The 57,449-nt window shown below is 42.9% G+C and overlaps 3 protein-coding genes across 11 annotated transcripts; all 3 read right to left on the bottom strand.

Annotated features, from left to right (window-relative positions):
- Positions 1-270: 270 nt before the first annotated feature.
- STAMBP (STAM binding protein) lies at positions 271-26,769 on the bottom strand. Of its 6 annotated transcripts, none has more exons than XM_074332180.2 (11): positions 26,651-26,698; positions 24,535-24,752; positions 15,179-15,266; positions 15,018-15,093; positions 14,631-14,726; positions 13,143-13,509; positions 10,976-11,100; positions 9,949-10,086; positions 3,028-3,140; positions 2,336-2,435; positions 271-930 (listed from the first exon to the last, which is right to left on the bottom strand). In XM_074332180.2, exons 2-11 carry the CDS (start codon positions 24,563-24,565, stop codon positions 874-876), a joined length of 1,191 nt encoding a protein of 396 aa, XP_074188281.1. In that variant the 5' UTR covers positions 24,566-24,752; positions 26,651-26,698; the 3' UTR covers positions 271-873. The 6 variants fall into 6 exon arrangements, with proteins under 6 accessions (XP_074188281.1, XP_074188280.1, XP_019568427.1 ...); XM_074332179.2 differs by lacking the exon at positions 26,651-26,698 and adding an exon at positions 26,148-26,642; XM_019712868.3 differs by lacking the exon at positions 15,179-15,266 and having other exon boundaries at positions 26,651-26,769.
- Positions 26,770-33,602: 6,833 nt separating this feature from the next.
- On the bottom strand, positions 33,603-52,004 carry NAT8 (N-acetyltransferase 8 (putative)). 3 transcript variants are annotated; one of them, XM_019712860.3, is made up of 3 exons: positions 51,872-52,000; positions 37,965-38,146; positions 33,603-36,854 (listed from the first exon to the last, which is right to left on the bottom strand). In XM_019712860.3, the coding sequence occupies exon 3, from the start codon at positions 36,779-36,781 to the stop codon at positions 36,104-36,106; it is 678 nt and encodes a 225-aa protein (XP_019568419.1). In that variant the 5' UTR covers positions 36,782-36,854; positions 37,965-38,146; positions 51,872-52,000; the 3' UTR covers positions 33,603-36,103. The 3 variants fall into 3 exon arrangements, with proteins under 3 accessions (XP_019568419.1, XP_019568421.1, XP_019568418.1); XM_019712862.3 differs by lacking the exon at positions 37,965-38,146 and having other exon boundaries at positions 51,872-52,004; XM_019712859.3 differs by lacking the exons at positions 37,965-38,146; positions 51,872-52,000 and adding an exon at positions 37,005-37,086.
- TPRKB (TP53RK binding protein) lies at positions 43,267-52,005 on the bottom strand. Of its 2 annotated transcripts, none has more exons than XM_019712863.3 (5): positions 51,872-52,005; positions 48,498-48,657; positions 47,464-47,586; positions 45,950-46,126; positions 43,267-45,443 (listed from the first exon to the last, which is right to left on the bottom strand). In XM_019712863.3, the coding sequence occupies exons 2-5, from the start codon at positions 48,636-48,638 to the stop codon at positions 45,357-45,359; spliced, it is 528 nt and encodes a 175-aa protein (XP_019568422.1). In that variant the 5' UTR covers positions 48,639-48,657; positions 51,872-52,005; the 3' UTR covers positions 43,267-45,356. The 2 variants fall into 2 exon arrangements, with proteins under 2 accessions (XP_019568422.1, XP_019568423.1); XM_019712864.3 differs by having other exon boundaries at positions 48,498-48,597; positions 51,872-51,981.
- Positions 52,006-57,449: the final 5,444 nt, after the last annotated feature.

Genomic DNA, 57,449 nt, shown 5'->3' on the forward strand with positions numbered 1-57,449 from the left:
AAGGCTCTATTATCTTCACCTGAAAGCTTTTAGGGCACAAGGAGGAAGTGAATGGGATGACCCACTTGAGACAGCACCAAAAGAACAGGTGACTTCACAGCCCTGGACGATGGCAACAGGCAGACAAAAAACACTAAACAATTAAAAGTGAACTGGGACACACCTTCGATGGCAGTACATCTCAAATTCCATTTTCCCCAAACAACCAGACCTTTCAGTCAGCCTGTTTAGACAATGCTTGATCAAACGGATCACTCTAGAACACACACAAACAAGTTAACTGTTATTTTATTGTAGAGGAAAAAATATCCTGAAATATTTGTTAAATAACAATAATTCCTGACACAGTCATTCTTCAGGGTTTTCAAGCCTCACCATTTGGTCAGACATACTGAGCTGTCCCTGGCCCTTGTAATAAACTTCATTAATATTGCCATAAACCACAGGAAAACCCAAAGATTTTCTGAATGGCTTCCAAATTTCTGCATAGATGCCCTTAATTAGTCCAAAAGTAAACAATAAACAAGTTGGCAGAGAAATTAGGTGAGCTGAAAGAAGAAAACCGTTAACTAGTAACTCGAGAACAAAGAGTATATGAGTGTTCACTATACCATTCTTTCAACTTAACTTTTTAGTTGCAGGCAGACTGAAAAGTTGCTTTAGCATGATAGTGCTATTTTCCAGACTTGCCTAAATACGTATATTCAATTATTTCTTTTCAAGCCACAAATGGAAAGTCAGTTCTCCCTCAGATGATACTCACTTTCTATTCTGTCTAAAAAAGCTTTCAGAGCTTTTTGAAAAGTTTAAATTAAGGGGCTACAGTACACTGATGCGGTTTTATAGTTCTTGACAGGTGTCTGAGTCAAACTCTCATCGAAGGTCTGTGATGGTCACTGCTCTGTCCACAACGGTCACGTGGCTGCAGCTCTGCAAGAGGGAAAAAGGGAAAGTCCTGGAAAATTCTGGAAAGTCATTTTTTAAGACTGTTTACTTAAAACACTCATTCTGGCTAGTCGTTCCCAGTCTGGAAGCCAGGCTGCTTACTTAACTGGCAGTTATGGTAGGGGGTGTGGAAATCATTACTTTCGCCAATCCCTATCTTAGCCTGAATCAACATGGGCCCATATATTCTCATTTATTTTTAAAACGCATCTATATTCTAGAATCATTCATAAAGTATACATTTATCTAAAAGAACCGCTGAATTCATTGCAGCTTTTTTTGGTTACTATGTGAACCAGATAATAAATCACACCCACTCTCACATGGGAAACACTAACTTTTGACATGCAAAGGGGGTCTTCGTAACTGAAAACCTCGGCCTTTTGGGGGGATTGTGCAGCCTCTGTTTCAACATTCTGGTACCTTGGCATTTATTATATTCTAAGGCAGACTAACCTATTTGAAGAGATGCATCAGAAAGTTCTTTCTCATGATCAGCTAAAAACTGTCATTCCACAAGGTCTTAGTTTTATTTCTAGGAGTCATTGGAACTACCCTCAACACCTTTTCATACAACAATTCTTCCAACACTTACTTACTTAGTTCTCAGATCCTCCCTGGGGTTTCTTTTCTAAACATCCCCAGTTCTTTTTATGAGACAAGGTTCTGAGTCCCTTTTCCATATTGGTCACTTTTCAGTGAACCCAAAAGCAATAATAATACTCCATGGCCAGCATGGAGTAAAGCAACGCTATCATATTAGATTTTTATTTTTTTTAAATCATATTGGATTTGAGAAACAAACTGAAACATACTGATCTTATCACCAACTGAAACTTTTTATTCTCAGAATACAACTTAGGGGAGAAAAGCGTCCTAAGAAAGTTATAAAAATCCCTATTATCTAAGCAAAATTCCAGAATCAAATATACTTTACCTATCTTAAGCAGCTTTTTTCCTTTGATTTCAAATCTCCTATCGAAGTATAGGCTTAGAAACTGATGTTGATGAAAAAAACAAAACAAAACAACTAACATTTAATAAGCCACCTTACTGCACTAGGTATTTTCTGTACATTATTTCATTTAATCCTCTCGATAACCCCATAAAATAGGTATTATTATCATCCCCACTTAGAGATGAGAAAGCTGAGGCCCAGGAAGGTTAAGTAGCCCGATCAAAAACACACAGTCCGTAAGTGGCAGAGCAAAGACTCCTAACAGTTCCTATCCCACACTGCTTCCCACGTATGTCCTTATTAGGAAGATTTGGAAAGATAGGTGACAAGGCTAGGCTTCTATGTGGGTCAGAAAGTGTAATGCACCTCATCAGCTCTGACTGTCCTCCCTGCTTGAGGCACAGCCATGCTGTCTCCTACACAGATACATACACAGAAGAGAGGTGGATCCTTGCTGTGTGGATGAAATCCTTTCTGGCGACAGGAAGAAATCTCCTCAAGTCCATGGTCAGTTAGTTTAAAAAATCCAGTTCTGAAATAAGAAAAATCAGGCCCAGAATCAAGCAAAGGTGGTCCTGCAATCCTGCACACACACACACACACACACACACACACACACACGCGCGCGCACACACGCACACAGAGCAACAGGGCAGAGCTCATTTTGAGACAGCTTCAAAAGTGTTATGGCTCATAGGTCTCTTCCCTGCGAATGAATCAGAGTTAGGGAATGACTCATTGCTGCCACCACACTAACTTTGCTGGGAGAAGTCATAGTAAACAACAGGTTTTAGAATGAAAAAGAAGTTAACATTGAGATAAGCTGTTTGATTTTGAAATTCTCTAACCTGACATCAATCTCTTAAAATTCCTACTGCTTCACGTCAAACATTTCAAATTTTTCTTAAAAGCAACTAAATTATTGCTTGGATATCTTTTTAAACAAGTATAACAGATTTATCAGGATATGGGGCTTAAAAGGAAGTCTTTTAGAATAATCCATTAATACTACAATCTACATATTTCACAGAGAACAAGGCCTTAAGAATAGAGAGCTTGTCATCAGAGGCTTTCTTTCCCCACTATCTCCTTGTAATGCCCTGAGCCGCGTCCTGTGTACTTACTCCTGGAACTTGGGGGAGCAGACAATGGCTATTGACTCCGGCAACATCAACTGGTAGGAGCAGTGAGTGTGCAGGTCAACACTGGAAAGGAAGGCAGTCTGTGTAGGATGAGTCTGAGAAGAGAAAAAAGGTGAGAGACCCCCCTCATGAGAATACACAGCCATGAAGGAAGGTAGAGTCAAATAGTTCTCAACAGCTGGCACAAGGGCCTTGTCAAGTACAAAGCCATCTGCAGCCATGAGGGGAACACCTGAAGTTCATAATAAGTGATTTCCAGCATTGTAAATAAGTATAGTTTAACATGAGTATGTGAAGAGACTTATAATTTCTAATTGACCATCAAGACTTATTTAGCTCCTCACAAGCTCTCTCTATACAGTGGAGAGTCAGCCGTTCTGGAACAGAAGGTAGATGCTGCCCAATACTGCAACATGGTAGAAGTCAAGGACTTAACAAACCACACTTAGATGAATGATTCTTCTTCCTGATAGAGGTGTTGAAAGGTCAAGCATGAGTCTGGGGCTCTAAAAGTGGCAAAACCTGTCCTTTGTTTAAAGCATAACATCCATGGATATGAGAGGCAGAGGGTGGCTGGGATTTCAGTGGGGAGTTAAATCACACAAAGGACCCTGTCTTATTTAGGAAAAGGACCAAGATATTGAAATGTAAGGGTAACACTTAAAGCACCATCTAAATGTACATTCAGTTTCTCTCATTTGTTTTCAATTAAATATATAATGTTTTATCCAGCACATACCTTGTATACAAATAAACAACTATATAACGACATGTTCATCTTAGAGGGGGTGTGATCTTAGATAACAAGAACGGGAAAAGAAATACCCAATATGACTCGAAAAGACCGCCACTGTTCACTGCAGAAAAGCACAGAAAATAAATACGTGTACTTGACCAGTGTTTTTAAATCTGCTATGCAAAACAGGAAGCTCCTGAAGAGCTTGACAAAAGCACAGGCTCCTGTGCTCCACCCCTGGAAATACCCATCCTGAGAGGGAGCTCTTCTTTTTTAAAAAGCTCACCAAATGATTCTCATGTGCTGCCTTGTCTAAGGAGCACCATTCTGCAGAACGCTGTGAGCAGCTCAGGTGGAACAGGGCAGCAGGACAGGAACGTGGTAGCTGAGTGCTGACAGGAAATCCACACACACGGCCTCACAGACAGGTAACAACTTTGGTGACCACAAGGGAAAAACAGTTTCTACCTGATAATAATATGATCCTATAGACTGCTAGGGACAAATGGCCCGTGCCAGCACATTTCATCCCACAGTTAAGAATTCTAACTGGGAACAAACGAGGCCAACAGAAGCCAATCTAGGCCTCTGATCTAAAGTTGGGTTAGCTAGAAAGACAGTGTGGAGACACACAGCAGGGGCTCAATAAATAATTGTTAAACTAAAGAAAACTTGGCCTTGAGCCTCTGTTTTCCTCTAACTACTATGCCTTCTCTCTCTCCTTCCCTTTCCAGTTTTTTTTCCAAATTATCACAGTTACGAAATTTAATATTTATACACTACTATTATCTAATGCTCAGTTCACATTCTAATTTTAATAACTGTCCCCAAAAAGGAACTTTATGGTTTGTTTCCTTTTTTTTAAATTTTTATTTTTTATTTATTGACTTTTTCTTATTAGTTTCAGGTGCACCAGTGCTGTGGTTAGGCATTTATATAATTTATGCAGTGAGTCCCCCCGATAAGTCTAGTACCCATCTGACACCATACACAGTTTTTACATTATTGGCTATATTCCCCATACTGTATTTCATACCTTCACAGATTCTTGAAAACATAGTTATGCCCACTGTGTCCATCATGCTGGAGACAGAGGAAGGCATTTTTATGAAGAGAAAACAACACACCAAAGGAACGGAAATGAGCAAGGGGAGTGAATGCTGAGGGCGGCCTGGGCCCCTCGGCAGGAGTGGAGCGGCCACAGGAGCGCACTGCTGGCTAAGTCAGGCTGAGACCACGTGAAGGCGTGCCTGGAATATTGGGTTGGGGGTAACACAATAGTTGTGATCAATACACAACCATACAAAGCTTTTGACCAGGGAACTTGGTTTGTATAATAGCTAGCAAGGTGCAGAAGGAAGAGCTGATCTTTTGCATTCTCCTCCTGCCAATTGTAAGACATGAATACACCGTTGAGTATACTTTTTGTTTGTTCATAATCCCAAGTTAGGAAGGAATAGTACAGAAATATCATGGGGAAAAAATATCAATTTAGGCCCTAAATTTGTTCCCAGCTGGGCCCTCACTGCTATTAGAAATCCTTTCATTAATTTGTGACTAAGTTCTACCTAAAGTCTAAACAGTAATTACTTCAAACTTTCCCCCATCTCCTCCAGTTTCTAAACCCTTCTCCCTCCTATGGGGCAGTGGGTCTAGACTCCGACCTTACTGAAATCAAGGTCACCTAAACGAGTTTCCTCAACCTCTCCAAATATAACCCCGAAAGTCTCTCTGGATCTTTCTCTCTTCCTTCAATTCTGTCTCTGAGAAATGCATGTTTCCTCCCCCACGTGAAGATGAGCGCCCCTTCTGTATTTTTGATTTGAGACGTTCCTATCTCCACATTACCTGTCTCTCCTGCCCCCACTGGCTCACCGGGCAATAAAAACATTCAGACAGCCACACACAAGAATGTAGGTAAGCCTTAAAAATGTTGAACGAAAGAAGCCAGACACAAAAGAATACATATGGTATTTCCCTGAAAATAAGATCTAACTGGAAAACAAGCCCTAACATGATTTTTCAGAATGATATCCCTTGAACATAAGCCTAATGTGTCTTTTGGAGCAACAATTAATATAAGACCTGGTCTTATTTTTGGGGAAACGCTGTATTATGTACTTATGGTTATATACCTATGAATACCTACTGTTGTTATTTAAGATTTATGAAAATATTCATATACATGGCTACACAGCCATATTATGTACACAGTTATTCTATTACTTTCATATAAAATATTTCTAATGAAAAAAAAAGAGTTCATATTATATAATTCTATTTACATAAAGTTCAGAGCCAGGCAAAACTGGAAGCTATCGCATGTAGGAAGACACATTTAGGCGGTAAAACTGAAAAGGCAGCCAAGGATGTCCAGGAGTCAGGAGAGGGATTACCTGCCCCCGGGAGGAGTGTGACTGGGCAGGGCACGGCAGTGGGAGCGGGCTCCGGGCAATGTTCCGTTTCTTGACCTCGGTGTGTACAAGCGTGTGTACACAGATGTTAGCTAAATGATTCGTAATTTAGTTTATGTATTTTCTTATATGTTATATTTCAAATATAAAGGTTTCAAAAAAATAGAATTGAAGCAAAACACACGGTCAAGCCTTTCACACTAAACCATAAATGAGGCAACCTTTCTGTCAGCCTGGCGACTCCTTAATCCACCTCCCCATCTCTTTCCTTTAGAGCTGAGCTCTTCAAAAACTTAGTGTGCATTTTACTATCACCACAACCTCAATCCTCATTACTTTTTTTTTTTTTTCCTCCCCTTCTTCCGCCTCCTCCCGAATCCAATTCAAGCAGTTGTATATCAGTCTAGTTGTGTAGGATACAGCTCCCTGGCCCATGCTGGTATCATGAGCCTTGCGCTACCGCCAGCTGAGGCAGTCGGTCTGTTGTCTGACCACTGCCCAGCTCCGGGGAGAGCTGTTACAATCTTAGCTGTAGAGGGCGCAGCTCACTGGGCCCATGTGGGAATTGAACTGGCAACCTCGGTGTTAGGAGCACATCGCTCCAACCATCTGAGCCACGGGGCCGGGGTCCACCGCCCCCCACCCCATTACTTCTTAAACCCTTATAATCTACTCCCACCACTGTTTAAAACCTACAAAATCGAGGTCATCAGTGATTTCACTAAATCCAACAGACTCATCCAGGTCTTCATCATTCTGGAGCTCTCTGCAGCATGTGACATAGTTAACATCCTGAAGTTTCTTCTTGAAATGTTCCTCCTCCTTTGGCTTCTGTGCCTTAACACTACCCTCACGTTTCTCTCACGTCTCTTTGCTTCATAACTGCCTACTTCCTATAACCCCCTGGCTAGCCTGTCCCCCAAGCGGCCAGTGAATCTCTTCTTGCTCTCCACTCTCCTCCAAGGTCAGCTCCAGTTCCAAGGCCTCCAAGGTCAGCTCTATGCAGAGGTCTCCCAGATCTCTTTCTACCTTGGCCTTGCTCCCAAGTTCCAGCCACATCTCCAACTGCTTGATAACTATCTCCACTGACTTACTGTCTCACCAGTACCTTAAATTCAACATGCTCAGAACTGCACACACCATTTACAGCTTGAGCCCCTGCTTCTGCCTGTGAGCTGATCACTGCCGCTCCCATGAGTCAGGCCCCGAATCTCCGTCATCACTGACGTTTACTCATCATCCTCTCTTACTCATTCCCACAGCCTCTGACATGTACATTCCTCTCCTCCCCCCCAAATGCACTGTCATCACCATAGCTCACATTATTATGAGATTTTTATCATCATTCTAATCTCTTCAATGATCTCCCTGCCTTGACCTATCTTAAAACTACCTTTATTTTACATTTTCTGAAGTATGGCTTTGATCATATCATTAACTGCTCTACTCAAAATGTCAAATCACACATTGTACACCTGAAACTAATGTAATATTGCATGTCAACTATACTTTAATAAAAAAAAGAAGTCATCATGAATACAGAAAAAGAAACCGAAAAACCAAAAAGCCTTTAAGAGTTCTCCACTTATTAAAAAGGAGAACTATTCTGCCTGTCCACCCAAAGTATCATATTAAAGCTTGTCTACTACCATTTCTTGATAAGAACCATCAGCTCCAGCAAACTGGACCACTCGATGATGTTGCAGGAATGCAGTCTGCTATTCCAGTGCCTTCCCTTACTTATGGAACTCTCCCTGGGCACATCTAGTCAAAATTTTAGCAAATCACCTGAAGTGCAACACTTCCCTCCTCTGAATCCCACAGGGCTCCCTGTGCAGCTTGAGGCACTGGGCACGTTCTGCCTCACAGGAAGAGTTATGACTTGTCTGTCTGTGAGTCTAATCTCCTTAATGAGACTAAAATCGTATCTTACTCAAATTTGTATCCCCTGGCAGGTAAGGAACAAGTTTTCATCCCTGATATGCTATAATGGGGGATACACAACAGTAATTAAGCTGAATAAAGGACAGAGGCACATGGGACTGCCTCGCAGGTCAGTATTTCCCAAATTCTAACATACAAGTGTGTGTAATCTTGCCAAATCCAGAAATGAGCCGACTTGTTTCTAAGTAACACTGTCACACAACATGAAAAGCAGCTTGGTCTGTGAGAGTGAGGGATTGAAAAGGAATAGAAAGAAAAATTTAGAAATAATCTTTAGGGATAGAATTATATTTTACCTGAATTATTACCAAAAGATTACATAAGATATGCAGATACTTAAAAATCACCTATATTGGTGGCCCTTCTTGTTTACATAAAGGTATGTGCTACTTTAAAAAAAACCAAATGCAAGCAACTGAATTAACTTCTTTGGCTAATTTAAAATATTTTGACTTACATACTTTTAGAAACATCATCTGTATGAAGGTATAGTCAATGTCCACATATATTCTAGGCCAGCATCCCAACACCATTCACACTCCAGGGAAACTGGTACTTTAAAAACAGGTTTGTGAGATACCACCTCACTCCTGTCAGAATGGCTATCAAACAACAGGTGTTGGCGAGGATGTGGGGAAAAGGAAACCATCGTGCACTTGGTGGGACTGCAAATTGGTGCAGCCATCCTGGAAAACGGAGATTCCTCAGAAAATTAAAAATAGAACTACCTTATGACCCAGCAATTCCACTTCTCGGTATTTATCCAAAGAAATCCAAAACACTAAATTGAAAATATACATGCACCCCTGTTTACTGCAGTGCTATTCACAATAGCCAAGATATGGAAACAATCAAAATGCCCATCAATAGACAATTGGATAAAGAAACTGTGCTACATTTATACAATGAAATATTACTCTGCAATAAAAAAGGATGAAATCTTACCATTTGCAACAACATGGATGGACCTAGAGGGTATTATGCTAAGTGAAATAAGTCAGACTGAGAAAGACAAATACCATATGATCTCACTTATGTGTGGAATCAAACAAACAAAACAGAAATAGACTCATAGATACAGAGGAAAAAACTGATGGTTGCTAGATGGGAGGGGGTTGGGGGTGGGAGAGAAGGTGAAGGGATTGGAAAATACAAACCAGTAGTCACAACATAGTCACAGGAATGTGAAATACAGTATGGGGAATATAATCAATAATGTTATAAAGATTGTGTAGGGTGTCAGATGGGTATTGGACTTATCAGGGGGATCGCGTCATAGATTATACAAATGCCTAACCACTGTGCTGTACACTGGAAACTAACATAAAATAATATTGAATGTCAACTATAATTAAATATACATATATATTTATAGTCATGAGAGATAAAGTACAGCATAAGGAATACAGTCAATGGTATTGGAATAGCTGCAGTATGTACGATGTACAATGTCAGAGGGGTAGCAGACTTGGGGAAATCACTTTGTGAGAGGTGTAAATGTCTAATTATGTTGTTTTGCACACCTGAAACTAAAAAATAAAAATAAAAAATAAAAAAAACCTACTATTTGCCAAAAAAAAGGATCATTTCTATTAAAAAAGTTTTTCATAAAAACAATTTAAAAGCCCTAAGTAGTTCCCAGCAGTCAATACTGGAGTATAAGTAATCAAGTCTGCATCCAAGGGAGGGGAAAAACAATCATCTAAATAATCTGAATACGATTCACTTTGCTCAAAGAAAGAAACTAGCAGTGTGTTTATAACATCATGAAAGAAGAGCCTAATCCTCGGAGCGCTCGGAACTGCTTACGTGAATCCAGCCGAGTGTGATGAGGCGCTGCTGATCCTGTATGAGGAAAAGCTCCTCTTCGTTCTCTGTGTTGCAATAATCAGACCCAGCACTTTGCTTGGGGATGAGAACATCGGTGATGGTAAATTCATTCCTCATCTGCCAAAGGAGAAAACAGCTCGTCACCATTCCCTGGCACTGATGCAACCTCCCTCTGTCACAGCAGTGGAAAGGTAAACATCTGTATAAGTGAAGGCCCCTCCTACCCCAGTCTACATCTTGCTCACTGAGCCCCTCACCTCTGGGGTTCGCCTCCTTCCCTGATCATGTGCATTGCCTGGGGGCGCTTGCAAAGCCACAGATGCCCACGGCCCTTTGGGAATCTCCTGCTGCAGTGAAATGCGTCTACTCGTGGTTCTTGAGAAGCTCCATGTACAGTACCACTGCTCTTCCTTTGCTCGTGTCCAAAGTAGTTTCCCTTTCACTGTTCCTCTGTCTTCCTCATCAGTTAAGACTCAGTCTAATGCAATTCCACTTCACCCATTTGTTCATTCAGCAGTTAGTAATGGGTTCTGTAAGTGGCTCCATTCAATGACCTTTCCTTCCTCAAAATTCCTAGTGCTCTTATTGTACACACTATTTAGCACGCTATTTATCTTTTGGTGTATAGCTCCCATCTCTCCAAAGTGCTGGGGTACTTTTTATGGACACATGCTCTGTGCCTTACATATTTCATATTCCCAGGTCCTACCCTAAAGAAGGTGTTCGAAAAGTGATACACAGGTAATGACTGGATCTTCCTATGAAGTTTAGAATTAGGTATTTCTTACTACTAGCATTAAAAGAATCAGTTCAATAGTAATCAAAGGACTCTGAAAATCAATCAAATACAGGGTCACCAAATTCAAAGGGACACTGCATTTTGCTGTACATGGTCCCTTCAGCAGAGGGGTCGGTGCAAAGAGTAACTGACCCTGGATATCTTCTCTGACTCACAGGAGGCCAAGGGGGAAGAAACAGTCTCGGCTCAGGGAAGTGTTTCTTTTACCAGTTTTCCACAGAGAATTCCACATGTCTCTACTCCCTGCGCAGTGTTGGCGCTGGCTAATTGGAGAAACTGTGGGCAGAGCCTCCCGGGCACCACCACGTGGCGCAGTCCGTCGATTGTAGGAGCTGCAGTGGAGAAAGGGGAACAGTCTGAGACCACGGGCAAAGCCTCCCCAAGCAGACTCAGAGCTGGCAGCCCTGGGAGAGCAACGCCAAATCACTGCTCACCCCACACCCCAATTTCAGGCTGTGAGTGGGAATTTCAACCTAAATGGCAGAAGAAAGAGGGCTATCAAGTCTCTTCTCTAACCTCTGGCCACAGCTGTTGGGAGTACATTATTTCAAGAAAAGAAAAGAGGCTTTAATCATTCAAGTTAAGACAAGAATAAACTACTAAAAAGAAGTTTCTGAGCTATTCAGGAATTCTGTCGCCATCTAATACAAAGGATTAAAAAATAGTAATCTCATTCAACTAAATTTTCATTTTTATTTTAAATCTCTCTTTTCGCTCAGATAAGAATATCAAACAGTATGACTTTCAAAGAAATAAACCAGGATATATTCTAGATAACAGAAAGTAATTTGGGTACCTACTTACTTCTAAGTTAGTTCATTTAGAAGAAAGTTAAAGTGATAAAACAAAACAAGAAACATATTCTGGTCCTGAAAAAAGGCAAACATGAACCAAGCAGCTCATCGCCTCGTTCAGATGCCAACAGTGGACTCAGCGCCCTAACACTGGGCAGAAACCCTGTGAGAGAGCCAGCAGGCTAAAGTCAGGGAGTGTCGCTCACAGTCGCAGTTCCATTAAAAAGAAAAAGTGAAAAGGGGTGTGCTGCTTCTGTACATTCAACAGCAAGATCTGAAATGCCGGAGAGGCAACGTCAGAGCAGGAGCTAAAGAGTCATGTGGGAGTCTAAGGACGGGATCTGAAGATTCTGAATTAAAGTTTGGTACAGTCCTGTCCTTTCAATTCAATCATCACTTACCAAGTGCATACCAAGTAGATACTGTGCTCAGTCCACAGGGAACACAAATAGGAATAAGACTCAAGCCCTAACCTGCAGGAAGTTAAAATCTAGTTATTGATAAATGACTACACTCTTAGGTAATGATTTCAACTGTACTACAGATGATAAGAGTTCTAGGAGTTTTAAGAACAGAATTAATCTGATCGAAGGGAAGGAGATCTGGAAAAACGTGAAGAAAAGTAAGGAAGGCAGAGATAGAGAAAGGAGATTTGAGGTTCAGGGCAAATGTTAACAGACGTCTTTGGGTAAGACAGTCCAGGAAGTGTTCTGGGAACGTGAGAGCTCAATTTTACCAGAGTAGTGACGACATATGAAGGAACAGTAAAACAGAAGACTGCGGTATGTGGGAAGGAACCCTAAAGGCCAGGCGTCAGAGTCCAGCACCCCCTGCCCACGCTTACATTGTCACTTTAAGTGGATCTTCAGTAAAGCTAACTTCCTTAAATGACCACTTGAAAGCTTGTTCCTACACCAAAAGATCTATTCTAGGGAGGGGGGTTCACACAGTGTGAGGGATATAAATGATAAACGTCTAAGTTTTGCTTTGTCTTGTGCACCTGAAACTAATTAAAAAAATAAATAAATAAAAATTAAAAAAAAAAAAAAAAAAAAAGATCTATTCTAATAACCAAGGTATTCTTATCATTTTGCAGTTACTGTTATTGTCTCAGATCGACTATATACGATATATTTCCCGACTAAGCTCCGTAAGGATCAGAACGCTTTCAGGGCAAGCACAATTCGGTTGTCCCTGTCCCCCACCTTACTGTGAAAGTCAGCGGTTAAATTGCAAAGTGGTACGATAAATTTCAAGTTTCCTTTAGAAAAGGCCAACACTGGTCTCTAGTTTTCTGAACATTTCAAATCTCTGTATAACCCTTCAAAGCTGAGGGTATGATTTTCAAAGACATTATTCGTGCTTCTGAAAGTCGACCTGGGCTCAGGTAAATGATATGGTTCAACTGAAGGCTACTTTGATAGTATAGGCAACGTGGTCGGATGGTCACATTGATCAAACGGATTTCTGTGACCAGAGCCTAATGACTGGAATCGTGGGGGTAATCTTAGGCTGAATGGCCTAGAATGACACTGTTGGCTGCAGCTGAGATGGAAGAGGACGTGAGCAAAGGGACTCACTACTTTTGGAGTTGCTCAGCGCTCCAGGTTTCAAGGATCTGTCCACCACAGGTGGCTTGGCAGGCCTCACAGTTGTATGACAGTCGGAAGGCTGTGTGGGTGCGACAGGTGCGGTGGGGGACACATCTAGGGAGGGTTTCTCCACATCAGGCACCAGAGGGCCACCTAGGCTGGGGTCCGCCTTCCCAAACTCCTGTACAATTTTCAGGCGCTCTTTTTCTAGCTCCTGGTTCCGGATCATCTCCTCAAAGGCATGGAACTGGTCCTGCTCCAACTGTTGCTGCTTCTGTTTTGTTACCCTCTGTCTTTCCTTTTCCAGCGCCTGCTGGATGGCCATGTTCCGGGCAAATTCTTCCGCTTCCTTCTTCTACAAGAAAAGAATAGGAGTTAGGCTAACACGCCAGTCAGGCGGCTTTACACCTCAGGAGGACAAGGCTTTCCAGGGGGGGATTTCCCAAAACGGACTTCTGCTCTGGCCTGATTTCCCCACACAGAATCCATGCTTCCCTCGGTACTTCTCCAGCCGTGGAAGCGTGGCCACTCCTGTCCATTTAGCCACTGCGTACCTATTCTTCAAGGGCAGTTCGAGCCCCATCCTCCCAGGACCATCCCCAATGACTCTAACTAAAGCATTTTCTTCTTTACCAAACTCTTGATGCAACTTCTGTCTGCACCTCATAATCGGTATCATACAGGTTTATTCTCTATCCGTGCCAGGTATACATTCTATATGCCAAGTGAGTCTATAAAATAGAACCAAATCCAAACTGAGACCGGCTATGTTGGGGGTCTCTATTGAATATTAACTCCGAAATTTTTCTGGTGACCAGTTCAACATAGAGTGACATTTTTAATGAACAAGAAATAGCAAGTAATAATCTCCTTCATTAAGGTTTTCACTCACTGGATGCCTTAGAAACACATGCCTCGTAGCTGTTCACCTCTCTGCTGATTCCCACCATCAGAGTCCCGAACAGAGCGCTACAAAATCAGGCGGAAGTGCCTGCAGCGTGTACTCACACCTGACAGAGCACTGACAGGGTCTTGGGAGTTTCTCCACGTGCCTGAGCTGACTCTTTCTAATAAGAATCATTTGAAAATGGCTTTTAAAAAGTCAATTATTTCAAACAGGTACAGCCTGTTTCAGGTATAACCAAATGTGAATCAAATCCAGCATATTCTCTGATCTGAAAACCTATGTTTTAGTGAGAATTTTCATTGTTCTTAGGCTCTCGCTCTAGATACAGCAGACAAGCAATAGATTTTCTGTCCCTTGAGTTACCCTGATGGACAAGCAGGCTAAACCTGTGTGAGAATTCTCAGCCTAAACACTTGTGTTTTACTTTTTTGAGTTTCTGGCCTTTGCCAAAAAAAAAGTAAAGCATCACGTTAAAATCGAAGGATCTGCGGAAATATCATATTAGAATCACAGGGTACAGCCTAAGAAACCAAAATGATTTCCTTTTTTTGTTGTTGTTATATACTTACTTTTTCTTCATTATATTCTTCATATTCTTTGGTATATTGTTTTAATAGCTTTGCCTTCAGCTCTTCTGCTTTGGGAAATGCAATCTCCTTTAATTTCTGAGACACAAACACACACACAAAACTGAGCATTAGAACAATTCCCAGCTAATTAAGTAGAACAGTGAAAAAGACGTAAGTCAAATTTGCAATGGCAACAATGTTTCCAAATATGATTTAAAATGGCCCCCGACTGTACCATACCTGCTACTTCATACTGATCTGGTGAAACGGCCTCATATCCTATTGCAGTATTTGATGCTCAGATGCAGACAGTACCACTTTTACCTTGAAGTTAGTGTGTGCCGCTTTGAAAATTTTAGATGGGCAACAGTGAAAGTGAAGACCCACCTTTAATGTGTCTTTCTTTTCAGGAATGACAGCCAATTTGTAATCTCGATGCTTTGGTAGTTTCTCAATAAAGAGCCTAAAGGAACAGATCAGAACGATTATGATACAAAGAAAATATCCACCCGTCCAAAAGACGCTGAAGCAACGCAACTCCCTTATACCGTAGCTGCTGCATGACGGGTTTCCAGATGTTCAGGGGAGGGTAACAGGCACACTCAGACAGGCCGGGTTCCCCAACCATCTCTAACCCTGTAAAGAGCAACAGAGGCAAACAGTAGGTTTCCCTCTACTCCCAAAGCAGGCCTGCAGCAGCAAGCACCAGACTACTTGCAACAACAAAAAAGCCTATCCTGTGCCCAAAAATATATCTGCAAAGAGATTCTTTTCTTGTTGAGACAGTGACAAAATTTCAAAGGAAAGGGCTTCTGTCACAAATCATTCTTCAGAGAACAGTGTGGCAGCCAAGGGCAGGAAGCTAAAAGAAAACCCACGTTCTACTTCTACTCCTCCTCCGTGACCTTTAACTTTGGCTTTTTCTCTTTTGGGATTCGTGTTCCTTCAAAGAAGAATACTCTTTGCATCATATTAAGCATTACATGCATTACGTGTGCATGATATGTGCATGTTACATGTGGAATGTGCACTATGATCTCTGATGAAAAGTGCTTAGAGAAACGTTAAGTGCTAGATATTCTCTTTCAGTCCTTGTCCTTGGCTGTCAAGCTCAGTGGGAAAAATAAACTGACTCAATTCCCAGACCTCTAACATTAGGATGTCTACTTGGGGCCATCCACAAACAAGTGGAAGTGCAGTATCTTGTCAGAGCCCAAAGTGGTGAATCCAGGACTTCAGTGCCAGCAGGCCAGCTCCAGAGTCTACTCTTTTACCCACTGCACCACACTGCCTCCCGATGGCTCCTGGGAAGTTCACAACTGTTGGAAGGGTTCTGAACAAAGGGGTCTTTGAATAGAATGAAGTTGTAATAAATATAAGTTGAGACCCAAAACAAGTAAATTGAGGTTAGCTGGCCCATGGCCCTAAAATACTCTGCTGTAGTTGGGACTAACTGACTCTTTTCCATTTTCTGCCCTTGGGCAGGAGAAAACAGAGGAGGAAGCCTCAGTAAGGGGAAAAGAAGAAGATCCCCCCAACCTCAAACAAAGCCTCTATAAATTAGCCCTCCGCTTTCAGTTCTGTATTTGGTAAAAATTTTATTTCAATCCAATCTGACAAGACCCCTCAGGCAAGGAGGAATTCTAAAATCAAAATGATTCTAAAAACCTTCCCTTTGAGTTCATGAAAAAGATATAAAACACTTTCCTTGACGTCTATATTTAAAACAAGTACAGATTTATTTGTTCAACCATGGAGTCCTAAGAGGATATTAAGATAAATAAGACACAGTTCTTATGTTCAAGAGACTTATAATTCAGTAACTTTCTCACCTTGGCACTAAAGACCAAGGTGTACATGAATACCTTTTCCTTGTTTCAACAACTGTGTCCATTTTCTGGATGGGGACACATGGGCAGAAGGGTCTCTTGAAAGCAGAGAATGGGCAACATAACCCCCTTCCCATCCTGGAGGAAACAGAACTTAGTGGTTAGGAGGGCAAGCTCCGGAGCCACTCTGCCCAGGCTCAAATCCTGGCGCAGCCATTTACTAGCCATGTGACCTCAGGCAAATTACTTAATCTTACCATCCCTCGGTTTCTTTATACGTATAAATTATATATACGGAGAGAAAATAGTACCACCTGCTAGAGCTGCTGTGATGCTTAAAGAGATAAAGAAATAAAGTGCTGAGCACAGGGCCTAGTACACAGCTAACATCTACTACATGCTTACGTGATTGTTTATACTCATAAATAAAGAAACAAAACATGTGAGCAAGAAGAACGCTTGAAAATGTTAATACTAGGGTTAGAAACGTTCTAGGCATAGAAGAGCTGTGGCCCAGATGTATACTGTTCTCTGGAGTTAGATCTGGTTGCAGCCTGGAGAGAGGAAATGTACGAAAACAAAGACGTGTTGGCAAAAACACAAGGCAAACAACCTCACAGAACAATGGAAGAAAAAAAAGACAAGAAAAGTAAATATAAAAGGTGAATAAGTATATGAAACGGTACTCAACTTTACTTATAACTAAAGAAATTGAAACTAAGATACCATTTTCATCTATCAGATTAGCAAAGGCTTACAGGTTGATTATAACCAATGTAAGGAAATGGGTGTCCTTACACACTCTTAACAAGACTATATATAATTTGAGAATATTTTTTTCTTAGGGGAGGGCGGGGGTGGGGAGACAATATTAAAAATTTTAATTGTGTATATCCTTTAAATTCACAATTCCATTTCTAGGAATTTATCCTACACAATAGTACAAAGATATATGTATAAGACTATTCAATATAGCATTGTTCATAAAAGCAGGGAAAACTGAAAACCTAAATGGCTATCAATAGAGGATTATTTAATAAGTTATGGTGTACTCAAATGTGATAAAAAACATAATCACCTATTCATTCATTCAACAAATATCTATAGAGCACCTACTATGAGGTCAAGCATTGTTGTAAAGGCTGGGGATTTGGCAATGAATGACAGTCACAAATTCTTCCCCAGGGAGTTTATATTACAGGGGAGGAACAGACAATAAACAAAACAAAAACTATGTATATAATCAGTACAAGAAAAAGTCATTAATAGGGAAGGGGACTAGGACATGAAGGGGGGGTTGAGATTTTAGATAGGCAGCTAAGGGTATCACTGGAAAGGCAACAGGTAAGTAAGGATGCGGAGAGAGGGAGCCATGGAGAGGTCTGGGGTAAGACTGTTCCAGGCAGAAGAAACAGCCCTGAGGCAGAGTGAGATAAACCAGGATGTCCTGATACGGAAAGAGGACTGTTAAGAAAGCAAGTTGTAGAACAGAATATATTGTATGATTTCATTCATGCTTTACAGAAAAGGGATAAACATGTGAGCCCACGTGCTTGCATGGGTAGAAACATTTCCTTCTACACACAAGACACATAACAGTGGTTATCTCTGGTGGATGAGGCTTTTCACTTTAATTTTTCCCTCGCTGTTGTTTAAAAAAAATGCTTTTAACCAGAGCAAATATTAATTTTGTATAAAAATAACCAATTAAAAAATTTAAGCAGAAATTATGTAACATGAATGTACTAAGGACTCTCATTTCTTCCAATCTTAAAAAGCTAATCGGAAAAATAAGCATAATCACAAACGAAGACCCTCTTTAGCCTACAAGCCTCAATCCTAGCTGGCCATTTTCAGTGCAGGTGACGGACCATTTTCAGAAAGCACGTTTGTGTTACAGGAGGCTCACTCACCAGACAGGAATTGCTTAAGTCCTCTGTAACTCCTTTCTATGTAGCCTAGTCAATGACCATAAAAAGCTGTGAAAGAATCTACTGCCTGGATTATTGTCTGTGCTCAGCATGAAAATATGTACTGCTTTCATCTGTGGAAGATTCTTCTATACTGGGGTCTGCAAAAGGCAAAGCATTCCTGCAGCAGGGAAAAGCTCTGCGGGGGGACATGTGCTGGAGATCATTAAGATGCCAGAACTGCTCCAGGGAAAAGAACAAACATGCCTTTTAAACTCCTGAATTAAAGGATCCACAAAAGGTCTAGAACAATGACTCCCAACGGTGGGGGAGGCAGAGGAGTGGTGAGGTACATGCCTGCCCTCCTCCTGCCTCTCTCCTCAGTTTAATAATTGCCAAATGGAGCCATTGTTACCGACAGGAATAAACCAAGCAAAATGAAATAGGAAAACAGACCAAGAATACTGAGCTAGAGCTGTTTTCCTACTCTTAGGACTTGTCAGTTCACAAAATCAGAATTAGGGTCTTAAGGATATCTGCAAGAAAAATGAAGGTAGCTACACTGATTGATCCAGGTCAAGTCAATCCAACAAAGTCCCAAATTAAACCCTAAATCTAACAAATTAAGTGAAAAAGCTGCTACATCCCACCCCCCTTCTCACTCAACTCTCCTCCAGGCCTACTTCATCATAACAAATGGTCTTATGAGTGGAACTATATACAGGGACAGACTCCCCATATAGTCTTGCTGTTAACACTAACGTTCATGAGATAGGGTGGGGGTAGGGCCTCCAAAAACACCATTAACCAGGACCAGTAAATGAGACAAGGAAACCAACCAGAACTGGCCAAGACCAAGATGGCAACAAGAGTCCCCTCCAAATAACCTCCAGCCACATTATACAGTCATTGTAACACATCTCCAAGCTAAATGACATGCCCACCTGCTCCATGACACCTCTGGAGAGGACCACATAAGGACAAAAAAGAGGTGTACCCCAAATTCCCGGAAAAACCCACCCCTTCCGAGAACTACTAAGAATATTCCTCCCCTTATTCCCATATTAAGAAGCCTAACTGACTAAAAGCCCAGCCATAAGGAGGATGGGGCTGTCTCTTGCCTACAGACAGCCTCCACTCCGCCTGTGGAGCAGATTCCCTCACGATAAACTACTTCTGTTCTTTTGTGTGGCGCACGCTTGCATTCTTTCCTGCGTGAAGCCAAGAACGCTCCTTCCTGCAACATCTATGTCACTCAAAGTAACACTAAGTCACAGAAAAATACCACTGTCTTAAGGATCCATGTACTCTTAATCCTACCCCTCGTGCCTATTTAGGAGTTTACTGCTACCGTTAAGCTCTCTCTTTTCTGTAACACCAGCCTCTCCTCCACAGGATCTTTGCCATCAGCAAACAAGATGCTCTATAATCTCTCATCTGAAAATATATACCACACAGTCATGTCCTCCTTGGCCCCCTTCAATTACTTTCTCATTTTTCCACTTTCTTTACTTCCTATCCAAACTTCTACAAAGAGTTGTCTATGCCAGGTCTTGGCAAACCACAGCCAGTGGATCAAACCCAGCTCACCACCTGTTTTCGTAAATAAAGTTTCACTGAACACAGCCACACCCACTTCATTCGTTTATTGTCTATGGTTGCTTTCACCCTACAAAGTAGAGGTTGTGACAGAGTAAATGCCTGCAGAGCCAAAAATATTCACTGTGTGGCCCTTCACAAAAAGTTTGCTGTCATATACTCACTGTCTCCACTTTCTTGCTGTCCATTCACCTTTCAACACACCCTAATCTAGTGTCTCTTTAATCCTAGTGAAATTGCTTACCAAAATCACCAATGACATCACGTTCCCAAACCCAAATTCTCACCCATTTGACCCTTCTGACCCAGACGGCTTCTCTCTTGTAAACACTGGTCTCTTTTGGCTCCCAAGACACCACTCTCTCCTGAACTTCCTCCTACCTCTCGAACTTTCTTTCACAGTCTCCTTTGCTGGCCCTCCCTCCACTAACCAAGCACAGGGCTCAGTCCTGGGTTCCTTTTCTCATTCTATAGTCTCATTAACAAGGATCCTTCTGGCATTTGGTGAAGCCGATGGACTCCTCAGAATTTTTCTTTTTTAAGATATAACATACAATAGAAAGGGTTACAAAAGAAACCAATTCTAAAATACAGTTTTCAAAATACAAAACATTGTGATGTGTGCTTCTTTATTAATGAATTGTTAGTGCATTAAAAAACAGGATCTAGTCATGGGTTTAATAGCTCTGCACTGTAATTCTGAAGTAGTAATAAGTGTAAACGCTACCTTGAGATATCAGCAACAACTGTACTGTGCTATGAAATATCTTGATGTCTGTTGGCGACAAAATTACAAATACAGGCACACTTTGTTTTATTGTGCTTCGCAGATGTTGAATTTTCATCAACATGATCCTCCACCAGCAAAAAGATTACAACTCGCTGAAGGCTCAGATGGTAGTTAACAATTTTCAGCTATAAAGTATTTTTAAATTAAAGTACGCACACAGTGTTTTTTAGACATAATACTATTGCACACTTAACAGACCACAGTATAGTGTAAACATAACTTTTATATGCACTGGGAAAACAAAAAGTTTGTATGACTCGCTTTATGGCAAAATTTGCTTTACTATAGTGGTCTGGAACCAAACCCTCAATATCTCTAAGATATGCCTATATCATTACTACTACTACCATTTGAGGCCTATATTAAAAATGGAAGGAAATGCTAAATTTCAGTTAGAGGTAGTAAACATAATAAGTTTTTCCCAACCAAATCCATGGACCCCGAGTTCTATCACTGAACCCCGCGGGGTTTCTGGATCCCAGAGGAAGAACCTCTGTGCTAGAAGGTCTTGGTGGTTCTCATGGCTTCAGAACCACTGTATGCTGAGGACTCCTCTGGTTGTGTTTCCAACCCAGATGTCTCTGAGTTCAGACGGAAACATCCGACCTCCTACCGGACATCTCTACTGGGATGTCTCACATGAATCTCAACTGAACCCTTGAATTTACGCCCTACCCAACCCCTTTCAACACCACTCTCCCCATCTCAGTAAATGGACAACCACATTCTGAGTTACTCAAGGCAGAAACCTGAGGTTAACCTTGATACCACCTTCCTTCCCAAACCATAAGTAAGTCCCATGTACTCTACCGCCCAGATACCAAATCCATCTGCTGCTTTCCCGGCCACCACACGCCTTCAAGCCACCAGCCTCCTTCCTGAACCGCTGTTTCCTAACTAATTTCCCTGCCTTCTCTTAACACTCCTTCCACTATTCACCACACAGCAGCCAAAATTTATATTTTTAAAATGTAAGATTAGGTTACAGTCTCACTTAAAACTTTCAATGGCTTTCTACTGCTCTCAAGATAAAATGTAAATGCCTTACTGTGGCCTATAAGGTTCTGAATGATTCCGCCCTGCCTGCCTCTCTGACCTTATCTGGAGTCATTCTCCCTCCTCACCTGCTGCACTCCAAACACAATGACCAACGCTACTGTATCCTTCAAGCCTTGGTTTAAATCTTATATTCTCAGACAGCCCTTACCCTGACTACTCTATTAAAGTAGATATTGGTTATTCTCTATCACAGCACTCTATCTGTTGCTTTCCTCATTTTGTGACTACATATTTATTAGTTTACTGTTTGTTGTCTTCTCCTAGAACTAGAAAGGTACACCAATAAGGGCACGGGCCATTTTACTTACCATATATCCAGGATCTAGTGCAGTGCCAAGTAGATAGTAAGTATACGCGATATATATTTATTGAACGAATATGGTCCTCATCGTCAAAGCACTTTCTATGTGAGGCAACAAGGCCCTTCAGAAAACATCTGGTAGAGTAATTCCAGGATTCTACTGAACTTTCCCCAAAGAATTATGCCTCTGAGTCTCATTCTGGAAAAACTATCTACGAGATTACTAGAAGTATAAAAGAATACTACTTCTATCAGTAGCTAAGTATATGAAGAGAGGGCTAGATGCCAAAGAAACATCTCAGGAAAATAAAATTTGCACTCATTGTGCCTAGGAATGAAAAACTGAAAACAGCAAGGAGACGCTGAAAGTAATTATAATTCTATGAAACTTTATCAACATGAAGGCCACATGACAAGGTGTGACAGCATGGAAGAAATGTAAGATCTCTGAGGAAACAGGCACTACTTCTAAACTTAAAAAAAATAATAAAATAAAAAGACAACAGTGGTCCGTTTTCTCCTCTCTAAAATTACAATATGAATCCTAGGGAGTCCACTGTTCACACCTACTTTTATTTAGAGCACTGGTTCTCAACTGAGGCAATTTTGCCTCTCAGAGAACATTAGGTTAAGTCCTGCAGATATTTTTGGTTTTTACAACTGGTGGGGAGGAGGTGCTGCTGGCATCTAGTGGGTAGAGACTAGGGATGCTGATAAATACCCTACAATGCACAGGACAGTCCCCACATATTATTCAGCCCAAAATGTCAGTGATGCCAACACTGAGATAGATACCCTACTTTAGAGTAGTATGTGATCAAAAACTTATTGTGATATAATTAATATACATATATCATCTCTGGGAGAATACATGGGAAATTAAGAGTGAATGTCTCTGGGGAAGGTAACTGAGGGTTTGGGGCAACAGAGGAGTAGTGGGAGACTTAGTTTTTAAGAATTTATACCCTTGTGTGCCTTCTGAATTCTGCACCATATGTATGTGTTACCCATTCAAAAACGAATAATAAGGGCCGGCCCGGTGGCTCAGGCGGTTAGAGCTCCATGCTCCTAACTCTGAAGGCTGCCGGTTTGATTCCCACATGGGCCAGTGGGCTCTCAACCACAAGGTTGCCAGTTCAATTCCTCGAGTCCCACGAGGGATGGTGGGCTCCGCCCCCTGCAACTAGCAATGGCAATTGGACCTGGAGCTGAGCTGCGCCCTCCACAACTAAGACTGAAAGGACAACTTGAAGCTGAACGGCACCCTCCACAACTAAGATTGAAAGGACAACAACTTGACTTGGAAAAAAGGCCTGGAAGTACACACTGTTCCCCAATAAAGTCCTGTTCCTCTTCCCCAATAAAATCTTTAAAAAAAACAACCAAAAAACCAATAATAAAAAATAATCATAAAAACAGTCATTACGCTCAAGACTCAACTCACAGAACATTACTAAAAGGAAAACAAAAAGAACAGGACTGATGCTCTAGAATGAATCCTGAATTAAGAGTTGGAAAATCTGGGTTTTGTCACTCTACACTGTGGAACAAAGCATATCCCTAACCCGAGTGTGTTTCCTCACTTGCAGCACAGGACGATGATGTGGACTAATCGGGACACATGGAACTGTGAAGATCACATGAAACACCGCAGGGGAAATACTCTATGAACTAGTAAGAGCCATCCTACTACACTTTTATTATTATTGTTGTTTATAAGGTCCTGGTCTTATGAAAGAACGAGACTAGGAATTATAAATGAGGCCCTTAACATTATTCCTTTCTTAACTCACACACATCATTTCCTTATCACTGAGGCTTTAGGAGGTGTTCCCTGTGAATTATACAGAAATCTTCCATTTTTTGCTGCCTACGCTAAGATGCTAAGCAACTCAAGGGAAAGGTCTTACAATGAGCCACACAAACAGTAGGTGGTCAATTCCTATTTGATGAGTTGCATGATCATGATAAAGGTTAAGAAGAAAAAAGCTATTTCCTGAATCACTCAACTTGCTACAAAACAAGTACAGATGAGGAATCTTGGCTCTGCAAAGCCTTCAATATTAATCCCATGATTGGCTGCCTTGATAGATGAGAGATGACTGGAAAAACATTTATCCATACAAAACATGTGAAGTTTAACCACCAACTCTTGCCTAACAGCTGGGCCATGTGGGCACAGTCCAAAGAGCTAGGTCTCTTACTCATGAAATTACTGAGTCATGAAAAGAATACATTCAGTATTCATGCCTTTGAATGTCAAGGACAGCTAATATGTAGAAGCTGACAGAAAAAATGATTAATGCTAATGATGTTGTGAAGTTCTCTGGCATTAGCAATTCTGGCAAATAAATGAGCACAAGAGTGAGGCATCATCGGTCACCAGAAAAGAAAAAAGAAACTGGAGGTGTCTTACGTGATATACTTGTTATAGAGGATGAAAGCATGTTCAATGTTGCCTTCCTCAGAGTAAATGGATGCCATTCGGATCATTTCGACTCCAGAGCGGAAGTACCGACGGGGTGGAATGTCTTCATTTACCTCTACCGCGCTACCCATCTGGGAGAGAGCCCGCACCCGGTCTTCGGGAGGGAGGCTCACATCTCCATGGTCAGACATCAGGACCAAGAAGTTCTGAAACAGAAGAGAAAAAAGATGGCATCAACATAATGGCCCACATCATCCCAGTGCAACTTAGCATAGCGTGTGTTTATCACACAAACCTCCACCTTACGAAGACATGAAGAGAAAAATACCATATGCTATGGCTCATATCAAATAAAGTCCTTCTCCCACAAGAAGGCTGAGACCCTCGAGGAAGTCTGTATCACAATGATAAAACGATTGGCAGACTCAAAAACGCACGATTAGGTGATACAGGAGTATAATTATAACGGGCCACAAGGGGTTCAGTTCTACGCTTCATGCTAATCATTCCGTCATTAGGTGCCCTTGCTCTCTGCACTATAAAAGGAGGGACAGCACCTTATATTTTTTGCATTATTTCTCCTCCCGGTTACCCACTCCCATCCTCTCCAGTACCTGGCAGAGCATACTCAACGAACTTTCACGATGATCATTAACTGACTTCAAGTTTAATCATTTTTATTTAACCTGAGAGTAACTGATATTTTTCTGTGGTGTACTTTTTCATATTTGTGCACAAGGTTAGTTAGGGGAACTGGTCTGGGAAGGAATGTTCATAATCTTACCTCTACTCACTAAATCACAACTCCAGTCTATGTTCATCATTCATCATATCAGGGCAAGGAATTTAGATCTCGAAAACAATTTACTCAAATCTAGCTTCAAATACTAAGCACTCTCTGAGTAACAAAAGAGCACAAAGGTAACTTGAAAGCAAAAAACAAAACCAACAAAAAACCTGGGAGTCTTCCCTTCCTGCGTCTCAAACTGCAGTAATTCTACAATCTTTCTAGATATTGTTGCTGTGGGAATCAGATTCCAGCTTCTAATTAGATATCACTCAACATCATTTCCAAAAAGAGTCTGGGTATTTGATACACATTGAATTACAGCACATCCTAACCAGCATGCTCTAGAATATACAAGCTATGGTAGAATTCATTTTGGAATTCAAGGCCCTATGTCAACTGGCCCCTTTTTGTCTTTTCTGTCTTAAATCTCACTCCTCCCCAAAAGAGATTATTTGCTTCAGTCAGGATGCTGATCTGCCCAGAAATCCTCACATTTCAGTTCCATTTGTCTATCAACTCTTTTCCTGCTTCTCCATTCTGACCCCTCCTTCAGAGACAGTCTTCTCCCGGCCAGTTCTATCTCTAGGTCGCACTTTCTCCACCCGCTCTTTCTAAAACATCCTCACTAACAGTACAATAGCTGTGGCTAATACCAGGGATGCAGAGGCATTCCATGTCCCACAAAGCCTTTTTAGGGGCTCAGAAAGCAACTGAGAAATCTGAAACCTCCTCAAGTTGTCTAATTAGTACACTCAGTCCAGGGCCCATTAAAGCTAACTGAAGCCGAGGATGCTTTGTTGCACCTCAGTACCTCTCGGGAGAGGATCTTTTGGGTCGAGAATGCAACCCCCTCCTGAGGCCAGCAAGTGGTGCCGGGTCCTCCAGGGCCGACTAACATTCCAAAGGGGAGATGAGCATCCGCAAATAAGGGGGAGGTCGGGGAGATGTCGTGAAGGGCTGAGGGGGAAAGATGAGGAGGACAAAGGAAGTAGCAGGAATGAGCCGAGGGGGCGTATGCAGCGGACAGGGGCCTCCTGACAACTGCTTGAGGCCCCCTTCTGGAAGACACTCAAGCCCAAGTTGCCAACCCCGGGCAAAAATCATCCAAGGTTTTCGGGTCTTTCGAGTACGAGAGGCGTGGACGCGCTGGGCCTGGCTGGCGACCGGGGCCGCCAGGGGCCTCGCGAGGGGCGGGCCAGGCAGGGGCCCGAGGGAGGCGAAGGCTGCAAGCCCCACACTCACGACGGCTGCTCCCCTTGAGTCCGACCACGCTCAGCGTCGCGGCCCCACCATATTCCCGGGACCCTTCCCCACCTGTCCCTGCGGACGGCACTCGTAGCTTCCGTGAACGTCACATCCGGCGCCCGCCCCGCCCACTCCCGCTGGTCTGCACTGGTTACATACCCAGGAATTTAGGAAACGGGAGTGTGGGGGGCGGGAGCAGGGCTAGAACAGCCACCTGAACATCTGACCAATCAGGAGAGAGCTCGCCGGCGGCCATCTTGGTAAAGGAAATCAACAGGGAAGAAGGCGAACCAATAGTTGAAGGAACCAATGACCAAACTAACTTGTGCTTTTAGAATTATTGTGGTTTGGGTGGGGGTTCTTATCAGATAGCGACTCTGTCGCACTCACACAAGTCCAGCATTCAAGGAGGCGTTGCTGGTCGGGAGCACCTGGCCAAACTAACCACGGTTTCTAAATCAGGGAAAGGAAAATTGAAAATCTCAGCTTGTTTGTGTTACTCTCTACACAAAATTGATGGCCTGGGGTATTAGGCAATCAATTTTATGCCCTAGAAAAGAACAAAGAGTAATTCTTAATGTCAGAACACCAAAATTGGTTGAGAAATGGGTGTTTCATTTCTAAGGGTCACTGTGCAAAGCAATGAGGACACAAAAATCTGTATGACAGTTTTTGACCCTGTGCCCAGGACAAGATGGTCATTTACACCAAATAGAAACAGAGTGACACATTCTGTGTGTGGATGTGTGTATGTATGAATATACATACAGCCTTTTTCTGAAAGAGTCCTGCAAGCCAGCTAGTCAGCCTATCTCAGGAGACTTTGTATGTCACCACTGAAACTGTATGCTTTAGTTTAAAAGTTTAACTCTTGGGACTGCCGGATGGCTCAGTTGGTTAGAGCACGAGCTCTCAACAACAAGGTCGCTGGTTCAATTCCCACATGGGATGGTGGGCTGTGCTCCCTGCAACTAAAGATTGAAAACTGGACTTGGAGCTGAACTGCGCCCTCCACAACTAGATTGAAGGACAATGACCTGGAGCTGATGGGCCCTGGGAAAACACACTGTTCCCCAATATTCCCCAATTAAAAAAAAAAAAGCTTAACTCTGTAGGGATACTTTACCCCCCGCCTCCCTGTAAATTTGTTAGTGATGTTAGTGATGACATGACCTGTCTTTCAAAGCCTAGCTTAAAGTTCTCCCTCAGGTGTTACCTCCTCCACCAGGCCATCGTCCATATTTCTAAAATCTCCCACTCCCTTTTGTGTATATTCCTCTTGGATTTCCTTGAAGTGATTCTGTGTGGTCATTGGCTTTTCAGACTTATGGCTGAAAGCACTTAGCAGATTCTCCCCCCACCCCCAAGCATAAATATGTATGTCAGAGCTAAAATCCATTGTTGATTCTCCTGGATCCCCTACGGATAACTCTGGGAAGACAATTGTAAAGGGCACTCTAATAGGTCTTCAAAACTCTCATTTCTCTACTGCCTCTTTCCCTTCATAATGTAAGCATACTGGATTGAGCCTAAAGAAACTGATGCATTGGGGGTGCTGGTAATAGGGAGGGCATACAGTGCAGATGGGGTCCTGGCAGGAGCCAACACAGGACAAAAATGAACCCATTTAATCTCTTACTCGGTAAATATTTCTTGAGCATCTACTAGTACGTGCCAGCTTCTACTCTAGGTGATAGGAACACAGCAGTGAACAAATCCAGCAGGTGGATACTATTTTTCTGGTAGTACAGACAGAAGCAGAGCTGGTGGGGTGTGGAGCAGAGGGATCTGCTCCCATTGAGCTCAGTCTCCAAAAAAGTAGCTCTTTTTTGTAATGTTCAACTTCACAAGAGAGTTTACAAATGTGCTGGACATTAAGACTGTGATGACCAGGCTTTAAGAAGCTGTGATTTGAGAGCACATAAAAGAGGAATGTGCATGGGCAGCTGGATGGCTCAACTGGTTGGAGCCTGAGCTCTGAGCAGCGGGGTTGCCAGTTCGATTCACAAATGGGCCAGTGGGCTGCACCGACCGCAACTAGATTGAAGACAATAACTTGAGCTGGGCTGCCTCTGAGCTCCCAGTGGGTGGCCAGACGGTTCAGTTGGTTAGAGCACAGGCTCTTAACAACAAGGTTGCTGGTTCAATTCCCACATGGGGTGGTGGGCTGTGCCCCTTGCAACTAGACTGAAAATGGTGACTGGACTTGGAGCTGAGCTGCGCCCTCCATAACTAAGATTGAAGGACAACAAGTTAACTTGGAACTGATGGGTCCTGGGAAAAACAAACTGTTCCCCCCGTAAAGTCCTGGAAATACACACATTTCCCCTTCCCTAATAAAGTCTTAAAAAAAAAAAAAAGAGGGATGTGCTTAATCGCAAACACAGCAACCACCACACGCAGGCTGTCCCTGACTTCAGAAAGTAAATATGCCCAGGTGCTGGCACTTCTTAAATTAATGGGTAAAAGGATATAGGAAGTAGGATCTGGTCCTTTTAGGGAAAAAAAATTTGTAAATGTTGACCAGAGTTTTTGGCATCTGGGGCAAGTGGTCAGCACTCTTGGCTTTATAGGGACCAGAAACAATAAGCAAGAAAACCCTGGCCAAGGTGAACATGTAACATTCCTCATTTCCTGATTAACTAAGAAGGTTGAAAAGTGGATAATTTTGTACATGCAACCAGGAAATTAAGGCTACAAAAATTCTGTTGGTTCTTGGCATAACTGAGAATATTCTACTTACTCCTACCCCAAAGGTTGGAGGCTAAGCATGGAACGTATTCTGTCAGCAAATGGTTTCAGCAGTTCACCTGGTGGGCCAAGGCCAGGCTAGGAAGTGAGGTGCTCTTTCCTTCCGGTGCCCACACTTGACCATGGACACTTTCCCTGAACAGTCTCCATACGATCTCTTGCACACGTCAGTGTCACAGACTCCTGCACTCTTGCATGCTTATTCCTACCTGCTCCTTCCTGGGAAGCAGCAAGAGGCTCCTAGAAGATGAAATTTTCGATAGACAGCATCATGGTATAGAAAACAGGCCCAGATAAGCTTTCTGGGGGAGCTAAATGCTTCTCTGGTGTGAGTCCAATGAGCCTCTCCAACTGCAGGAAATGCATATTGAGCTGTCCAAGTGATGAAGGCCTGTCCAGGTCTGGAGTCAAGCACTTGCATTGTGATTCCTTTCTGAAACGGCCCTGGCCCTATGGTGAGTAAATTATCACAGACTAACCCAGTCTTTCCTTCTGCAGAGCCTGGAGGGAAAGGCAGAGGGGAAAGAGCCTGGTCCATACTCCTCCTGCTGGACTTTCGAGGGAAAGGTGGCAGCCTATGAACTTGACTCGAGTTTGGAATTCTGGGTAATTCCAGTAGGCCTGCCAGATACAGCAAATAAAATACAGGACTCCGAGTTAAATTTGAATATTAGATGAACAAATGTTTTAGTGTAAGTCTTTCCCATGCTATGTGAGACATACTTATACTAAAAAAAACGACCCTATTGTTTATGTGAAATTCCAATTTATTGGGGCATCCTTTATTTTATCTGAGAAACTTAGTCCACAGATACTAGAGGACAGCCTTTAAGTGGAAGCCGGCAACAACAGGACACATGAAGGGGTAATAGCGGGACAAAACTTTCCAATTGCTGTGTGGGTTAGAGAAATACTGCCAGTGAAAGAGGAGAGACCATACTGAGAGAACCCCTGCTGATGTCAGGCAGTGACCTCAGGGCAACCCAAGGGTACAAAATGCCTGGGAAGGATTTTGAATCTGTCTCAAGTTATACACGAGACTTCTTTGGAAAGTCAACCTTAAAGAAGATAGATCTATTAAAGGGCACCAAGGATATGACTTCAAAGAGAACTGGATGGCAGGAGAAGGTCAGCCTTCACTACGACGTGACCCTGTCAGCACAACAAAGCAAAAAGCACTATCATAAAAACAATTTTAAATTAAAGATGCAAATAGACAAAAATCCAATGTGATAGTCATTTAGAGTGAAAGGCACAAAGAAATAAGACAAATATTGTATGATTCCATTTATATGAGGTACCTAGAGTAGGCAAATTCATAGACCCAGAAAGTAGAATAGAAATTGGGGGCTAGGGGGAGGGGGAACAGAGTTATTGTTTAATGGGTACAGAGTTTCTGTTTGGGATGATGAAAATGTTCTAGAAATAAATGGTGGTGATGGTTATACAATAATGTGAATATATTAATGCTATTGAATTGTACAATTAAAAATGATTAAGATGCAAAATTTTATGTTATGTATATTTTCCACAGTTAAAATATAAATGAAATATAATGAAAGGACTTATCATGTATAAGAAATAAAAATCACAAATATCATGAAATTTGTAGAATATATAGCTTGGAATTGAAAAGCTTAAATTAAAATATTTAAAATGTCAACAGAAGAGAAATTTTAAAACTTCAAAGGCATGACTTTTAAAAAGTAATAAAAATAATTTTTTTAAATACATGATTAAACCAGTTTATAAATTAAGGTAGGATAGGTATAAATTAAGGTAGCTTCCTTTCTAAAAGGAAGCTAAAAATGCCAAGTCAGGAAGTCTAAGTGAAGACAGGTTAAGCTAAAACAATTCAAAAGACAAACTACAATTTGTCAACAGTGAGGACAAAATAAACTAAGTCTTTGAAAGGAAAACAGGGTAGCAGTTTGAAAAGTGCGATGAGAAAGAAAACGAAGGTCATGCTGTGTAGAAGAGAGAAGGGGTGGCTTGTGTGATCTCCCCAGACAGACGGAGTGTGCGTGGCAAGCAGGTTTGTCTTGCTCACCCTTCTGTCTCTTACCAGGCAGTTCAAGTTCAGAGATCCCCAGGTTACCAGCATCATCAAGGCTCCAGCTGCTACTTGGTGCTTCGAAAGAGAAGCCGTGGGGGGCCTGCCCGGTGGCTCAGGCGGTTTGAGCTCCATGCTCCTAACTCCAAAGGCTGCCATTTCGATTCCCACATGGGCCAGTGGGCTCTCAACCACAAGGTTGCCAGTTCAATTCCTTGTTTCCCGCAAGGGATGGTGGGCTGCGCTCCCTGCAACTAGCAATGGCAACTGGACCTGGAGCTGAGCTGCGCCCTCCACAACTAAGACTGAAAGGACAACAACTTGACTTGGAAAAAAAGTCCTGGAAGTACACACTGTTCCCCAATAAAGAATAAAGTCCTGTTCCCCTTCCCCAATAAAATCTTTTAAAAAAAAAGAAAGAGAAGCCCTTCCTCCCTTATCTCTGGCACCACATGGGAACTCCTCCTGCAGGGTCACCTGATTGGGCCCAGGAGAGCCGGTAGGAGCAGCAGCAGAGGCTAGTCCCCGCCTCTTCCCGCCCCCTTCAGGTAGGACAGACTCAAAGCCCCATCATTAAATATGGAAGCCAGAACACAACTTGGGTGGCACAGAAGTTTGATTTGGAACCTGGAAGTGGGAGCACAGTTTCATGAGTGCTTTGGATGGTGGAATGTTCTGCCAAGTTCGAGGGGAAGGCAGCAGACCTGGAGGAGGAAGATGGCCCGGCAGAAGGGACTGTGGGGGAGTCCCAAAGCTAGGGAGAAAAGAGACGGAAATAGAGGAACAGAGTTGAGGCCCAAGTCTTGGGCAAGAAAACATGAATGTTTGGAGCTGTACTACGCACTTGGTGAAAGGTCTCCATTTAGGTGAATTGTGCCTGTTACAATGCCCGGTGGCAGGTGTCATGTGTGGCGGCCTGTGGGGTTTCTGCTCCCTCTCCCCACATAAGAACACAGGATATGGTGCAGCCAAAAAGGAACACCCACGGAGCCATAGGCAGGGGAGTCATACCACTATAGTCTCACTGGAGGCTGGATTCACATGACGTGCGACCTGCTGTCTGCTTTTCTGCCAACTGACCAACTCAACTCTCCTCGACTCCACTCCCCAGCGCAGCCACGGCAGTTATATTAGTGGCCAATGGCTCAATGATTACAGCTGATGGCCAACTAGCCAGAGCTGATGGCCATCTACTACCTGAGCCAGCACCTTTCCACGTGAGGCCGAGAGCCTGGAAACTGCTCTCTGGGGCTCTGTCCCCACAGCAGGAATGGGCTTTGTTTGTGGCCTGTCTGACACAAGTTTGTGGAACTTGGCCTCTGGGTTGGGGATACCTGGTGAGAGGCTCCAGACATGTGTGGGGCACCCATGCTGGTGATGGGCTAGCTGGCAAGGGTGCATGGGGCTGCACACACCAGCAGGGCCTGAGCCCCACCTCGCCATTGATCAGGGGCTTATACGACGAAGCGGTCAGCCCTGAGGGACCTGTGAGTGTCTGGAGTCTCTGGGATTTGAGGGCAGAGGCAGGGTCCCCGGAGTGGCAGATCTAGGAAATCTGCCGATCCCATTTCCTCTTCCTGGACATGCATTTCACAGCCTTTCTTCAGGCATGCTGGGGGTCACGTTTCTGTGTCCTGGACAGTGGGATGTGGGTTGCATGACCTCTAGGTCTAGCCGATATCAATATCCCACATCCTGTCCCTGGCTGCCTTCTTTCTCTTCAGCGGAGCAACTGGGGGCCAGAACAGATTGATGGCATCAGTGGCCCCAGTCCTAATTACCTGGATTCATCCCACACTTTCCCAAGTCCCTTTGCCATGTGAATGCATCTCCTCTCGCTGAAGAGACAGGTCCTACTGAGTCTGGGATGTTAGCAGACGTGAGATCTGTAGAGGCTTGAAAAAGCATTTACTTGTTTCTGCTTTACTTTGGCTCATCTGCAGTCACCTTCACACAATGGCTGAGCAAGCCTGTTGGAACATGAAGAAACAGTCACCCTGTCACTTTAGCCATTGCCACACATGTGAACAAGGCCAAGACCAAAGAGTGGCCCAGCTAAGCCCAGCGCGAACTACTGATCCACAGACTCATGAATAAGTAAATGTTTATTATTTTTTTGGCACTCTTGTGGCACTGTTACCAGACAGTGGGCACCTTCTCGGCGCGGTGTCCAGGTTCTTGACGTCTCGAGCAAAGAATTGAACGAGATACCGAGGCAAAGTAGGTGAGAAAAAGCAGTTTATTAGAAGAAAAGGAAACACTTCAAAGAAATAGAAGCGGACCTGAGCAGAACGCAGTGGCTCAAGAGCCATTACTAAATGGGACAGTACACTCCAAAGAGTTTGGAGCCGGCTGAGCAATAGAAGAGGCTCAAAAAAGGCTCAAAGGCCCAAGGGGCTCAAGGTGGCATGATTAGGAGAAAAAGTACACTCCAAAAGGTTTGGACTGGGCCCCCAGCAAAGGCAAGGCTCAGGAGGCTCTAAGGGACTCAAAAAAGGGAAGGGGTGACTGGCGAGGACTTGGAGTTTTTATCCTTTTTTCTTCAGAATGGGCTGTTCCTTTGCAGGCGTGCGACCACTTGATTGACAAGAGGCTATTACCTCATCTTTTTAGACTTCGCATGTTCTTTCCCAGAATTCAGTCTCTTATAATGAACTTCTGGGCATATGATATTATAATGATGGTATAATAAGGCCCAGGTGAAATGAAGGTCATTGTGGCCTTTACTGCGCAGGTGTGAGTGGCCAGTAATCTAGTTGGGTATTTTGTACCCATTTGTTCCTCATAGATAATTACAATGAAAAGGGTAAGTTTTGGGCAGAAAGGGGAGTCTTTTGGGCGGTAATGCAGAGACCCGATGTCTATCTCTAACTGCCTGCCTTGGTTTCCCCTTGAGAGACATGATCCCCATACAATCTCTATGGGAAGTTGGGGGACAGGAGGTCTTTTCTTCTGTATCTGCTTCCTGCTGGGCAGGGGCGTAGAGCTGTTCCTACCTATTGGGGGATTCATGTAACTCTCACCCTATCTGATCTCAGATGAGAGGAAGGGGTCTCAAGATCCTCCTGGAAGACCATGCTGGACTGGCAATCTTGCTGGGGTATCCTCTGTATCCCCAAGGCCCCTACATGAGGAAAAGTAGATTTTAATTAATAAATCCATTAGCTCTATGGAGCCTGTGGTCATTCAACCAGTCATTTAGGTGGCGTCAATTGTCCAGGAGCTAGGCGCAGAATGGGTTGGAAAGAACTTTAGGCTTCAATGATTATAATCAACAAGTATACTGGCCTGGGGGAATGTTAAAACCTACATATTTGGTTTCTGGGATGGAATTATCCAAGAGTTAGTTCTAGAATTGCTTCAGGGGTGTTGGGAAGTCACAGGCTTTTAAGTAGTTATCTGAAGCAGGGGTGGGAGACTTTCGGTGATTCAGGTGATTTTAGGTGATTTTAGGATTCAGAAACTGATTAGGAGAGTAATCAAAGCCTGGGGTTAAGGAGCTAAGAAACTAGGGAAAGGGAGACTTAAAATTTCTTTAGTGAAGGAGGCTTAAAACTTCTGTAGCGAGGGAGCTCTCCCATGTCATTTCCCCCCAATCAGTAACAGGGTCTCATATCTTTGAGACCGTTGGGGAATTACAGCCCATTTGGTCTCCATGTGAGAGCTGGAGTTCTGAATTAGCTCCAACCACTGAAACTGGCCCAGAGCCCTGTTGAAGTGTCATTTGGAAGTTGAGCAAGAAATAAATTTTGTTAAAAGGTTTAGGATGCAAAGCCCAAAAACAAGGGTTAAAATGTTCATTAGCAATGGTCCGGCAAGGGGAAGAAGCCAGGATAGGACGCCCAGCTCCAGATCTTGGACCAGGATCCCCAAGATTCACTAAATTGCTGGCGGATCCTGGAGGCTCTATCTTTGAACTTTTGGGACTATGTCAGGCTGATTAACATAGAAACAACAGTCTTCTTCTAAAAATAAGCATAGCCCCCCTTTTCGGTGGTTTTTCAAAGGGAATGGTTAGGGACTGATTATTGGGGGCTATTTTGATCTTTGGAGCCAAGTAGAGGAAAGTATAGGTTGCTATCCAATTAGCTGGAAGGCACAGATAAGACCTCGTGAAGCTATAATGAGCAGCTGCAGCAGTTCTGTTTGAAGACAGCTTCGGGTCTTCAATTGGCTCACAGGAACAGGAGTGACAACCTTCCTTTTGGGGGAGTTCTGTGGAGACTTAAATGAAATAAGTTTAATTCGAGGGAAGTGGACTCAGCCACTGACTCTCTGAGGTCCCACAGCCATTGGGGTGCTTGGAAAACTTGCAAAGGGCTCCTTCCATATACTAGGAGCTAAACGGGTCTATTAGAGACTTCTCCCTTTAAGTTTTTAATAGTACTTGGTTCCCTTTATTTCTTAAGTGCCTGTTGAGCCTCTCCCAAGACATTTCAGGTTATTTGAAAATTTCTATAGTGAGGGAGGTTTAAAACTTTTGCAGTGAGGGGGCTCTCCCCTATCAGCACTAGATAAATGAAACAGGAACAACCCCACAAGGCTGACGAGAGCAGAGCCCCCAGCCACCCCATTGAGTTGCGATGTGAAGGAACAAGGCGCTTTTCCTATGCTGTCACAGCGAGAGTTCAGGGTTTGCTTGGTATTGCCACAGTGCTCATCCTCTCCTTTCTAATCCACAAGGAAACAGATCGCAGGCTCCCTCTCTGCTGCGATGCCTAAGAGACCTGAGTGGAGGGGAGCCGGTAGCTGAATTGTACCACAGTGACAGCCATGAGTGCCCAGATCTTGTTGTAGAAGTACTGGCCTGTCTCCTGGAAGCCCATGCGCTGGTAGAGGGCCAGGGCGGAGTGCTGCATCAAGCTGGTGCTGAGGACAACTTCACTGTAGCCTTGGTCCCGCGCAAACTGGAGGACAGTCCTGACCAGGGCTTTCGCTATCCCCTCCCCCCGGCGCTCCAAGGCCACACTTAGGTGAAACAGCTCCACCTGCTCCTTCCGCAGGCTGGGCTCCTTCACGGGCAGAGCTCCCACTGTGCCCACCACCTGCCCCTCAGACTCGGCCACCCAGAAGCAGGAGCCACGCTCACTCATGTAGGATTTGGTGATGTCAGACATGTCTGTGTGCAGAGAGGTGACCACGTACTGGGTAAAGCAGTGTTTGACAATGAACCTCAAGGCAGCAAGGAGGGTGAGGTCGGCTCCGAGGGCCAGGAGCCAGGAGCCGGAGACCAGGAATAGGGCAAGGGGCCCCCCAAGCAAAAGCACGAGGGTTCTTGGCAGCTTCAGGACGTAGCGGAAGGTGGTAGGGATGTGCTCAACTATGCCTTGGGAGAACAAGGCCACAACCTGTTGGCGGTCACTCTCCTGGTATTTGCGGATGTGATAAGGAGCCATGGAAAAGTTCTGTGTCTGAATCTCAAAGTCCACAGGAGAAAGCTGGGCCTCCCTGCCCTCTGCTCTGGCAGCCCTGGGGAAGAGAAAGGAAGCCATGTAAGTAACCCCATCTCTTCCACCTCCCAGGAACCGGACAGACCTGCTTAAGGGCATGTCTTTCTGCTTTTGCCTGAGAAAACAGACCACAGCCACTGGGAGAAGGTATAGGGTCAGAAAGACTCACATTTGACCCTGATTCCATTCTTTTCTAGCTGTGTGACCTTGGGCATGTCAGTTAACCTCTTTGAGCCTGTGTTTCTTCATCTATAGAACAAAGTAAAATCAAAACCCGCCTTCTGAGGTTGTTTTGAGGATTTAATAAAATAACATATACAAAGCTCTGGTGTATAAAGTATCATCCCCTATACCCTTTTTCCCTCTTTTTCTGGTTCTCCGCTTCTTGGTACCTTGAGGTGACAGTGAATCCAGAGGCCAAATAAGTCCAGGGCTCATGCTGCCTGCGCCACTCAGCCAATAGACTGACACAGGAGTTGGGTCACAGAATAAGCGTTTATTATCAGAGAACCGGTGGTCTGAGAAGGCAGCGGGGCAGGTTAACACCTCCAAAAACTGCCTTAACATTCTCAGACCAGCTTGGGGTATTTAAGGGAAAATCTGGGCCTTCCTCCAGAGGTCTGTTGTGGAGGCAGCAACCCAAGGACAATGATGGGAGTATCCTGGTAGACCATTGAGCTTGTGATCAATAAGCCAAAGGGTATTAATCATAAGTTTCAGGGTAATTTTCTAAAACAGGGAACTGGGTGGGACAGGGGACATTCCGAGCTCGAGCTCAAACCACAGGGGGATGACCTATTTTTAAAGTATAGGTAGGTCAAGGAAAGGTGAGGCCAGGGACGCGGAGAGGCCTCCGTTATGGGGGTGCCAACCAAGCCCTGTTTCAACAGCACCATCCAGAGCACATGTCCCACCCTTTGGTCCCTCTCCTGGGGACCATACATGGCAGGAATCCTGTTTCCAAGAACAGGTTTCAGCAAAGGGTTCTTCCCCCTTGATTGCAAAGTTTTAGGCTGCTGAGGTGGCAGAAGAGCCAAACACAAAAAATGGCCCAGCCTTGAGACCCAGAGGAGGGCGTGGGGCTCCAGGCCACACTCAGAGTGCTGTCCTTCCACCCATGTCCTCTCACCTGCTACCACAAAAGCCTTGTGTCCAGTGGCTTCAGCCTGGCCTCTTCCCTCAGCCTCTGAATGGCAACCAGGAAACTGTTCAGGGCGTGCTCCACCACTTCTGGGGACCAAACACTGGAGGCATCCTCTTTAGCTGGCTCCTGGACGCGTATTTGTTAATCATAAACCCTGTTGTGGCTGGCTGCTTGCCCACGGGTTGTGAAGGAATTCATGAATCAGGTAGAAATACAGAAGGAAGATTAATTAAAGTAGAAGTGTCAGCAGGGTAGAGTCTGCTGGAAACTACTGCTCCAAGTCTTTGTTTTATCTGAAGCTTTATGTTTTCTAACCAGATGTAAATTGCTTTGGTCTGTAGTGGAATTTTCTGTCAAGTTTGGCTTTGTCCTTTGGGGCGGAGGAATGTGCGCTTAAACTGGTTATTGCAACCTTTTCATGTGTTATGTAGATTTAAGTAGGAGCCAGGAGTGGATCCTGTACAGATGTAAAACCTTCCCCAAGTCACAGGGCCAGCATGGGCAAAGTTAACAGAAACACGGAAACTGGTTTGCATAGTAAATGTACTCAAGCAGAGCCAAAGAAAGCTTTCAAAGAGTCCCAAGCCAACTTATACTATTAAATCGAATTATACCAGAGGTCCAAATCTCAAAATAGAAGACTTAGTGCCACTGAAGCAGGGCCCAACTGGGCCCCTGTACTCAGAATGTCTCTGGGATGCCCTGCCCCGCATCCGGTCTCCTTTCACTCTATTTGGCCCTTAAACAGTAAATCTCACCCCTACGGCTTGAGCTCAGAATGCCCCTGGGCGGCCTTGCAGTGTTTTGGCTTCTGGCCCCAGAGCCTGTAGATGCTTGTTAATTACAAACTTTAACGCTTAGCATTTTTCCAGGTTACTCCCCCACCATTTCCAGACCAGGGACGCCACAAGAGATACGATGACAAAGGGGGGCATCACGAAAGGAAAACAGACCTCAGAGACGTCTGTCATGCATCCTCTGGGAGAATGTCCAGACTTTCCCTTAAATACCCCAAGCTGGTCTGTGAATGTAAGGCAGTTTTTGGAGGTGTTAACCTGCCCCGCTGCCTTCTCAGACCTCCGGTTCTCTGATAATAAACGCTTATTGTATGACCCAACTTCTGTGTTGGTCTATTGGCTGAGTGGCGCAGGCAGCATGAGCCCCAGGCTCCTTTGGCCTTTGGTTACACTGACGCATGAATATGTCTCTGTGAGTCCCCAAATGATGTAGGGGACTTTGGAGTGAGTGCGGAGATCGTGTCTCGTGAGACCGAAGAATGGAAACATGGACTCAGGAGAGGCAAAGAGTTTTAGAAAGAGGACAGTTTATTGAAAGCAAAGGGTCAGAGCTCCTGAGACATTGTGTCCTGTGAGACATTGTGTCCTTTTTATTTTTTCTCTAAATTTCACTATTGATATATTAGCACCAAGGCAATTTATTTAGCCCTATGATGAAACATGATATATGAACGCTGGATAAAAATGTGCAAGGCCTTTAATTATGTTATTTACAAAGGAAAGGAGTTCGCCAATATCTTTTGTTGCTTGACCTCTGAGGAGATATTGTAATTGAGGTCACCCACAGTTTCTGAAGGTCTGATGTCTTTCTAGGATACCACCTCGTCTTCTTGGACCCCTTCCCGCCACCACCCCCCAGAGAGAAGGGGTCCCAAGTGGGGGTGCCCATGATTGAGGCAAAAGCTCTTACTTTTACACCTTCCCTTGCCCGCTTGGGGAAGGGGCTGGAGCCTTCTAATTGGATTCATCTATCAGGTTTGTCCTGTTTGCTCATCCTGAAGGGATTAACGAACCAACCCATTCCTATCTATCAGATCTGCTCCTTTGTCCGGCCAGAGGGGATTTGAGATCATTTATTAACCTTAAGGCGAATTCTCATGTCTCTGTCCTGGAGTGAAGGAGCCATTCCAGGGCCTGGAGTTTCAGGATATGGCTGCTTTTTGTTTATTCCATCAGAGACGCCCCTGTCCACCTAGCAACATGCTAACTAACCTGTCTCAACACCCCTATTACAATCCCGTCTTAATAAACCCTAGTATCAAGAAGCTGGGCTGTGACGAGGTAGGGAGCCTGTTTCCATTCACCTCTGGGATCACCAGAAATTAGTGGGGAGGTGTGGGGGAGTTGGTAAGCAGGGTCTGAAACAGCCGAAAAAGAAGGCACAGGGTTTATGACCAGTCCCTGTAGTTTTGAGTGTGGGAGGTGGATAGTGGATAGGTGATTAAAAAAACCTTCCCATGAGGTGACTCAGCTTCTGCTGCTCTCAAAACTGGGGAGATGGGGAGCAACAATACCCGGGTAACAGAGCCCCCTTCCCTCACCCTATCCCAGGGCACAGAGGACACAGTCAGCTTTTTGCTTTAATATATAATCCTTGACTAAGGAACCAAGCCCACGTGGCCTACCCAACTGCATCCTTCTAGCACCAAAGACCCTGTAGTAACAGGTTGAGTTTGCTGGTAGAGGATTTAGACTCTGGAGCTACCTGGTTAATGCAAAGGGCACTGTTCCTAAATTGGCTCAAAATGACTTTCCCTACGAGACTTGTGGAGCTTATGTTAAATTCTTCTTTCCCAGGAAATGACATTGCTTTTTCCCCCTTCTGTCACAGAGTTGAAACATTATAGTTACAGAGTTCAACCTTACCAGTAGTCGGACATCTCAAAATGGCAAAAACTGCTTACAAGAGGCTGGCGAGCTTGCTGACATCAGCAAGTGTGTCCTCTGCTTATTGATAGTGCAAAATGGTACCTTTCTAGGATTAAAAGCCTCTTCCCCAATAATCCCACTTCTGGGAAGCTATCCTAAAGAGAAACATGTACCAATATTTACTTGTAAAAGTGAAGCGAAAATTTGAAAGCAACACAAATGTGTAAAAATAAAATTACATATGTTACATGTTACACGCTGGTAAAAAGAATGTTTGAGGTGATGGCATAGGAAGAGGTGCTGCGATGGAATCATCAGCACAGCATCAGGGGTCACACATAGATGTGAGATTTAACCCTGACTATAGCATTTTGAGTTTTGGGGGAGCTTCAACTCTCTAAGCTTCAAGGGAAAAGCTGCCTTTATAATGGACAGGTCTGGGGATACCACCTGAACCAAGTGGTTAGGTAGAAGTTAGAAAATGTAGGAAGGCGGGGGGGGAGGAGGGGGTCCATAGTGCCTACAGAAAGAGCTCATAACTTGCTTTGATTAACTGCCTCCAGCCACATATCAGTTTCTACAACAGATGACAAGAGGTGGTCTGGAGCAAGGATCTGAGTCAACAGACCTCCACCCATCTTAGGATGTCATACCCTCCAGTGGAAGAGCATGAACCACTTTTTCCTGCCAAATCAATATATAACTCCCTCCTCCCACCCAGCAAACTATAAGTCCTAGGGACAAGGGTTCTCTCTCTCTCTCTCTCTCTCTGGCCCTTAAGCTCTCTTGCCCTTGCTCTCTACCTCTCCCCCCGCCCCCCTTGGCTAGGCCCATTCTCTACCCTGAGCATGTATCACTAATAAACCCTGCTTGCACATTAATCAGCTTGCTGACCTTTGATTCTTCACTGTGTTGGCAAGAAGAACCCAGACTCTTGCAACAAAGTAATCAACTTTGTATACCAAGGTGTTAAGCCATAGTGTAGGCCAGGAGCAGAAATCTTAAAATCCATTTTGTCTTGATCCTGTCTGGCTTAATCTTCTAGGGGCCTGGGCAGTCCGGTCGGAGACCTGGGGCCAAGGTGTGGAGTTGGAGGGCTTGGTCATGCCCGGAAACCCTTTGTCATTGAAGGGGGAACAACCTTGTTTACCACTCCTATAAAAGTCCACACCCCTTGGCTCAGGGAGGTTATGATCTTCTCCCTCTGCTCTTGCCTGATCTCCCGCAGCTCAAACACACCAACTAAATTCTGATAGACCAATCAATCTTGGTCTCCTGCTCCTCTGGCTGTGCCTAACACAACGTGGGTGCCAACAGACATTGTGGGCCTCTTGATGACACCCAATGGGAAGGACACAAAAATCTATTATCATTCCCTGAAATATTTAAAGACTCGAATCGTGAACAAATCCAGATTGTGGAATTCTGAAAGACATCTAGGGTACTCTTAAAAAAATGTCAACATCATGTATTTTATTTTATTGGGGTGGGGGTAATGACTTAATGTGTGACTTTTATTTCATACTACAGAAATACAAATCAAAAACACCCAGTAGTCAGGCCAATGCCAAGCAGTATGACAAACTCTCTAAAGAGATTACGAACTGAGTTTCTCAGATTTTTAGTATATTAACTGGGGCCAGCCCGGTGGCTCAGGTGGTTGGAGCGCTGTGCTACTAATGCTGAGGTCACCAGTTTGATTCCCACATGGGCCAGTGAGCTGCGCCCTCTACAGCTAAGATTGTGAATAATGGGTCTCCCTGGAGCTGGGCTGCCGTGGGCTACCACGAGCAGCTGGTGGCCAGCGTTGAGTGGCCGGCAACCTGTGTGAGCAGCTGGCAGCTGGTGAGAGCTGCCGTGAGCTACCAACAGCCAACCAACTGCCTCAGCCAGGGGAAGCACAAGGCTCATAATACCAGCATGGGCCAGGGAGCTGTGTCCTACACAACTAGACTGAGAACGGCTTGAACTGGAGTGGGGGGTGGAGGCAGAAAAAGGGGGGGGGGGAAAGAATGAACTGTAGTTTGTTTAAAATGAAGATTTTCAGGCCAAACCCCAGATTTTAATTTAGTAGGCCTGGGACAGAGTCTAGGAATCTGCAAATTGTTCACCACCTCAAGGACTCTAATATGAAATAAAGAGATGACTATGGAGTTAAGCATGCTGGTTCTTACTTGACCTGGATAAATGGATGATGGGTGGGACACAGTGAACAGTATTAGGAGAATCAAGGTAGAGGGAAGAACAAGCCATGGTGTTTTATCCTAGCTTAAGGGGTTCTGATTAGAAAAGCCTTCCACTATCAACCTACAAAACCTGGGGATTAAATCTTGAACCATCTAAGGTTTCAGAATAGGGGAATATGAGTGTGATTTTTTACAAGAATGTTGATTTGATGGGATGAGTTGTAAAGCTAGAAAGCCAGGAAGGTTTAGAATGAGATGATAAAAATAAGCATCAAGGAGGAGGTACTGACAAAAGAAAATGTCAGGAAACATATTGGTAAAAATGGTGAACTTCCTTTCAGATGCCTAAGGATAGTTAGTTAATATTAAATACATTAAAAATATCCATTATGAACATAACATCAGCAAAAATAAAATAGAATAAAATAACCAACAGATTTTTCAGACGTTTATTTGCCTGGTGCTTAAAACTCCATACGAGCTCAATAGCAGTTTGTATTGCCTTCTTTTAAGAGTTTTGAGGGCAAAATTTTCTTTACTTTCATGAAGAAAAGGCTTCGAAGGATCAAAGTGTTTGATATCCAGAACTGTGTTCTCATGAGACAAGTAAAGAGTTAACAGGAGCAAGCTTGTGAGCTAGCAGGAATGAGCTTAAAAATGAACTGCTTGGCTCTGTATCCCCTGGCTAGCACTGCCCTGCAAGCTGAAAAGCATCTTACATCCATCACAGGCAGGACCAGAACAGTTCCCAATCGCAATGGCAAACCCCTGCAAGCTAACAAACACCCATCATAGATGGGAACAGAAGAGTTCCCGGAAGAAGCCAGTTGTAACAGCAACCCCTACAAGCTGACATCCGTCATAGATGGGAACAAGACAAAATAATTGCAACGGCAGGCCCCTTGGAAGCTGACAAGTACCCTAGAACATGCAGAGAAAAATATGAAACGGGGTGGCCTGTTGGCTCAGGTGGTTGGAGTGCCATGCTCCTAACGCCGAGGTTGCTGGTTCAATTCCCACATGGGCCAGTGAGGTGCGCCCTCCACAAGTACATTGAAAACAATCACTTGACATGGAGCTGAGCTGTGTCCCCACTAGATTGAAAAACAATGACTTGACATGGAGCTAATGGGTCCTGGAAAAACACAGTTCCCCAATATCCCCACCACCACCCCAAAATGAAACCCCAGCACTCCTCATCGGGGCAGCCATCTCCTCTAGACACTGCCATGGGCACCCTTGCTGCTCGACTTTCAATAAACCTTTTCTTGCTTTCCTACTTTTTCTGAGTCTCGTGAATTCTTTCATGTTCTGCAAATGACCAGGAATAATTATAAACCAATACATGTTGAATTCCTCCTGAAGTTTTCTCTCACTTTGTTTCTTTTTTAGCAAGCTGAGTGGAGTTTTGACACTGTAAGGGTGAAATTTAGTAAATCAACGTAATTAGACAAACTAGTTTGCAGTTGACTAACTGCATAGCTTGCTATCTAGTCAGCTGTACTAATAGTTACTACTTAGTGTGCAGTTTGAGCCACTCTGATATTCAGCTATTTCCTCTTTGCTTCTCCCCTCACTGATTAACTGAGGAACTGTTTTATTCCCTTTCTCAAGGCTATCCATACCTTGTTAACCCATTTAATCAATAGAATCCTAACCTGAAAAGAACAATTTCTTAGTCCTCAGGCACCCACACACCGGAATACACATAAAGCCCCAGCCCTCGGTGGTCCCGACCGAGTCCAGATAACATTATTGTAAAACAGACCGACCCCAGGAAGGATGTCAGCCCTCGGACCTGCCTGACAGACGCCCCCTATCCTTTGTTCTTCTTGTGTAACCTTCTGAGCGGTCTAAGGACGGGGAGGTGGCCTTTGGACAGGAGTTCGCCATCCTCCCAGAATGTCGGCATTCTGAATAAATCCGGCTTTTCTTTCCACCAACCATGTATCTTGATTATTAACTTTTTAAAGCGGCAGGTAGCCGGACCTTAGCACGGTATCAACACCTCCAATTTGAGTTGGTTATTTTCACTTTTCATTTCACAACATGCTTGATTTTTTGCTGTAGATTCTGATAACACAATAATTTAGCATATGAATCTCTAGTTCATTTAGCTGTTCCTAAGCTGTACCAGCCTGTTTCTCTGCTTCAAATGTAGCTGAAAAAGTTTTATTACATAGTTCTTCATAAAGGACATGCCACTTATTCATTTCCTCAGTTAATTCTGCCATTGAACTTTCTTCTCTAGTTTTTTCTTGTAAATGTTTGCAATTGCTATCCCAATTACATAAAAATAAAATATATTTGAACAGAAATAAAAAACTAGAAGACAGTAACAAATAATAGTAACAGTGATTATCTTTTAAACTATTAAGAGGTAGGAGTAAAAGGTTTTTTTCCACCTTTGCTGTACCATTCTGTGTTTTAAAATTGTCTATGATGAACAAATATAAATTTTGTAACCAGGAAAAGAAAACCAATGTTTTTTATAAATGCTGAAAATTATTAATATTTCTGTCATTTCACAAAACATCTTTTGTTGACATTCTACAAATGACACCATCCAATAGTGTTCCAATACTTTCTTCTTGTGAAGATAGTTTATATATCTGTAAAAATAAGACAAAGTATGACATGCTGTTATGTTCACAAACTACCAATTTTCACCATACAAACATGTATAAGTGAAGTTATCATTCAATTATTGGGATAATGGTATGAAATTACAAATGTGATTAAAATATACAAAGTTAGATGGCAAGTCATCACATGTCAAATTGCAGGTATGGTGGTAACTCTCTAAACATAGAAACCAAATTTGTACCAGTTTTAAAAGCATACATCTAGACATTGACTTCATACCAAATTAATTTTTTATGTAGGCTTGATATTTAAAGTTATTCTTTCTTAATTAGAGAATCAAGTTTCTAATTTTATTTTACATAAACCTACATCCAATCTTTGCATCTATAATTATTTTTCAAGTAATTTTTAGTAACAGTAACCTTTCTTAAAAGTTAAAAAAAAATAGGAGCATTGGTGATCAATAGTAAACAGCATTGTTAGTATTATTCCTCATCGATCACACTCTTTTTACAAATGCAGATTTACAAACCTTTTTGACTTCTGGAATATTTGTTATTTCAGAAAGATTTTCCAGAGAAACTTGATGACCTTCTACCTGAGATATTAGGTTTTCTTGATCTATTTGTTTTTCTCCATCTTCAATGTAAACAATTAGAACTGAAGTGTCATTTACTGAGACACCAAATTTTTTCAAAGCCTCTGAAATCTAAGGAAAAATAAAAACAATAAACCAGTAGTTTCTATATCTGAAGCATCTCCCCCTTCACCTTCTTCTCTGCTCGGGTTCTTATTTTCACATCCTAAGGGTTCTGTCTGCCACATCTTTTCTCTAATAATCCCTTCCTAACATTGACAAGTTCTGTCTCTAGAGTGCGCCCTGCTCCAAGTTGCACCTCATTCCTGTGGAAGCAAGCCCAGAATTCTTGGCATAGCACAGAAACATCCCTCCCTCTGGCCTCACGTGACCCTAAGCCATGTATTCCTGTCTTTCAGCCAGTCTGGACTTCATATTTCTTTGCCTGTGCTCATACTTTGTCCTCTGCGAAGTGCCCTCATCTTTCAAGGTCCAGTTCAAATGTCATGCCCCACTGTACCCTCCTCCTTACAGAATGTTCTTTGTTGCTCCCACAGCTTTGAATTATTATTCCCACTATATCATTTATTGTAGAGCACTTGAACTTCTGTCTTGTTCAAATGCCTTCCTCAGGAACATATTTGTTTCTTCTGCCTCTAGAACGGCAACTGGAACAGGGACAAGCGCAAAGGATGTTTACTGAATTAAATAGCTTCTGGAATTATTTCAAATGATCTCAAAGAAACAATAATTATCTGGCAATTTTTTCCTCCCGGTACTGGGGAATTCTATTACCATGCATTTTATAAAGTTTTCAAATATCTGTATTTCAAACCATGCCACAGGTTTCCTAATTTTTCTCTTGATGATATTAGTACCTCGTTGTATGATTAATAGTAATACTAACGCTAAAACTTCACCAGCAAAATTTCAGTTTGGTTTTTTTATATACCACATGTGGAATGTTGTTAGCTCAGTAACTTTGATGACTATCACCATCTCACACCACAAACTCCTCTGTGCACTAGGTGTGTGAATGAGAACGTGTTAAGGGCTGATCCAGGTACCAGAGAGGCTTTTGGTATATGGAAAAGACACAGATTCTTCCTCAAGGAGTTTACAGAGAGGATAAAAGATGCTTATAACTCACAAATATCTATGCCTCATGTTTCACCATTTAGTTATCATTTAGAGGGATCTTCCTGACCTTATATGATAAAGAGGACAGATAAAGCTATCCTCAGTTAGCTAAACTTTTGCTTACTCACATGTGAAGTGACTCCAAGCTTATTTATCTAGTAAGAGGTAGTGCTAAACCTCCACTCTCTGTCCAAAGCTCTCTTCATTTATTATTTTGGTTTGTTACTAACATTAGGCTTACAGGAATTTAGCCTCCAACCCAACACTAGGAAACACACAGGTTATCATGACAAGGTCAACAGAAATAAAGTAAAATCCATATTGATTACATTGTTATTTGGGGAAAGGTTGAAAATAATTTCAGTAGATAGAGTTCTCGTCTTCATTTTTCCCAGTTTGTAGAGGTGAACTGCTTTGTTTGCTGCCACAAGTATCTGAAATGGATCAATGATCTACCAAAGAGAACAAAAAGAATTACACACAGGAGTCTGGAGCACTCTGAAGATGCATGCCCTCTCATGGTAACTCCAACGTCAGGCTGTTTCACTTTATCACAATTTCTATGGACTATATTTTCAAAATTTCAATCTCAAGGGCCTGCATGTTCAGAAAATCATAGACTTTTAAAGCTGCAAAAACAAACAGTAAAAATTAAAAAAACACATTAAGAGCTAATGTTATGGGAAAGGCCATATTCTGAACATTTTGTACCTGTATCTTCTTTAATTCTTAAAACCATACTATGAAATTGGTATCATTATTCACATGCAGTAGATGAGGAAACCAAGGCAAAGAATGTGTGGGTTTGAATCTCAGCTCTGTCACTTACTAGCGAGGGAACGTGTGCAAATTCCTTAGATTATCTGTTAGATGCAGGTAATCTTACTTCATAGAGTTGTTGTGAAGTGAGTGAGTATATGTAAAGCACTTAGGAGAATGTAAGTATGTATAAAGCCAGATGCAGAGTAAGCACTCTTATAAAGGTTGGCTTCTACTTGCTCAAAGTCGTAATAAATGGCAGAGCTTGGATTAAGTCCTGGAAATGTAATTTCACACGTGTGCTCTTCATCACTATGCAATGCTTCCTTTGCAGAGATTCTGTAGTTCAGATGAGATGGAGATCTACTTATCTGCCACTATGTCAGTGCCAGACTACAACCTTTCCCATCTCCTAGAGCAGGGCCTGGCACTGCATCTTCTATTCACTGTTAAATTCAAGGTTGGCCAAATGTGATTCAACTCGACAGCTTGGACAAGAACTTTTTACCTGAAGATGACAATTTTAGGCTAACCTGTAACATTATGGAAAATGAATACATTCTTAAATGCCCTGTAGACCTCACTCATTCTCACTTGTACTTACCACCGTAGGGTTTATTAATGAACCATCAATGGCACCTTCCATGGCCTTTTTTCTCAAGTCTCCAGCATTTTTTACATCTTTAAATAACAGAAGGGTCACCCTGCATTCGGGAAATAAGTCCAGCTGATGTGTTAACTGCATTTCGTAGATAAGCAGGATTCTATTATATAAAACCAAAAAGACCAGAGTCTTTTGTTTAAAAGTCAACATTATAATTCATTAACAAATATCTTTGCTAACAAATAAATTTTCAAAAAGTTAATAATATGATAGAACTGATAAACTAGGAAAATCCATCCCCAAAGCACTTTTGGCATCCTCATGAGATGTTGTCTTCCTCACACTGCTAAGCTGTTTCTAGCTTCCTTTATCATTCCTGGGAAAGGACCAAGGTTGCTGCCTGCTCTTCTGGTTGTACAGATGAGGTAAGCTCAGCTGCACGGCTGAGGGGCAGCTTCCCCAATAGACAACTAGGTGCAGAATACAAGGAATATTTTTTATTTAATTTTTATTGGGGAATATTGGGGAACAGTGTGTTTTTCCAGGACCCCATCAGCTCCATGTCAAGTCATTGTTTTTTCAATCTAGTTGTGGGGTGCACAGCTCAGCTCCACGGTCAAGTTGTTGTTTTCAATCTAGTTGTAGAGGGCATAGCTCACAGTGGCCGATGTGGGTATCGAACCAGCAACCTTGGTGTTATGAGCACCGCGTTCCAACCACTGAGCCAACCGGCCACCCACAGGTGGCTCAGGTCCAAGCTTAAGCTGTTGTTTCTTGCTGGCCCAACTGGCCTATGTGGGACTCGAACCAGCGACCTTGGTGTTATGAGCACCACACTCCAATCACTGAGCCAACTGGCCACCCACAGGCGGCTCAGCTCCAAGCTCAAGCCGTTGCTTCTCACCGGTCCATGTGGGAATCGAATCGGCAACCCTGGGGTTATGAGCACCTCGCTCCAACCACTGAGCCAACCGGCCATCCATCAGGAATTTTTTAGACCACAGGTTACCTATGGTATTAACGAAACCTTACTAGAACTTAGCCTTTTTAGCTTTCTGATCTCACTGTTTTATTTATATTTTAGCAGAACCTAGACACACATATTAAGGAAAAAAATAATTCTAGAGAAAAGAAGTATTATACTTGACTCAAAGATATTCAGTTCACACATGCAATTTAACCAGAGGGTACAACTATTAAATAATTAATAAGATTGGCCCTTTCTTAGACGTAAGTTTAAGAAGGAAAAGACAGGGTATGTATAAAGACATAAAAGATGCATGAGACACAACTTAAATAACTAGAAGAACATAACCATATTTGTTAGGTCCCTGAATGTTAGAGACCTTGACTTAATGCTAGGTCCATGAATGTCAGGTCTCAGAGACCCTGACTTACGGACAAAGCCATGCCTGCAAGAAAACAACAAAATGTCTGTTGACCTGTACCTACAGACAGAGCCGAACTTGTGATACAAGAAAACAAAACAGTATAGCTACTGGCTTACAGGCAGTCAACATTTTCTGTTCAAACAATGCCACCCTGTCAGCACAGCCCCTATAAAACACTCCTCAACCCCTTTCGGGGCTGCAAGTCTCCTTTACGGGTGTAGCCCAGACTGTAGTGGTCTTTGCTCAGTACGATATATACTTTTCTCTCTTACCATAAAAACTTCCTTAACTTGCCTGACCATGCACGTTCCTTTACTGGCTGACCTGTCAATATTCTTGAATGGGAAAACAAAGTATTACAAAAATGTGATCTTTAAAACAATTTTAATCAACGTCTTAATGAGATATTTGGGTGAGGCAATTTGATAGGTTCATTTTACCCTTTTATCTGGTAGGTTCCATATCTAGGACTCTTTCTCAAGGAATAAATTGGAAATCTGAGAATTTAGGTAATAAAAAGTTCCTCTCATCATCCTAACAGTAAAAAGTTGAAAACTTATCTAGCTAACAACGGGACTGGTTGTGACTAAACAACCATTAAAAACTGAAATCTTGAAGAGTAAAGATGTGTGAAAATAGCAATAAATAACATGAAGTAAAAATATCTGACTGGAAAACAAAACATAAAATGTGGCATAAATCGTGGGGTTTTTAAAAAGGTAAAAAAAGAAAAAACATTGCAAGGAAAATTCATCAATAAAGTTCTCTCTGACTTGGTGGAATTCTATCTGGTTTTTTTTGTGTTATAATGAGGAGTAAAATATCTGTGAATAAAGTCCTGGCACATAGCAGCTCAATCTTTATTGTCATGATAGTGTCCAACAGAAAAACTACAGAAATCTGTAACAAATTATACAAAAAGATGAACACAGAAAACAAAAGCATGAAGGAAACACACCAAAAGACAGCCATCTTGGTAACTGGATTATAGGTAATTTATATGGTCCTCTATAAAAAAAAATATTTTTGTATGCATGTTCTGAATTTTTTATAGGGAGCACACAAAATATAATGAGCACATATACTCATGGAGAAAAAAATCTTACGTAGTTTTTGTTTTTACACTAGTAAAAAGGACCCCTAGCACACGTCAAAATAGTTTGTTTTATATAATTCACTCACCTAGGCCAGAAATTTACATTAATCTCAAGTCCCATTTCTAATCCATAAAATCGTGCCAATTTTACCTCTTAAATACCATTTTAATCAGTCCACTTCTCTCCCTTACCCACTGCCACCACACGAGGCCACCGTCTCTCATCCACACCTGTGGCCTCTTAGGAGCGGTCGCCTCACAATTCCTGCTCTCCTATCATCCAACCTCCACCTGGCAAAGTGACCCTTTCAAACTGTAAACCAAACCTTGTCCTTCCGCTACTCTTGTGCTAAGGCCACAACTCTGTGTCAAAGCGTTCCGCTTTCTATGACCTGGGCCCTTCCTCTTTTGCTTCCAAGCGCACCTCTTCCCTGACGGCGCTCTTTCCGCTGCCGCCGCAACGGCCGACTTAGCTTCAAGTCACCAAGCTTTCTCCCCACCTCTGCCCTCCCGGGTAGGGAGTTCCCGACGCAATTCCTCCCTCCCATCAACTCGCCGTTAAAGGGTCTATATACTGGAGAGCCCAGAGCCCCGGGGCTGGGTCCCTATTATACGAGCTCCTTCTTATCCCTCGTCACAGCTTCAATGAGTCGGGACCTGACTGGTTTTCTGTATCCTCACTAAGGTGTATAAACCTTGAAGGTAGAGACTGAGTCCATCACTTTGGCGCTACATTTCCAGGGCCTGGTCTCGTGAGGCGCTTGTTAAACAAAGGCGGAAGGAGCTCCAGGCGTGGACTCAAAATAACTGGGTTACAGCTGCCCGGTATCCGCCCTCCCGTCTCCCACCTCCAGCCGTCTCCTCCCAGCCCGGCCCGGAGGACTCACCGCCGCCTGCGCCGTCCGTGTTGGAATATCTTCCCCTCGGAAGGAAAGCCCACAACTTCCGGAAGCCTGGCCGCAGCATCTGTCTCTCCGGATCCCGGTGGGAGGGAGTTTCCGGTGCGCCGCCCCGCCCACTCCTCCGCGGGTCCTTCTTCCCCCGCGTGAGTCGCCTTAGCGGACGCGAAGGAGAGCTCCGTCCGTCGCGTCCCGTGAGGGAGGGCTGGAAAGGATGCGTGGGCCGGGGTCTGGGTGCGAGCCTCCACTTTGTTCCCTACTTGTATTGGGCCTTGAACGAGACGTCTTCACCTTCTTCCTGTGCAAAGCATTGGCCAAGAATAGCTCTACATGTCTCCGATGGTCGAGATTCAAGGTTTTTCTTGGCACGCGGGACTCGGTTGCCTTTTTGCTCTCGGTGCGGTCATTTAGGGAGGATCTGTTACAGCAGATGGCGCTAGGCTATTTGCCTTGGATACTTATGAAGAGATTGGTGACTACGTTAATGAAACCAACCTTTTCCTTCATCTACCAGGCACAGGAATTTGGTTTGTCATCCCTGAATGTACCAGCCTCCAAGAGAGGAGGAAATCCCCTAAACAGGCTGTAGAGAGTTATTTTCCATGTTCTTTATGATTGGGGTTCATTCTGGTCAATACTTTACACAGGGCAGGTAAACAACAAACAGCTGTCAGTGAACATGTGCCATGGAGAAAAAAATGGAGAAAAGGAGGAATGCCAGGTCGTATTACTATTTTAAATAGGACGGTTAAGAAATACCTCACCAAAAAGGACCATTTGAATAGTGACTGGAGGCGGTCTGGAAGCAAGCTGTGTGTGTATCTGGGAGAGCAGCATTCCAGGCAACAAAGAGACTTCAAAGGCTCTGATCCTATTTAAGGAATAGCAGGGAGAACTGTGGCTTGAACCAATGGGAATACATATATATTGGTAAAAATTTACTCTGACAAAAGACTTGTATCCAGATTCTATAAAGAAGTACAACTCAAAAATAAAAGAAACAACCTAAGTTAGTAAGAATGGGTGACATTTGAACAGACACTCCACAAAAGATATCTGAAAGGTCAACAAACACGTAAAAAGATGCTCAACATCACTAGTTATCAGGGAAATGCAAATTAAAAACATAAATACTACTATGCACCCATATGATGGCTAAAATTTAAAAGACTAATAGTATCAAGTGTTGTCCAATATGCAGAATAACTACAACCCTCATGTACTGCTGGTCTGAATATAACACAGTATAACCACTTTAGAAAAGACTGGCAGTTTCTTTAAAAATTATATATAATTTAATAAAAAATTACTTACAAAATATACTTACCATACCCAGAAATTTCATTCCTTGGTATTTACCCAGGAAAAAATGAAAATGTGTGCAAAGGCTCATACATGAATGTTTATAGCAAATTGATTCATAATAGTCATAAACTGTAAACAACCCAATGCCCAACAACACATCAATGGATAAACAAATTGTGGTAAAACTATACAATGAAATGCTACTCAGTAATAGAAAGGAATGAATTACTCATACTTGCAACAATACTTGCAACAAGAACAAGGATGAATCTAAGAACATGATCAGCAATAAAAAAAACTGAAATTATGTTACTGCATGATCCCATTTCTACAAAATTCTAGAAATTACAAATTTATTCTACAGTGACTAATAGCAAATTAGTGGTTGCTAGGATTGGGAGAATGAGAATGGGAGACCTTGTCTGGAAAGGACCCCAAAAGAACCTCTGCAATGAAGCCAATGTTCTGTATCTTGATGTGTTAGTTACAAGGAAATTGAATTTGTCAAAATTCATCATATTACACACTTTAAAAGGGTACATTTTATAGACTATAAATTATGCCTAAAGTTGTTTAAAAAATAGACATTAAAAAAAGTTGTCACCATTCATAGTAGTTTGAAGTTGTCTCTGTTCAGAGCAGCTTGTCTGTAACCACCAAAAGCTAGAAACCACCCAAATGTTCATCAAGTGAGTGAACGGATAAACAAATTGTATATCCATGCAACGACTGCAACTTGGGAATAAAAAGAATCAACTATTGCTACATTCTATAACAGGGATGAATCTCAAAATAGTTATGCTAAATTTAAAAAGCCAGACATAAAAATACTACATGCTGTGTGATTCCATTTATGTAAAACTAGTCTATAGTGACAGAAAGCAGATCAGCGGCTGCTTGGGTAGGGGGCATGGGGTGGCAAAGAGGAATTACAAAGGGGCACAAGGAAACGGGGTAATAGGTATGTTTGATTTTAACAGTGGTAATGGTTTCATGGAGGTATACATGTCAAACGTATCAAATTGTGTACTTTAAAAATGTACAGCGTATTGTACATCAATTATATTTCTAAAACTCATTTTAAAATCACAAGACAACACTATATCTGTATTAGAATAACTAGAATAAAAGAAAAAAAAGGACAATACTGTGCTGGTGAGGATGTAAATAACCAAAAGTCTTATACCTTGTTGACAGGATTATAAAACAGTACAGCCATTTTGGAAATGTTTGGTAGTTTCTTATAAAATTAAACTCACAGCTACTTACTCCATAGCAGCAATTCCACTCCAGAGGAAAACATATATGCTCATAAAAACCTGTACACAAATGTTTATAGCATCTTTGTTCAAAAGTCAAAAACTGGAAACCCAATCCTTCAACTGGCAGATGGGTGAACAAATTGGGGTATATCCGTACAACAGAGTACTAACTCAACAATAAAAAGGAATAAACTATGGGTCCATTCAGTGACATGGATGAATCGCAAAAGCATGCTAAATGAAAGAAGTCACATTCAAAGGTTATATATTGTATGATTCCGCTTACATGACATTCTACAAAAGGCAAAACTACAGGGAACTGAAAACAAATCAGTGGTTGCCAGGTCTGGGTTTCGTAGGAGCAGCTGGGTTACAAAGTGACATGAGTGAATTTCCAGGGGTGATGAAACTGTTCTCAAATATAGTTACAAAACGGAATGCGTTTGTCACAACTCATAGAATTGTACACTTAAAAAAGGATGCATTTTACTGTTTTTCAAAAAGGCATCTCAGAGGTAAAGATGATCCTTTTACCTACAGCTGCACAGGAAGAGAGATCATTATGTATCATAAAATTAGTTCAAAAGATCTGATTTGATGAAGTGTTAACTGAGAACTTTCCTAAGACTATCAACCTTGTTCTCCCCTGCAATAATAGACTTGCCTAAATATACGTAAGTGTTATCATCTGTTAAAGTAAATCTAACCTTGGTAGTGTTATCTGAACAAGTGGGTCATAGACGACACCCAGACTCCAAAAACGATTCCCATGTCCTGACAAAATAACCCACAAAATGAAACCTGTACTTCTTGAAAAACTGTTATGTTGGATGTAATTGACATTTCTGTATTCCTAAAAGATGAATGTGTTGGATCTCAATGTTCAATCAGTGGAAGAGCTCTGGTACTTCCTGCTCTCATATGCATAGTTGAACATTAAAAAGTATGACTTTGCCAGATTTATTAACAAATACTAGTGTCTTACCTAGGTCCTACAAAGCAGAGCCTGAGGCAAGGATTAAAGTGCTGGTGTTTTATTTGGGTGGTGAGAGTGAGGAAAAAGGGAAATGAAGCAAGGAAAGAGGGAAAGCAATGTGAGGAAATGTATTACCTTCCTGGTAGACTTCACAAGGAACCAACCAGAAGGAAACACAGGTTGTTTGGTATGTGTGTTCGCTCAGCAGGCTGGACTTTCCCTGGGAGGCGTGAAAGGAAAAACCATGCCTGAGAGTAGTCCACAGAAGAGACAGGAGGGGGAATTTGCCTGTCAGGCTCCTCCTGTCTCTTGTGTTTCATTATGCAAAGATCTCTACTGCGGGAGCTTGTTGTCATGCAGCAGCCTACCTGTCTGTCCCCTCATACCTACCCCTAAAGGAGAGTCTATGAAACTGATCCTTTCAGGGACTTTGCATCTCCTTTGTGCTTATACCTTATATCTCCCTTTTTGGCCCCAAAGGATGGCTGGTTAGTCACTGACGGGTAGGATTCCTTGAGGGAGGAACACCTAAGAGAGGCACAGTCGCATAGGAGCCATCTGGAGAACTCATGGGATTGATAGAGGTGGGCACAGCCACTCACCTAAGGAGAGCTTCTGCCTCTGTGGCTATATTCCTTCCCACAACCTGCTTGGGAAGAGATTCAATGATGTGATAACATCAGTTCTCCATCTATTCATATGCATAAAGGTTTTGTCCCTTGGGGAGGTACATACATCCTGAGACTTACAGTTCCGGCTGCCTGCAGGCGAGGGTGATTGGTTTGAATCAGTTTCCTAGTATAATGTGTGAAATTCACAGATCTTGAGATTAACAAGCTTTACTTTCTCATTTGTTAACCATTAAAAGCTATGCGTTGGCCTGATTTGGGGCTCAGTCCTTGAGGCTGGAGTCCCTTGGCCTCGCTTGCACTCTATTTTTGGCTAGTCTTTCTTAACCCTGCGCCGCCCTTCTCGCTTCCCACAGCTCGTCATGCAGGATGCGACAGGAGCTGACTCCTTCACACTTCTGATCATCTCACCCTTCAGTGGCAGCTCAGAAAACCCGATCCTGTGGCCCATAGTGTGGCATTTCCTCCGACTCTAAAGTGGAGGCATGTGGTGTGGGGGTTGGAAGGGCCATGCAGGCGCAGTTTAACCTGGGCTCTAGTCAGCTCAGGGAGCACAATATTGGTAAAGCAATAAAGAAGTGTGGTGCAGGTGGCAGATGGTACCTTCATGAAGGAGGAGGGGGTTGAAGGAATCTGAAACCATGCTTAGAGCCTGTGTTTCACCGAACAGGAGATATGAATGAAATAAATGCTAAACAATGACACAAGGTACCGTGTAGAAAAAGAAATCAGTAGAAGAGTAGAGTTGGGAGAAGGCTTTAGTGAGAAGGGGCTTCAAAAATGAGAATGGTTTGCTCACAGAAACCACAAGAGAACCATTATAACCAAGCAAACAACTTGAAAGACAAAGGTATGGGGGTATAAACACGCACAACACAGCGCACTCAGGACACGGCCGGCACACCGACAAACGGGAGAGGAGTATCGCAGGGAAACGTGGGCTGGGAGTCAGATCACAGAAGGCCTTGTCCAGGACTTAGAAGTGGCTCCTGAAGGCCATTAGCCGTGCAAGATTTCCAAGAGGGGAATAACATGAATGAATTTGTTTCCAGAACATAGTTCTGGGGCAGTTATTAAAAGTATGCTAGAAAGGTGGTTCAGACAGGACCCTGGATGGGATCCCCTCCACAGTAGGAATGTTTGTAGTTGACAGTATAGGACCAAATCATGACTTAGGGTACTCAATGGCCTACACTCCTGGGACATGATGCATAAAAATCAACTTACCAGACAGGAAAAACCCAAAACCCACTTTTATTGGCTCATTTATAGTCTCATTACACTGGCTGGACTGAACTCATGCCTATGCCTATGTCTCTACTCCCTAGCCAAAATGACAGTAAGGGAATTTTTACAGATTGAAAACTCACAAGAGAATGGGAGAGATGACAAAA

This window comes from Rhinolophus sinicus, chromosome 2, assembly GCF_057876585.1.
Source record: "Rhinolophus sinicus isolate RSI-liver-muscle chromosome 2, RSI-T2T, whole genome shotgun sequence".
NCBI lineage: Eukaryota > Metazoa > Chordata > Mammalia > Chiroptera > Rhinolophidae > Rhinolophus > Rhinolophus sinicus.

Bases quoted from the DNA above. Each gene is read 5' to 3' on its own strand.
- STAMBP (XM_019712869.3), bottom strand. From the start codon at position 26,234: ATGTTAGTCGGCCCTGGAGGACCCGGCACCACTTGCTGGCCTCAGGAG. The intron at 2,436-3,027 runs GTAAGTACACAG...TTCTTATTTCAG, and splicing joins TGCTCCCCCAAGTTCCAGGA to AACTGGATTTTTTAAACTAA. The intron at 931-2,335 runs GTATGTATCTGT...TCCCTCTTGCAG, and splicing joins AGGATCCACCTCTCTTCTGT to AGCTGCAGCCACGTGACCGT.
- TPRKB (XM_019712863.3), bottom strand. From the start codon at position 48,638: ATGCAGTTAACACATCAGCTGGACTTATTTCCCGAATGCAGGGTGACC. The intron at 47,587-48,497 runs GTAAGTACAAGT...TCTCTTTGGTAG, and splicing joins CATTAATAAACCCTACGGTG to ATCATTGATCCATTTCAGAT. The intron at 46,127-47,463 runs GTAATCAATATG...ATTTTTCCTTAG, and splicing joins ACCTTTCCCCAAATAACAAT to ATTTCAGAGGCTTTGAAAAA.